This window comes from Carassius auratus, unplaced genomic scaffold (assembly GCF_003368295.1).
Source record: "Carassius auratus strain Wakin unplaced genomic scaffold, ASM336829v1 scaf_tig00020715, whole genome shotgun sequence".
NCBI classification, from domain to species: domain Eukaryota; kingdom Metazoa; phylum Chordata; class Actinopteri; order Cypriniformes; family Cyprinidae; genus Carassius; species Carassius auratus.
The window spans coordinates 29,484-101,572 of NW_020525049.1; the positions used below are offsets into that span (position 1 = coordinate 29,484).

Consider the following 72,089-nt stretch of genomic DNA (forward strand, 5'->3'; position numbering starts at 1 on the left):
AAACAAATAAATGAAGATTTATCCTGCATAATTTTTATTTATTTTTTTAAATTTCAACTAAAATATCACAGTAAAAGAGCGCTGTTAGTGGAATAGCATGTTCATCCAGTAGGTGGCGCTCCATCAAGTTCATTTATGGTTCATTGTGACACTCGGGACTGTTTGTAATTGTAGCCATTACAACACTAACAAATAAATAAATAAATAATAAAAATAAAAAAACAACAACAATAAAAGACAGAAAAAAATGGAAACAATACAAACATAATTACAACAAAAAAAGGGGTTCTCACAAGCCGTGGATTAAAATCGATTAATATCATATTTCTTTAATTAATGTTATGATGTTTGACCTTTTGACCTAAATACCACATCCATTAACTAGTATATATATATATATATATATATATATATATATATATATATATATATATATATATATATATATATATATATATATATATATATATATATATATATATATATATATATATATATATATATATATTATTATTATTATTTTTATATATATAAATGTTAATGAAATAAAGCACAATAAAAGCACATTTGGAAAAACAATGGTACTTCTGATATTGACAGTAACAGTTATTAATTTTGCCACATTTAGTAGCTCTGAATAATAATAATAATAATAATAATAATAATAATAATAATAATAATAATAATAATAATAATAATAATAATAATAATAATAATTATAAAATGTTATGATAATTAACACCCACACATACATACTAGATGTAATGCACATTTAAATAAGTGGGAATATATGTTCATTCCGTTTAATGTCAATGAATTTCACATCAACATAAATTTTTAAATAAATAAGCTATTTTACACAATATGTTTTCTGTTACTATGTGGATGCAGTAAAGCACCAAATAGTAAGCAAAGCATCTGGTTCATGTTTGTGTTTTCTTCTATTAACTGGAACTATACAGTCTTTACTAAGACGATAGTGAGACGATAGTGAGACGATACTTCAAAGTGTACAAAATATTTAATAAGTAAACTATCAGTATACATATGTTACATTTTTGTATGATTTAAGTACAAACTTTACAGTACAGTCTTTAAAGTTTAAAAGTGGATGGGAAACCGTTTTGTAATTGCTGATACAACAGTAGCTGCAAAATAACTGATGAACATAATAGCAATACTTACCAGCAAGACTCCATGAGCACAAACAGATGAAAAGAAGCAGATTATGAAACGTATTCACGTCAGAACAGTGATAATAATAATCAGGTCATGACACAGGTCTTGAAAATGTGAAATATTTAGTAACAGAGTAAAGCTGTCAGTTTGTAGTGAGGCGGTATAGTTAAGCTCTGCAGTGAGCGTGAACAAACTCCTCCTTCAGAGACTGAATATGACTCTGATCTACAGAAAGAAGAACTCTTTCTAAAAACATACTTTTAGGATTTTCTTTTATTAAAACAAATATGAACCTCCAAATGTGAAGGCTCACACTCACTTAAGCACACTTCATACAACACATTGGATGTGTTCAAGAGAGTCAGGACCTGATCACTGCAGCAGTTCTGTCACAAACTGTTTGGTGAACTGCTGGCAAAAAAATATGTTTGAAATATGTTTTATCTGTTTGTACTTATGGAGTCTGGCTGGTAAGTGTTTTAATTGCTTCAGTTCTGTTTATATTATCATTGGTTCACCTGCATATTATTTATAGGCCTAATAGTTATTTATTTCCATCATTTATAATATTTTCAAGCAGGCCGGGGGCCAGAGGTGTGACATCCCTGTGCCCCACTTCAGACCGAGGGGGGCGGTCAGACCTGAATTTAGCGCATATTAAAGTCTTACTAGTACAACTGCTGTTGTTTCTGCTTACTTTTAGATGGAAAAGCTGCCCATAACCTCTGTTTTCTTTGTAATAATAGCATGACAAAATAGATTTGGCAACAAACCAGTGTATCTTCTTTGAAAAGCATCAAATTATTTTGCAATGCATTTTCGCAGAGGTGAGCCAATCACAGACATGTTTGTTGATTTCTAAAATGCAATGGCCAATCAGAGGTGTTTAGGTTGGAGTCCACACACTCGTCTCTCCAATCACCATTGTTTTTGTTCTATCATGCTCATAACTTCTTTCTAACAAAGAATAATAATAATAATATAAAAAAAAAGTTTTATTGTGTAGTCACGTTTGTATTGTTGTGGCCTAGTGGTTAGAGAGTTTGACTCCTAACCCTAGGGTTGTGGGTTTGAATCTCGGGCCAGCATTACCACGACTGAGGTACCCTTGAGTAAGGCACTGAACCACCAATTGCTGCCCTTGCGCCGCAGCATAAATGATGAACACTGCTCCGGGTGTGTGTGTGTGTGTGTGTGTGTGTGTGTGTGTGTGTGTGTGTGTGTGTGTGTGTGTGTGTGTGTGTGTGTGTGTGTGTGTGTGTGTCCACTGCTCTGTGCACTTTGTATGGGTTAAATGCAGAGCAAAAATATGGGTCACCATACTTGGCCATATGTCATGTCACTTTCATTAGATAATGTATTAACGTGTTAATTCATTATTGTAAAATGCTACCTAATTAATATATTTCCAGCGTACACTTGAAAATGTTACAACACCACATGCCCAACCTCCAATTTGCCCCCTCGTGTGTTCTGGCGCTGGGCCTGCTTTCATGCTTTATCAAACTAATATACCCAAATGCTTTGGTGCAGAGTGACTTTTTTTTTTTTTTTTTTATCGTAAAATTTTAGATCCATTTTAAAAATTGTTAAAAACTTTTTGTTTTTTTCTGATCAGGTGTGTTTGGTGCTTATGAAGTCCGTGTCAGTGATGGAGGGAGATTCTGTCACTCTATACACTCATGATACTGATATACAGAAAGATGATCAGACAATGTGGAGATTTGGACAAATTCGCATCACTCAAATCAACAGAAAGAAAAATAAGAGCATGTTTTATGAAGTTTTTATGGGAGATTCAGAGACAGACTGGAGCTGGATCAGACTGGATCTCTGATCATCACAAACACCAGAACCACAGACTCTGGAGAATATAAAGTCACCAGCAGCAGAAGAGAGACGCCACTCAACATCTTCAGTCTCACTGTCTACGGTCAGTAGAGAATTCTTTACATTTTTGTACTGTATTTTAAAATGATAGAAGATTAATTGTAAAAACATTATAATTCATTATTTATATAATCAACATTTTATAATCATGTTATTTATTTAATCCTTTACATCTGTTTTAAATATCAATGAACTAACAAATATCATATGTCTCCTATTTATTGAATTTGATTAATTTTCCTATATTTTGAAGCTCGTCTGCCTGTTCCCGTCATCAGATGAGACTGTTCTGTTCTGAGTCTGTACCAGAATTGTTCACTGCTGTGTTCAGTTGTGAATGTGAGGCATGTGACTCTCTCCTGGTACAAAGGAAACAGTTTATTGTCCAGCATCAGTGTGTCTGATCCCAGCATCAGTCTCTCTCTTCCTCTGGAGGTGGACTATCAAGAGAAAAACACCTACAGTTGTGTAGTGAGCAATCCCATTACCCACCAGATTCAACATCTCAACAGCATTGAACTCTGTCAGACATGTGCAGGTTGGGCATCATACTATATTTTCCTACAAAACTAAATGAATCATATTTCTGTTTCAACATTGCTCATTTCTTCTCTCAGAAGTCTGTATCCTCTGTTGTGGTTCTACTGAAGCTGCGATCCGATTGGCTCTCTCTGCTCTGGTGGGCGTGGCTACTGTTGCTGTGTTGATTAATGACATCAGATCCAGAAGTCTTCAACAGAAGAGAAGAAAGAAGACAACACCATCCGATTAATCAGATACTCAGGAGAGTGGAGATGTTCTTCAACTGTCTCGAGTATTTACCAATGACAAAATATCTTTTATGAATATGTCAATTTTATTAAATATATATGTCCCTTTTAATTAAAAAAATTAAATACAGTGTAGATTTTAGCTACACATTTTTTCACATCAGATTCTGTGTTTGTATTTACAATACAAATCTTTCTGCTTTACAAAAAATTGTGCCTTAATGAGCTCACCCAAAAATGAGCTCGCCCAAATATGAGCTTACCCAAAAATGAAAATTTGCTGTTAATTTTCTCACCCTCAGGCCATCAAAGATAAAAATAGAAAGTGAAGACTCACGTGTTTTATCATCAGAAGGGTGGACTACTCTGCTTTTGAAGCCTGACTGGTTATTGTCAAGTAGGTCGCTTTTAGGAGATAAAAAAGCATAGAGTTGATTGAACACATCTCTTTCAAGAGTTTTTGACAAAAAAGGGAAGAAGAGATTGGTTTCTATTATGATAACTGCTGATTTAATGTTAGATCTTGAATAGTGGGGATACCAGAGGCTGCTTAAATGTGTAAGGAATGACAGATTGAAGGACAGCTGGCACAGGAAGCTCTGGAGACCTTGTTTTCTGTAACAGGAGAGAAGTAAGAGAGGAGAGGGAAGTGTGTGGGTGGAGGTTGGCTGTCGGCACTTCGTCTCTTTCTCACACATTTAAAACTATCTACACCTTGTTTTGTTTTTTTGTCACTTGTGGCACCTGAAAACCTCTGTTTCGGTGAATGTGATTTCACCAAGTGTCCCTGGATCAACTGTAAAATCTTTCAGATTGTTTTTACGAACTCATCTGTCTTGCTGAAAAGCTTTTCATGTGGTAAGTCACTCAACTGACGCAGCTGTTCCTAGAGCTCCCAACACTGCATAATTAGCTTGTCATCTCAAACTGTGTTGTGGCTGATTCAGCTGGACTGGAGTTTGATTATCATGACTGAACACAGATTAAACCAATGATTTTAACATCTATGACTTATTTTAGAGAACCGATGGGGTTCAACAGTCATGAATTCCACAATGTGTAAAAATAGTCCGAATTGATAAAGATCAAATTAAGGGCAGAGTGGAATATAGACTGAAAGGACTTGATTGATTGTTATCTGCTTTATTCCGATAGACATTTGTTATGACGCCTGTACCTCGCCTTCAAGTTTTCCCTGTCTGCAAACAACCCGTGACAGTCTATTAAAGGTCAAAATGAGTCAGAACATGCAAGGAACATGTGAAGCATCTGTTTATTATTGTAAAAAAAGGAAACACACACACTCAAAAAACATAATGAAACGTATCTAGCATATAACTTTTAAAGAAAGGTATTCTACAAAATAAAATCATAGAAAGAGAGGAGGTGGAGCACTGACAGATCACCCTTTATTATAAGAGATATGCAGGACTGACACAATTATTGCATCTGCTTTAAATCAATACAAACATAAATAAATCAAAAACAGCTTCAAAGCCCCGGAGAGAAATTCATTAATATGACATGATTAATTAATGTCATAATGTTTGACTTTTTGACTTGACTGAAAGCCACTTTAACATTCATAAACTCACAAAAACCCTTAAAAGAAACTTTAAACGTCACAAAACCATGCATTTGAAACATGACTGATAATTAATCCTTGCTCACTCCAACAATGTGACACTCATACACAAGATAAATATTACAGATTGTGAACATAGTGAAAAATAATCTACATATTTTAAGAACTAATTCTGTGTGACAGGATTTTAGCTTGTCAAGCATTACCAGTGTCTTCCAGTGGCTTCACTGCCTATGGCTGAGAACACAATGAGCAATCAAGTCATTTTAGAGATCAGTGGTTTACGCTGAAAGAATGTGCAGTTCAAAGCACATGTGCTGTGTGAACGGTCTCTTCCTCTTTGATCATTTCGATTAAAAGTGTGCATAACTTGCATAAGACGGCTTGTGACGCAGATCATGTTTAGCTTTGAACTGAATGAAGTCAAGAAGTTAGGTGTGATAAATATAATTGTCTTAGCTTGGAATCCACTACCCTCACAAGTATTCAAAGATCTGTGTGTGTGACATGAAAAAAAGAAAAAGAAATTACATCATTTATATTCAAATAAAACCATTTTGACACTGATACAGCATTTAAGGGGAAGTCATGGCCTAGTGGTTAGAGAGTTTGACCCCTAAGGTTGTGGGTTTGAGTCTCGGGCCAGCAATACCACGACTGAGGTGTCCTTGAGCAAGGCACTGAACCTCCAACTACTCCCCGGGCGCAACAGCCGAAATGATGAACACTGCACTGTGTGTGTGTATGTTCACTGCTCTGTGTGTGTGCACTTCGCATGGGTTAAATGCAGAGCACAATTTCTGAGTATGGCTCACCATACTTGGCTGAATGTCACTTATTTGAATCAGAGTCTGATCAGCATCACACAGCGATTCCTGCATACACCACATCAGCCTCCTCTGTATCTCTCTGTAATAAAAAAAAAAAAAAAAAAAAAAAACATTTTCATATCACTGATGTATTTATGAAGATAATTTATCTTCATCCTTTAAATTCTACCAATAAAATGCACTACGGTAGAGAATAACATCAATAAATCTGATCATATTAAATTGCATATAATAGTATCTCCACATGTTGGGGGTAAAACTATTTTGATATTACTGATATTACATAAGTGTCAAACACTGTATTGGGGGATACATTTTGAGGAATGACAAAAGAGAAAAGTTAGAATGTACAGATCATTCCTTCAGCAATTAACTTTAAATATAAAGTGCTGTCTGAAATTTTCTTCTACGATTAGTGTTTTGTTATTTTTTTATTAAATTGCCTGAGAGATGCCTGCAGCAGGACTACAATTCCCAGCATACACTGCAGTGTTGGTGAAACTACTTTGAAACTAGCTAAGTACTCTTTAAATAAAAACTGAACAGATAACTACTTTACCACTAAATTAGAAGATTACTTAATTAAATTTATAATAAAGGACTCAAAGGCATAAAAGGAGCGTAAGCAGAGTATAGAGTATGAAGAGAGAAGCAAGAGAAAGGAAATGAACACATTATTCACACATAGGATGCAACGTGCCAAAAGCTGGTTAAGAAGGTGCAGAACAAGTGTGAAGATAGACCTGCATTGGGTTGTTTTCACACATCACTCAAAGACATTGCTCAATGCTGTTTTAAAAGTGTTATATAAAGTACCTGAAAGCCATTCTCAAGTAAGAGTGCAGACATCTTACCAGAAAATGACTTTGGTAGAAGTTGAAGTCACCGTTTAGAAAATTACACGAGTAAAAGTCTTAAAGTGTTTGATATTTAGTGTCCAAGAAGTATTTTTTAATCCTAACCGTACTTGTAAGTAAGAGTAAAAGTACTTAGTGTATTTCATTCCAATGTAAGAAATGTTTCTGGAATCTGCATCTGAAATAACATTTAGATGTATTTACAGTTAATGTATCTCAGAGGGGATATGGATGCATTAAACCTGCAGTTACAGATGCATAAATAGGCCTAGTGTTTTGTTTTTAACATAAAACGTTGAATACTAATATATGAAATAATTGAAAAAATATGAAAAATAGCCTAAAATGTGAAATGATAACCGCTAGTAGGTGACAGGAAGTGACTGTTAATTAGTGAGTCTTTGGGATTCAACCGAGATTCATTCAAACGGCTGATTCATTCAGAAACAAAGCATTTGACTGTGTTGATGAGTGAATCGCTGAATCATTTATTCAACCGATTCGTTCAAAAAGCTGATTCCAACAATGAGTCCACACTGTCCATTGCTCAGAGATGAAAAACAGCGCTGTGATATTTGTTTGGAGCTACTTTCGTTGGCGAAAACGAGCAAAAGTGTGTCTAAAATGTAAGTCACCCATTGCCTTACTGAAATTGTATATAAATATTATTCAATGTGTTTGTGATTATATCTGCTGAAAAACCGTACTCTTTGTGTGATATAGATTCAGCTAATTATATTAAATAATATAAATATAAAAAGCATAAAGAATATATATACATATATATATATATATATATATATATATATATATATATATATATATATATATATATATATATATATATATATATATATATATATATATATATATATATATATATATATATATATATATATATTTATATATCTCACACCCCAGACTTGACATGAGTGGGAAATGAATCATTTGCGGTTGTGCATGCACTTGTTTGCACTCGGGCAAGGTGTTTGCAGATGCCAATGTATCGGAGTAAAAGTGCACATTTTAATTCAGGAAAGAACTGAAATGATGCCTGAGAGCATGTGAAAAATGTAGGAAATGTAGTGAAGTAAAAGTAAAAGTTGGCTGGAATATGAAAACTCAAGTAGAGGACAGATAGCCTACTATTAATCCTCCTTACATTAAACCACTGGTTTTAAATATGGCTGAAGTACTAGTGCACTGCCTATTTATGTGGACTGTCACTATAATGTCTGTTCATGGATGTAGACACACACAACGAATGTCTTAACTTTCTTGCACTCTGAATAAATATTTCCTCAACAGTTCACAAGAAAAAGCCTTGCACCAAAATAAATGCTCCTACCGATTTCTGTGCTTTTCTTTTGTTGAATGTTGTTTCAGAGTAAATGATCTCTTCTTTACATGTTGTATCTGTTGCAACAATAATGATAGACATGAATAATAATAAAATGAATATGATAAAACATATTTGAGAATTATTGTTTATTCTTCTGTAGAACACTCTTTCCTGTTATTCTAATGTTGTTAACATTTATTTACATATTTACTGATGTATTTTTTTTATTTTTTACAGATGTATAAGCATTAGGTTATACTTGCCTTCTTGGTTAACTTTTTTATTTTTCTTACAGGTGAAGATCATGACTGCAACAACAATCAACAGAAATCCAGCCACAGCCGCAGCAGCAGCAACAGAGATTAACATGGTTGGGTTGTATTCTGTAACAGACAAAACAAGACGTTTATATGAATGTATATGTCAGTCTGATCCGCAACAAATACTACATGAAATATCAGCACTATGAGATGCAATGGTAGTATCACCACTTTCCAACCTGGACATGTCTGACAGAGTTGAGTGATGTTCAGATGTCTCGTCTGGTTGCTGACAGGATTGTTGATCACACAGCTGTAGGTGTTATTATCCTGATATCCCACCTCCAGAGGAAGAGAGAGACTGATGCTGATATTAGACACACTGATGCTGGACAATAAACTGTTTCCTTTGTACCAGGAGAGAGTCACATGACTCATATCCACAACTGAACACAGCAGTGAACAATTCTGCTGTGATGATAATGATGATGATGATGAAGAACATTGTGAAGAGTCTCTGCTGATGACAGGAACAGGCACAGGAGCTGTTAGAGAGATATGAAAGAGATATTAGAGAAGTTCATTGTGGCTGACAGCTGTGTTCACCACTCATATGACATTGGTAACAAATTCACATATAAGGTGGAATTTAAATATCATTATTGAATTACTTTTGAATCAGTTAATGAATGTTATATAGAAAATTATATCATTTATTACATAATCTTAATAAAACTACTTTCTAAAATTAAAAGAAATATATTTATGTGTGTTGAAGTGTAACAGGGTTGAAACCAAATTAGTTTTATGTATTGATTTACAGTTTTACTCTTATCCCAGAATGAGACTTTCAGTTTTCTAATATGAAAATCCACCATAAAAGTATTAATAAACATGTCTAAGACTATAATATGATTTAAACTATATTATTATACTTTTATATATCATTCAAATTTTAGATATAATTTTAAATAAAATATTTTTCTTTTTATACTACATGATCATAAAATGAAAAAATAATTACAAGATTAATATTTAAGTTTTAATGTAAATATAACGGAATGTTTTTATTATGCTTCATTTCCAGTCGAGTGGTTAATGTCAAATTATGCACACAGTGCTTTTATGTATTACATAGAGTAATATTATTCAAAGTTTAAACATTTTAAGATGCTTATTTTTCATAAAGTCCTCAGCCAGAATCAATCACTGAAACACTCGCAGATCAAATGTGGTCAACGGGGTGAATAATAATTATCTACTCACCGTAGACAGAGAGAATGAAGATGTGGAACAGTGTATCTGTTGTTTTTCTGCTGACTTTATATTCTCCAGTGTGTTTGATTCTGGTGTTTGTGATGATCAGAGATCCAGTCTGATCCAGCTTCAGTCTGTCTCTGAATCGCCCATCAGCATTATCCTCATAAACACTGATCTTATTGATTTTTCTGTTGATTTGGGCGATCAGAATGTGTCCAAATTTCCACATGATCTGATCATCTTTCTGTATATCAGTATCATTGATGTTCAGAATGACAGAATCTCCCTCCATCACTGACACTGACTTCACTTCATCACCAAACACACCTGAAGAAAAAATATCTTTTACTCTTTGAAACTATTTGAATATTTCTCACTGCAATACAATTACAGACTCTGCACTTAATGTATAATTTCAATGTATAATTCAATAATGTGCAATAAATAAAAACTTTGATGTGAGTGGAAGAGAGAAGTGTTAAGATGGACATCATAAACACAAAGATGTATATTGAGTCTGAAAAAACATGAAAATAAATGTTGGAAATAATAAATATCAGAATTATGTTGCTAAAAAAAGCTTACCGGCCAGACTCCATGAGCACAAACAGATGAAAATAAAAGTCTCAACATTTCCCATTTTCTTCAAATAATAACCGACCTGAATTCAGAAAAGTTGACATTTAAAACAAAACACAGGAGAAATGTTCTGTTAAGTTCCTGAAAGCTGAAAGTGACAGAAGAGCTGGAGAGCTGAGCGCTGTCGGTGTGTATTGTAGTGGTTGAGTGAAGCTCTGAGGTAAGTGTGAATAAACTGCTCCAGTTACACCTCCCACACAGTCTGTATGTCTTCACACACGGTCTTCACATACTATAGACAGACCGTAGTAATTAAGATTGAAACAATACTGGCTCATGATCCCAGCTCAGCATTTTAAGAGGAAGCTTGTGGTTTCTGAACATTTGATATTAAATCATTGATGTTACTGCATTCAGTTTATAGCTGACATAGCAGTGCTTTGAGAAAGAGCTTGACTGTGGCCTGACAGCGAGGAGGTCCTCGATTTGGGTCTCGGCTGAAGAGGCTTTCTGTGTGGTGCATGTTCTCATGAATGTTCTTCTGACAGAAGAGAGAAAACAGAAGACAAACTCTTTCTGAGACGTGGTTTAAACAGCCACATTTTACATTATTTAAAGAATATGAAGCTCTAAGCCAGTTCTTGTCACAAACACCCTCAGCATGAAGAGCATCAGAGGAAGCTGTAAACAGGAAGATGTTAACAGAGACCAGAGACAGGACAAGACGGACGCAAAGAGGAGAAGAGACACATCAGACATTTACTTTTCATCTCGTCTCTGTATAATGCAGAATAAAGCAGTGTTTATAAGTACTGCGCTGCTTTGTAGTGCTGCCATCTACAGTCAGAGAGTGAATTAGAATTTTTAGTTGGTCTATAATTTGTGTGTGTGTGTGTGTTTGTGTGTGGTGCTGCTGACACAGAATACACATGCACTGATCCTTGATTATGTTCAGAGGAAAGCAAATGCTTCTTAGTATTCTCCAAAATGTAGCTAGGGTAACGCAGAGAATAATTTTTGTTTTCTTGCACACAAAATGTATTCTAATAGGTTCATAACATTAGTGTTGAACCACGGATGTAACTTGTACTATGTTGTCAGTATTCTTGATACATTTCTGATCCTTGATCGTGGTAGGACACTTGCTGTCTATGTAGGGTCAGAAAGCTCTCGGATTTCATCAAAAATATCTTTATTTGTTTTCCAAAGATAAATCCGGTTTGGAAAGACATGAGGGTGAGAAATTAATGACAGATTTTCATTTTTGGGTTGACTAGCCCATTAATATGATTTATTTTCCATTTAATAATTTATTTCATATTTCATTTGACTCAAAAAAGCAATAAGAAATGTCCACTAACTTACAACTAAATATTCTAACAAATATAAGCACACAACTCAAATGAAGTGAACTGAATCTTAACTAAGGCTTACAACAAACGTTAAAAAAAATACCGTCACATTATTCTGTGTGAAAAAAAAGGGGGAAAGCAATATCACTAGAATGTTAGATTAAATTAATAAGTCTTTGATCTTGCAACTTATTTTACAAAAAAACTAACAAGAAATACTCTCATACAAATATTATTGACAGTCTGACTGATTGTAAGGCACTACTCTTTGGAAAGCTACTTTAGAAAAAAAATTAATTTTGAAAAGTGCTACAAATACAACTGAAGTGAAACAAATACTAATTAGCTCATTAATGTAGATTATAATATGTAATGTCTCCACTTGTTCAAGAACATCTCCAGTCTCCTGAGTATCTGATTAATCAGATGGTGTTGTCTTCTTTCTTCTCTTCTGTTGAAGACTCCTGGAACTGATGTCATAAATCAACACAGCAACAGCAGCCACGCCCACCAGAGCAGAGAGAGCCAATCGGATTGCAGCTTCAGTAGAACCACAGCAGAGGATACAGACTTCTGAGAGAGGAAATGAATGTTATTAAAATAGATATACGGCCCCCTGAAAGACATTTTGTACATTTTAGAGTTAAATGCACTGGATTTTTTTCTTTTTTTGATTGTGAAGAACAGCAGACACTGAGCTGCTCGTGTGCACAGTGTGCCCTTCACTTTGATACTCCCAGCGTGAGAGACTACATACTTCTTTAATTAAACTACTCTAATCCATATCACAATTTCACTTTTAACATTGACAGATGCTTTGCTAAACCAATGTCATAAAACATAACATAAGTCATTATGGAAAGTTTGAAAGTAGTTGTCAGTTGAATATGGAAAGATTACAGCAGACCACCAGAGTCTATTAATGTGAAACACTGATATACTGTAGATGTACTGCCACAGACATACCTGGACATGTCTGACAGAGTTCAGTGATGTTGAGATGTGTGGTGTGGTTTCTGACAGGATTGTTGATCACACAGCTGTAGCTGTTTTTATCCTGATATCCCACCGCCAGAGGAAGAGAGAGACTGATCCTGAGATCAGACACACTGATGCTGGACAATAAACTGTTTCCTTTGTACCAGGAGAGAGTCACAGCACTCACATTCACAGCTGAACACAGCAGTGAACAATATGATGAAGATGATGATGAGGAGGAGGATGATGATGATGACGATGATGATGAAGAACATTGTGAAGAGTCTCTGGTGATGACAGGAGCAGGCAAACGAGCTGTTAGAGAGATATGAAAAGAGATATTAGAGAAGTTCACTGTGGCTGACAGTTGTTCACATCTCATATGACATTGGCAACAAATTCACATTTAAAATGGAACTGAAGTAGCATTACTGAATTACTTTTGAATTAGTTGATGAAATTTACATGAAATAAATAATTCATTACATAATTTTAATAAAACTAAGTTGTAAAATTAAAAGAAACATATGTATGTGTGTTGATGTGTGACAGGGTTGAAACCAAATTAGTTTTATGTATTGATTTATAGTTTTACTTTCGTCCCAGAGTGAGACTTTCAGTTTTCTAATATGAAAATCCATCAGAAAAGTATTAATAAACATGTCTATATGATTTAAAATAGTTTGAAAAAAATCTATTGTGTGAAAATGATTTCCGTCTTTATGTTTTTATTCTACATGATCATAAAAATTCTAAATAATTACAAGATTAATATTGAAGTTTTAATTTAAATATAACAGAATGTTTTTATTATGCTTCATTTCCAGTCGAGTGGTTAATGTCAAATTATGCACACAGTGCTTTTATGTATTACATAGAGTTATATTATTCAAAGTTTAAACATTTTAAGATGATTATTTTTCATAAAGTCCTCAGCCAGAATCAACCACTGAAACACTCGCAGATCAAAAGTGGTCAACGGGGTGAATAATAATTATCTACTCACCGTAGACAGAGAGAATGAAGATGTGGAACAGTGTCTCTGTTTTGCTGCTGCTTAAGTTATAAAGTCCAGTGTCTGTGGTTCTGGTGTTTGTGATGATCAGAGATCCAGTCTGATCCAGCTTCAGTCTGTCTCTGAATCTCCCATCAGCAATATCATTATAAACACTGATCTTATTGATTTTTCTGTTGATTTGAGCGATCAGAATGTGTCCAAATCTCCATATGATCTGATCATCTTTCTGTATATTAGTATTATTAATGTTCAGAGTGACAGAATCTCCCTCCATCACTGACACGAACTTCACTTCATCACCAAACACACCTGAAGAACAAATATATTTTACTCTTTGAAATTATTTGAATATTTCTCACTGCAATACAATTACAGACTCTACACTTAATGTATAATTTCAATGTATAATTCAATAATGAGCAAAAAATAAAATCTTTGATGTGAGTGGAAGAGAGAAGTGTTAAGATGGACATCATAAACACAAAGATGTATATTGAGTCTGATAAAACATGAAACTAAATGTTGGAAATAATAAATATCAGAATTATGTTGCTAAAAAAAGCTTACCGGCCAGACTCCATGAGCACAAACAGATGAAAATAAAAGTCTCAACATTTCCCATTTTCTTCAAATAACAACAGACCTGAATTCAGAAAAGTTGACATTTAAAACTAAACACAGCAGAAAAGTTCTGTTAAGTTCCTGAAAGCTGAAAGCGACAGAAGAGCTGGAGAGCTGAGCGCTGTCGTGTGTATTGTAGTGGTTGAGTGAAGCTCTGAGGTAAGTGTGAATAAACTGCTCCAGTTACACCTCCCACACAGTCTGTATGTCTTCACACACGGTCTTCACATACTATAGACAGACCGTAGTAATTAAGATTGAAACAATACTGGCTCATGATCCCAGCTCAGCATTTTAAGAGGAAGCTTGTGGTTTCTGAACATTTGATATTAAATCATTGATGTTACTGACATTCAGTTTATAGCTGATATACAGTAGCAGAGCTTCGAGAAAGAGCTTGACTGTGGCCTGACAGCGAGGAGGTCCTCGATTTGGGTCTCAGCTGAAGAGGATTTTCTGTGTGCTGCATGTTCTTGTGAATGTTTTACTGACAGAAGAGAGAAAACAGAAGACAAACTCTTTCTGAGACGAGGTTTAAACAGACACATTTGACATTATTTAAAGAATATGAAGCTCTAATCCAGTTCTTGTCACAAACACCCTCAGCATGAAGGGCGTCAGAGGAAGTTGTAAACATGATGTAAACAGAGACAAGACAAGACGGACGCAAAGAGGAGAAGAGACACATCAGACATTTACTTTTCATCTCGTCTCTGTATAATGCAGAATAAAGCAGTGTTTTAAGTGCTGCGCTGCTTTGTAGTGCTGCCATCTACAGTCAGAGAGTGAAGTTGAATTTTTAGTTGGTCTATAATTTAACAAAGCGAGAGAAACTATTCTGTTTGCTTTCAATTTTTTAATTGTACAGTTCAACTTAAATAATAATAAAAAAATACTCAATAAACAATCATAGCTTTGACTATTTCTATGCATGCGCATACACATGCTTTGATCTGCAGGTAAACAACGTGTGTGTGTGTGTGTGTGTGTGTGTTGCTGCTGGCACAACATACACATGCACTGCTCCTTGTTTACGTTCAGAGGAAAGCAAATGCTTCTTGGTACTCTCCAAAATGTAGCTAAGATGACTCAGAGAACAATTTTTGAATGAAGTCATTATTTTATTTTTCTTGCACACAAAATGTATTCTAACAGGTTCATAAAATTAGTGTTGAACCACGGATGTCACTTGGACTATGTTGTCAGTGTTCTTGATACATTTCTGGTCCTTGATCGTGGTAGGACCCTTGCTGTCTATGTAGGGTCAGAAAGCTCTCGGATTTCATCAAAAATATCTTTATTTGTTTTCCAAAGATAAATCCGGTTTGGAAAGACATGAGGGTGAGTAATCAATGACAGATTTTAATTTTTGGGTTAACCAACCCTTTAATATGATTAAGTTTTTCATTTAATAATTTATTTCATATTTCATTTGACTCAAAAAAAGCAATAAGAAATGTCCACTAACTTACAACTAAATATTTTAATAAATATAAGCACACAACTCAATTGAAGTGAACTGAATCTTAACCAAGGCTTACAACAAACATTTAAAAAAATAGCTTCACATTATTCTGTATGATAAAATGTGGAAATCAATAAGACTAGAATATTAGATTAAATGAATAAGTCTTTGATCTTGCACCTTATTTTACAAAAAAACTAACAAGATATACAATCATACATATATTTATTGACAGTCTGATTTATTATAAGGCACTACTCTTTGGTAAGCTACTTAAGAAAAAAAATGCATTTTGAAAAGTGCTACAAACACAACTGAAGTGAAACAAATACAAATTAATTTAGTTTTTAATATGTAATGTGTCCACTTGTTCAAGAACATCTCCACTCTTCTGAATATCGAATTTAACAGTGCTTAATGTTGATATCTACTCTCTCTCCTTCATTTGATGGCCTCTGGATCTGATGTCATAAATCACCACACAGCTGTAGAAATCATCCAGACACTCCAGATGTAAAGAAAGACTTCTGCTGAGATCAGACACACTGACGCTGGACAATAAACTGTTTCCTTTGTACCAGGAGAGAGTCACATGACCCACATTCACCACTGAACACAGCAGTATAAAATTCTGCTGTGATGAGGATGATGATGATGATGATGAACATTGTGAAGAGTCTCTGCTGATGACAGGAACAGGCACATGAGCTGTTAGAGAGATATGAAAAGAAATATTAGAGAAGTTCATTGTGGCTGACAGTTATGTTCAACAGTCGTATGACACTGGCAACAAATTCACATTTAAAATGGAATTGAAGTATCATTTTTTAATTACTTTTGAATTAGTTGATGAAATTTACATGAAATTAATAATTTATTACATAATTTTAATAAAACTAAGTTGTAAAATTAAAAGAAACATATGTACAGTATGTGTGTTGATGTGTGACCGGGTAAAAACCAAATTAGTTTCATGTTTTGATTTATAGTTTAACTCTTATCCCAGAATGAGACTTTCAGTTTTCTCATATGAAAATCTATTGTGTGAAAACGATTTCCGTCTTTATGTTTTTATTCTACATGATCATAAAAATTCAAAATAATTACAAGATTAATATTGAAGTTTTAATCTAAATATAACAGAAATCGTGGATGTGCCATGATGAAGCCTTGATTTGAGGCTTTTATTTAACATAGAAATCTTGTTATGAGGATGGGTTTGGGACGAACTCAGATGCAGACAGGATGTACTGAACACAAGATTTATTAATACAAAAAGGGGAAAAAACAAAACCCAAGAGGGGGGAAAACAATGACTAGGGAAGACACTAAATAACTATACAAAACACAATAAAAAGGTAAACAAAGACTCTGAACACTAACTACTTACAAACACTCACGGTAGTACAAAGACTTCTTGGAGGGGTTACAAGGACACGATATCTCAGGAGGCTGACAGGAAGAAACACATATGTGGAACATTCACAGAGTGGAACAATGAACCGACGAAAGACAGAGCAAACTAGGAGATCTAAATAGGGGAACAATTAAGACATGACAGGTGGCACAGATACGGCAATCACAACAAGACTAGGATAACAAGGGGGGCGGGGCAAGGGAATGAGACAACACAAGCACATGGCCCAAAGACAAGGCCATGTGCTTGTACACAAAACACGGGTCTGTCATGATCCTGCCTCAAGACTAGAGAAAAGTCGGGACATGAAGGCAGAATCATGACAAATCTATTGACCAATTCCAAATGAAGGATTTTTATTTATTTTTTTTTCAATCACATGAGCATTTACATGTGTGTTTACATTATTCGTACTGGCATTCCCTACAACAAACCACTAACATAGCTGTCAATTTCCTGTGAAAATGTTATTATGAACAGTGAAATTCTGTATATGCCATCAAGGACATGTGGGGATCTTGACAGATTGCCAAGAGCTGGACTTAGCGGATAAGCCTAATAATAAGCAGATCAACACCATATATCAAAAATGGTTGCTAGCCTGCAATTTATTAATATGTCAATGATACAGAGGTGCCAGGGTCTACAGAGACGTTACACATACAGATGGCACTAATTAAATTATGCCTACCGGTATTAACATTTAGTTAAAGTTTTCCTATTTCTGTTTTTATTATTCCATTTATTGTTTATTTCTTTTTTTGAATGATATACAATTTATTCTACAATCTGTCGTAATAAGAGCTGGGTTTGACCGACAGTAGAGGATAAAATATTGCTTTTTATATTTCTGCAACACACCAAACTGGGATGTACGGAGTGAAGGGCATAGAGTGATGGCACATCAATTTGAAGGTAAGACACATATTGTATTTTCTGGAAAATATCCAGTCGTTTAACCATTTTTGGATCAAGTGAACAGGACCTTTTGAGAAATAACATTAAATCAGTTCTGACATTTTTCTGGAATTATTGTAAATTACTTATCTTGATGCATGATGTATGAACAAAGCCATACAATTAACACTCTAATCAGGACACTCTGTGTAAGGTGTCTGGTTTGGGCCAATCATACATTTCTGATGGACATGACTGATGATGTCAACTTAAAAAAAATAATGCAACTTATTGCAAGCCCTTTTTTGAGTAAACTTAACAAACGGGACTAAAGTCCACCCAACTTAAAATAATAACTTAACATCACAAGTTGTCACAAGTTTAAGTTTACTCAAAAAAGCACTTGCAATAAGTTGCCTTATTTTTTTAAGTTGACGCATTATTATTATTATTATTATTATTATTATTTTCTATCCATCCATCCATCCATCCATCATCTTCCGCTTATCCGGGGCCGGGTCGCGGGGGCAACAGTCTAAGCAGAGACACCCAGACTTCCCTCTCCCTAGCCACTTCTTCCAGCTCTTCCGGGGGGACCCCGAGGCGTTCCCAGGCCAGCCGGGAGACATAGTCCCTCCAGCTTGTCCTAGGTCTTCCCCGGGGCCTCCCCCCGGTGAGACGTGCCTGGAACACCTCCCTGGGAAGGCGTCCAGGAGGCATCCGAAATAGATGCCTGAGCCACCTCAGCTGGCTCCTCTCGATATTATTTTCTATTTTATTGAAAATGGTAAATTGAAATTATGGAAAATGGAATTACTGGGTTAAATGTGTGAAAACCACAATTAATATATAAAATTTCGATTTATTTAAATATGTCAACTTAAATGTTTATACGACAGAATAACAATAATGGGTTTTTGTTATTTTTCTTTTTTTGTTGTTGTACTTTTGTAGCACCAGTAACAGTTTATTCAAGAACTTAATTCAAATACTAATCAAAATGTTACATTTTTCCTTTTTAAAATCCAAAGCCATGCAATGTTTAAATTTTGATCCTGATAGAGCAGTAGTGGTTACCCATCTGTTTTTAAAGTCCTCAAATGTTAGTGTGGAGTGCTATTGTGAGGCTTAATTACTTTGAACACGTGTCAGTGTTTTCTATTTCTCATTCATTTCCTAGAATCAGCATGGACAATCAATGGCAGTGGAAGCCATGTAAATACTAGTAACTGATTGGAACAATGTTTTACAATTCTGGTCTCTGGTGATTCTAGTCAAATTACCATATTTTCTGAGCCGATAATATAAAGACTTAAGAAAAATATCCACAAATTGATAATATCTCTTATTATTTTAATGTTTTCTTTATTATTTGAATAGTTTATTTGCAAAAACAAATAACTTTTTTTATATAAATCATAAATCATGTTTTAAATTGTGTTACCATGTTTTTATTGTGTTAGTTGTATTTTTTAGTTATTATTATTTAATCAAAACAACCCAACTGCACTCGTGTTTTTGGGTAGAGTGTATATTAAGTAAATATATAATAATATATTAAGTAAATGTATATTAAGTGTGCTTTTTCTTTAATATATATATATATTTCCTTTCGGATGACTTCTGTGCAAAAGGGCAAAATTTTACTTTAAATAACAGTAAGTAATATTAATAACTTAAATAATACATTTTATATAAATGTTTTGACAAAATATTTATATTAAGGGTTTTTATAAGTATCAAATCATAAGTTTTATAAGTATCAAATGGTTAAAATAATTGCAACGGAGAAAGAGCATTATCTCCTGTTTTGCCGGCTACTGCAGACAAGAGATCTGATTTTCTTTCTTTTGAGGATAAGCTGCAAGTGAATGAGGAGCTCCAAAGAAACAAGATTCAGACATTTTTACTTGACAAAATACAGCTGAACTATACTGTGTTCATTCATTTGACAATACTGTGTAAATTAAATTCAGGTTAAACACCTTTCTGTACTTGGAGGATTAAACTTTGGGGAGACATTGCTGCGAAATATGCAAAAAAAAAATTGCTTCCTCAGAAGAATGGTCACAGGAAGGAAGGGTAAGAGACTGCGGTCAAGCCAGCCGCCAAGTAGAAAAGCATGGTCAGTCTAGCAGCCACGTTATTTCTAGGATCGCATGTAAACTGCATATTACGGTAATACCGTCAGCGAACTGATCTGAATCAGAGCCCGTCTATGGAGAGCCTTCCCACTCCCTATTAAGTCCTATTGTACCAAATTTTGGTTGCAGTTCCACCAGAGTTCCACTGGGGGCGATCACCATGAGTGCAAAATGAATGTGAGTCTACGGGGCTAGATGGAAAAATTTGTCCCTTTCACCCGATTGCCGATGAGAAATCTTAGATCTGATTGTAGGTTTTGCAAGTTCAACATGGGATATAGATCGAAAGTTGAATGAACAAGTACTTATGTCCTTTCGATTTCTTACATGTTGAGTTGTTGTTGCCCATAGCACGCTAGCATTCTGCTAATGAACGCTGATTGGTCAGTGAAGGACTGATTAAGACAAGAGATACCGCTTGATGGCATCCGAATCAGAATCAGCAGTATCAGAATGTTAAAGCGGACTTTTTCGCCCAAGTTTTTCTTTTCAACGCAGCAAATTTTTATTTTATTTTTTATTTTTTGGTTGCAGGCACTTTTATCTGCCTATTTATGTATGTACTGTGAAATTTACTCTGAAAATTGTTCTAATAGTGGGCAAGGGTTGGTCCTATTTCTTATTTCCCAAGGATGCAAAAAGGTAACCCATGTGGACTGTGTTAATTGTCAAAGCCTACCTGAATTTATGGTGGTACAGGTGGGAGGGAAAGTTGGCTAATGTCCAAAATTGGCCAGGTTGCGTGGGCCACCACAGATCGTAACGATACGTGTTGTTGGGAGGGGGACTCTTCCCTTACTCGATTGCTACATACAAATTGTTTTGTTAATATTTTAACTATTTTAACTACTTCACTGAATGGGTTTTTTAGGAGTTACCCAACGGCTCTGGAAATTAAGTAAGTAAGTAAACTTTATTTATATAGCACCTATCACAGATAAAAATCACAAAGTGCTTTACATCTAGCAAATTAACAAACTTAAAAATGCAAAATATCATACAAAACATAAAACATAATAGCTCAGCTGACCTGAGGAACGAAGAGTACGGAAAGAAAAATAAGGGGTAAGCACCATAGACATTCTCTGAAAGCACCAAAGTGACTGAAGGATTGCCGTAAAGCAGTATCTCTGGTCATACGATGTGTACCCACATGGAAAGAACCTATATGTGGATATATGCACATGAAACCTAAATGCAGCATATATGCACACACACACACACACACATATATATATATATATATATATATATATATATATATATATATATATATTAGGGGTGTAACGGTTCACAAAATTCACGGTTCGGTTCGATACGATACACTGATGTCACGGTTCGGTTCAGTTCGGTACGTTTTAGATACAGAAAAATGTAAAAACATCTCAACTTTTCAGAATGCCGCAAGCGCACCGCGGGTCATGTGACAAGAACTAACCAATCAGCTTCATCCTTTCCTGTAACAACGTTGAAAGCTCAGCCAAGATGGAGGAACAGCTGATCATAGTTGTACTGTATATGGATTGCCATTTTGAAATAGATTTAGTAACAGAGCTACTGCAAGCGATTTTTTTTTAGAGCTGCAAATCCATTTATCCTTTGCTGAAATTTCCGCGTCTTTGTGGAGAGAGCACGTCATTGTTGCTTAGCAAAGACAGACGCCTCAGGAGCGCTTCTGCCCGAGCGCTTTGGAAAGGAGGAGAAAGATGCGCCTAGCGTTTTCCACGCGTTTTTAGGCGCGATATGTGAACGGCCCCTAAGGCGCTCGCTCACTCAGCACACGCTGAAGGCTCGTTGCAAAGTGTCTAATGCATTTAACAGACCAGAAATAGAAGATCCTCCAATAACCAACAGGTCTGGTGTTTGGATGCACTTTGGATTCCCTGTAAGTTCCCTGTTGGTTATTGGATCTTCTATTTCTGGTCTGTTAAAAGCACTGGCCACCGCGTACCGTGCACGAACTGCTCGCTCACGAGCGCCTGACTGAGTAGCCTAACATAAACAAACGTGTTTTTTTCTTCTTCGGGAGTGTCAGGGGCGTTGCCTGTTACATCGTTTGGGTTTTTGGGCTACCTTGTTGAACGCATATCATTATATTTCTCTCTTTTTTTTCAAATCTAATTAATTAGTCCAACGAACCGTTCGGTACATAATGCGTATCGCGTACCGAACCGAAAGCCTTGTACCGAACGGTTCAATTCGAATACGCGTATCGTTACACCCCTAATATATATATATATATATATATATATATATATATATATATATATATATATATATATATATATATATATATATATATATATTGTGTATTTGTGTTAGTATCTGTCTGTACAGGGAGAAGCTCAGACAGTCCCAGGACAAACGATCAACTGCCAGTGTCCAGTGTACCAGATATATGTCTTTGGAGAGTTTTATCTAGGTTTTGGAACCAATCAGAATTTTGTTGACTCATGTATTGACGCAATTAGTATCCTCTGTCAGGGTATAACTGTGGTTGATTTTGAGTTGTACGGGGGGCGGCCTACAAACTCCGTTGAGAGTGCTGAAGCTGACTTCTGCTGATGAAATTGCAAACTATTTTGTTCGAGTAAAATTATTATTATTAATTGAACATATCTTCATTGCGACATATCTGGCCCTTGGGTTTTAACTGTAAATTCCCCTATATATATACAAGATGTGTCTTCTATATAGCTAATGGCAGGATCTGGTCGTTTTGTAGCTCATATCTCATTGTTGACTGTCATACATGATGCCTAGCTCATATTTTCTATTATCAAGGCAAAACCTAAGAATTAACGAAAAAAAAAAAATTATGTATGTGTGAACAAGTGAAATTTGTATCACATGTAATTGGCATGTTATAGAATTTAACTATGGCAATATAATAACATGATATATTAACTATGATATCTACACGTTTTCCGGAAACATTTACAAGAAATGAAATGGAATATATTGAAACATATGTTTATATAGGTTTTTTCCATGTGGGTATGACGTCATTGACATTTTAAAATACTTTTTAAAGCAAATAAGTGACTCTAAAAAAACCAAACACCCATCAATGTGTAATTTCTTTGCATCTCCTTTCGAATACAACATTCATATTACTAGACAAAAAAATTATATCCTGAGAAAAGTGGATTTTGAGGGGTATATCGCCATTGACCTCCATTCATTCTGCACTCGTCCTGTGAGCGCCCTAGTATGGAATCAGAGTGGAACTGCAACCAGTTCAGAAGCCGGAAGTGTAGTGAGAGTGAAAGTTCTCGCCATATTAGACATTCTCTATCTGAATCTTTACTGTCGATGGTCTGAATTAGGCGGCAAGGAAGTCGACCGGAAGTTGAAGTCGGCCGGGTGCCGCAAAACTTCACTTGCGTTAGCATTCCCATTGACTCACATTCATTTTGGTGTCATTTTGACAGCGAACAACTTTACATCTGGGGCGTTTAAAGACTCAGTTTGTCCATTATTCATTTCTAAAGATACACGACAATGTATAAAGGGCTCCATTACTTCTATGTTACATTATGGCCCTGTAGAAACAGTTTTTTGTAAAAATAGGCTAACAATTGCTTCTTAACCACTAGACTCTCTGCCACATTACCGTACAGACTGGAGGAGAAGCTCGTTTTTCCTGACAGCGCCACCTACCATACTGGACGATATAGCGATGGCTGCAGTTCTAGTATCCTGTTGGTTTAGTTTGCAGTCACGTTACTTTGTATATAGCATCAATATATTAATCTCAGTAGCATTTGTTTTTAAATGTGATTTTTGATTCAAAATGCAGCAGAGGTTAATTACCAAGTGTGCTTTGAGTCACAATTTTACATTTAAACATGAATTTACACAAAATGTAAATGAAATATCAATTTTGTAAAATTGATGTATCAATTTTAAAACAATTGTAAAAAAATTAAGAACCTTAAAAGTCTTAGTCTCTTGAATTATACAGTATATTGATTAACCTACTTAAGGTGAATTAGCTTGGAATCAGCGTATGGAGTCACTAAATTACTGCCGATATTTTAAAAGTTGTTGAGAGGCAAGACAAGACACAAGAATGATTCGAGAATGTTTAATTATATATACACACACAGTACAGACCAAAAGTTTGGACACACCTTCTCATTCAAAGAGTTTTCTTTATTTTTATGACTATGAAAATTGTAGAGTCACACTGAAGGCATCAAGGGCTATTTGACCAAGAAGGAGAGTGATGGGGTGCTGCGCCAGATGACCTGGCCTCCACAGTCACCAGACCTGAACCCAATCCAGATGGTTTAGGGGTGAGCTGGACTGCAGACAGAAGGCAAAAGGGCCAACAAGTGCTAAGCATCTCTCTGGGAACTCCTTCAAGACTGTTGAAGACCATTTCAGGTGACTACCTCTTGAAGCTCATCAAGAGAATGCCAAGAGTCTGCAAAGCAGTAATCAAAGCAAAAGGTGGCTACTTTGAAGAACCTAGAATATGACATATTTTTAGCTGTTTCACACTTTTTTGTTATGTATATAATTCCATATATAATTCCATATGTGTTAATTCATAGTTTTGATGCCTTCAGTGTGAATCTACAATTTTCATAGTCATTAAAATAAAGAAAACTCTGTGAATGAGAACAAAACTTTTGGTCTGTACTGTATATATATATATGTGTCATTTTTGCAACAACATCACAACAGCAACAAAGTGAACCCCTTTTCCCTTTTCCATCAGTTGCTGCATGGATAGAATGGCTGTAGGCTTCAACTCTAGAGAAAGAGAGAGCGAGAGACACAGAGATAAATAAGAAACATTTGTTTAACATATTCAACTGGAATATATATATGTATCTTGGAAAAGAGAGAGTGCACTTTTTAGAATATTTTGAGATCATGAAAATATCCCTAGTGCCTTTTTTAATCATCTCTCCTACAATGAACCTAATCAAATCTTACAAATCCAATCTTACAAACCTTACATCAACCATGCTCTTGTCATCTGATAAGTTTAATTAATGTGCAGACTAGATTCACTTATAATACTTCGTCATTAAAACAAAATTAGGATTTATGAAATCATAGCCACGAATTAACGTCATAGTAATTAATGAAACTAGCTCACAAATTCTTAATTTGGTGTGAATTAATTATTAATTCATAGTTAGCAGTTCTCACTATGTAAACTTTGCACCGTTTAAACGTTATAAAATAAAACTTAATTAAATATCGATACTCACCGTCTGGTTGCTGTCCACGTCGTCCATCTTTAATTAGTGTTGATCCAGTACAGTAGGTGGCGCTGTCACAAAAATACTAGGGTCCTAAAGCTGCGGTCACAGAATTGCTGTACTGTAACTGCAGCCTCTGGTTGTGCAGGAATACCCTTCTCTAAAAATGGGCTTCACTTGTCTCAATTGAGTTCCAATGGGGTCGCTGTGTCTATTTCTTTTACTGTCTATGGTCTGAATGCAGTGCTCTTCCAGTCCATACTGTCTGATTGTGAATAACAAAATAAAAACCCTCTAATACTCATATTACAAAATAAGAACAATAATATATGCTTGCTGTATCTCTACATTCGAAAAACTATAAATATAAAAGTTCTAGATTGCACAGTTCTAGGTTCCACCTCAGACAGAAAGTATAGCGTCAGCTGCATGCTGCTGCATCTACTTTTCAAAAATCTATGAAAATAAAAGTTATAGCTTGCACAGACCACTTTCACCTCAGATTGAGAGTACACCTTGCCACAATGTCAGCTGCATCGTTTTAGGACTGTCTGATGTGCAATTACAAAATAAGAGCCTCCCGAATCTCATAAATATGCTGCTCAACTCTACTTTCAAAAATATATATTTAAAACAGTTGTAGATTGCACATGCCACTTTTACCTCAGATTGAGAGTACACCTTGCCACAATGTCAACTGCATCATTTCAGGACAGTCTGATGTGTAAGTACAAAATAAGAGCCTCCCAAAGAAGGTGAAAGTAGCCTGTGCAATAACTATAGTTTGATGAGCTTTTCCACTCCTGACATCATGGAACGGGTTTGTGGTTGCATGGTTTGGAGAATGGAAACAACATCCCGAATTGTGTTAACTTCATGCCCTGTACAGATATCCCGCAGTATGTCCAACTCGTGACTTAGTCGCTCTCTTGTAAAATCGGTGAGTTTCAGAGAAGTAAACTTTTTTTCCTTGAGCTGCCTCAATGATCGCCTGCTCTTGCTAAAAACAACAACAACAAAAACAGCTGGCTGAGCCCTAGAGGGGTTGGGGGTCTATGGGTGGGAGAGAGTGAATGAACAGCACTCTCTTCCACTCTCAATACTCATGATTGAAGTGCCCTTGAGCAAGGCACTGAAATTCATAGGTGGAGGTGTAAAGGCTAAGATATGGCTAAAACCTAAATATAAATGTGATGTAGCAGCTGCCAAGAGAGCGGTTTCTCTATGTCCAGAAATTCACCCTCTCAAAAATATCTGGATAAAACCAGACCTTTGTCTGTCTTTCTGACCCGCACTCAGACTTTTTTTTTTTTTGGTATAATATGACATAAGAATTAGCAAGAAATGATGCAAGACACAGAAATTCACAGTATAACATGCACCGGGACAAAATAAATACTTTTTGTCACTGTAGCTGGACAAAAGTAACAACTGTTACTTTCATCCTGACAGGAACTCCCTTACATTTAAACTCGATTTAAAGCTGCAGTAGGGAACTTTTGTAAAAATATATTTTTATATATTTTTGTGCATCTATTATAAGTTTTTATATTTGGAATATTTTAGATTGCTTCGGGGGTACCACGGTGGAGCAGGCATGTACTGGCCATCGGGACTACCGGGAGATTCCCGGTGGGCCGCGGTCTGGTTGGGCCGTTGCGTTATGTATTTTGTTTTTAAATCATTATTAATCGCAAATATATTCGTAAGTATATTGTTGTATAGTCCAATTCCGGCCTTATGTGTCTCTCTCATGAAGCCGCATGATGTTTTTTTTTTTACATTAGTCACAATGATTTATTTAAAACATTACAAAAAGCAGTATAAAGAGCAGATAAAACGACGCGTGCGCTTGATGCTGATGCGAGCTGCGAGACGTGACGTATTTACTGCTCATTGTCCAACTGCAACGAAATTCAATATGTTAAATGATAAAATATTGAAGCGTAAAGGAGGGGCCGAACGTTGAGAGAGAAAACGACAAGCACTTGATGCAGATACCATCAAATGTGTCAAGATAAGTAAATGATTTGCTGGAAGGCAAAAGACTTAAGTGAAGACGTCAGCAGGGCGGACTTGACTGCTGAGGTGAGAGAGAAATGTAATGATACACGTAGGCTACTGCATTGTTTTGTTTCAAAAAGTTAGGATATTCCAACTCTAATACGCCACCACTCAATGATCATTTAAAATTCTCAGCTCTTGGGTTCAGTCCATTGTATTACAAAATTCAGACAATACCGTTTTGTCGTAAAAAATGTGACGTGACAGATCTCTTGAGCGCCTCAGTTCAAACCGATCATCTGATACTTTCTGTTTAAAGATACAGTACAACTTACCGAAATGTATATATGCCTAATAAATAATATCGATCAATCAGTCATCAGTCAAAACAGCAGGAGAACAATTATGTCACAGAACGTTACATTTACCTCAAGAAAGCCATTTAAAGAGCAAGGTTAGTTGAGAAAAATAGCCATAAGAGAGTATTTTGCTAAATATGTGCACTATAGTACATATTTATTATATTTTCACCTGTCATTAAATAATTGTTATTATGATGAAAACTGCATTATATTTATTTTAACTAGCCTAGTTATTTTTAACCTTTAATAATAACAGCTGATGCTCTATATGTCTCTGTATGTTTACAGCATTTATGTGAGATATATTTTTTCAATTTGTAATCAGTTGAGAAAAAAATCCCTTAAAGTGCCAGGGAGAAGCCTTATACCTACTGTCGGTCTGTGTCATTAATGTGAACAAAAGACAAAGAGAAATAACTCAATGCTCTTGAATAACAGCTTTAACAAGGATATATGTGTATGTATGTATGTGTATATGTGTGTGTTTTACATTTGATTATGCAATATATTATAATTTTTATTTTTTATTTTATTACTGACTGTTCACTTGTCTTCATTAATGTTTGAACTTAATAGGTAGTGTTTATTGTGGTATTTAAATTGGAATTATGAAATTATATTGCAGCTTATTTACAAAGAAAACAATAGCAATTTTAGGGCAGGGCAAGAAAAGTTTTGAACCCTAGCATTGAGCTCTGCATTTGAATAAAGTGACGTGACATTCAGCCAAGTATGGTGACCCATACTCAGAATTCGTGCTCTGCATTTAACCCATCCGAAGTGCACACACACAGAGCACTGAACACACACACACACACACACACACACAGTGAACACACACCCAGAGCAGTGGGCAGCCATTTATGCTGCGGGGAGCAGTTGGGGGTTTGATGCCTTGCTCAAGGGCACCTCAGTCGTGGTATTGAAGGTGGAGAGAGAACTGTACATGACCTCCCCCCACCCACAATTCCTGCCGGCCCGGGACTCGAACTCGCAACCTTCCGATTGCCAGTCCGACTATCTAACGATTAGGCCACGACTTCCCACCTATACTATATAAACAACCATAGCACAGAAAAAAAAAACTTCAGGCCACGACTTCCCACCAGTCTATTTCAAGGATTTTTAAAGGCCAACAACGTTCTTTGTCTTAATTACTCTTTTATTTTATTGTAGATCAGTGGTCTTTATAAATCATGTTTACTGTAGATCAGTGGTCTTAATACTAGCCTACTATACAGGTCAGAGGTAATTTGTGTAAATTAATATAAAGAAAAAAACAAGTGTTATGTTGCAGCACATGAAATATAGTTACAGCAGAAATTGTGTACCCTAAGCATTAATATTTCTATTAGAATAATAAGAAGCACATAAATTAAGACCTTTAGATATTTAAAATAAAGCCTGATAAAATAATTTGCATTTTTCCTTTGTTTATTATTTTAATAGTAATACATTCTAATCAGTAATTTTACATGCAGATTAATGTATGTATAGACATGTAGTATGTGTGTGTGTGTGCGTGTGCGCAAGTTTACATGCATAGTGGGCCGGTCTGGATAAAGTCCAGGGCTGATTTTTTGTCCCAGTCCAGCCCTGCGGTGGAGTAACCCAGTACCTTTGTGATTCTTCATAGACACAAACAGAGAGAAGTAGTTCCGGCTACGATGTTCTTCCGCAAAACGCAAGCAGTTCTGTTTATTAACCGCTAGATCGTCAAAAGTTCCCTACTGCAGCTTTAATTTTATACTGAAAATAAAATGCAAACTTTAGGATGTGTTAAAGCACTAAATAACCTGTAGATTGATCATTACTGTTACACATGTAACAAGAAAAACAACACGACTAATTTGAAAAAAATACCGCTTCAATAATGTACTTTTTCTACTCGAAAACAGTTTTTTTTTCGTCCCACGTTACTTTCGACCCCGCTCTCCCCTATTATAGTATCTTCCTTTTTGCTTCCGTATTTATTTTTCGTATTTATATACTTATTTCTCTCAACCACAACTTTATTTTGAATTTTATACATATGTCTACCTTTTACCTCCTTATCCCATTTTTGTTGCCTGTTTAGAGCGGATTATTATTATTATTGCTTTAAATGTGTTTGCTGGGAGTTAGAACCAATAGGAGCAGACAGAAACCGAGAGGTGGCGGTAATGGAAACGCTTTTGGATGTTAAACCCCAACAAATAATCGAAGAAGACCATCCCACCTTCGTCGCTTGTTTGCTCGTCTTTGTTGTTGTCTTTTTTTTTATTGTTTAATCAGTATAAAGAATAATGTACATTAATTACTCCCACTCGATAATAGCCTAAATCTTTCTGCTGGCCTTAAGTTGTTAACAATTCGCGATGACGCGTGGTTGTGGTTGAAACAAACGAGTTTAATACAATTGATAATATCCCTGCATCGAAATCAGAATTAGCTGGAATCTTAAACAATATGAAGAGCACTTATAAAATCTTTCTGATTTTGCTTATGTGTGGTAAGTTCGCTATTTTTATAATACTTTCGCTTTCATTCCGGAAATCGCAAACTGTAGCAATGGTACAATAAATAAATAAATAAATATAGTTACTATAGTTAAAATATAGTTACAATTTGGTACACAATTTTACACATTAAACATGGGTTTGCTACAAAAAGTTGTTTAACAATGGAATTGAGAGACCAGCATTGTTATTAACACAAGTCTGATTGATCATGTATAAATCTTCAACATCTTTTAATCACTAAAAAAAAAAGAAGAAACGTTTCTGTTTGTTCTGCAGGAGTGTATTATATCGAAACAGATGAAGTGAAGTCAGTGATGGAGGGAGATTCTGTCACTCTGTACCCTGATCTTTCTAAAATACAAGGAATGGTCCTGCTACTGTGGAGGTTTGGAGAGAAAGGTTCCACCATTGCTCAGATTGATGGAAATGATATCATATATGAAGATTATGAAGTATTCAGAGACAGACTCCAGCTGGATCAGACTGGATCTCTCACCATCACAAACGTCAGAACCAATCACTCTGGACTTTATAAAGCTGAAGTCAGCCACAACAGCGGAACCTCATATATTATGTTCAGGGTTACTGTCTATGGTGAGGATATTATTATTATTATTATTATTAATTATTATTAATATTTATTTTTCAATTATTAGATGTTTTCAAATTTATTTTTATGCATTACTCTAAAAGCGATAGTTCACCCATAAATTAAAATTAGATGTTTATCTGCTTACCCCCAGTGCATCCAAGATGTATGTGATTAAATTATGAATCAATCAATAGATGGCAATGGTAACAGAATCTATGAGAATAAAAAAAAAAAACATGCACAGACAAATCTAAATTAAACTATCCCTTTAATTAAAAGGATTCAAACTGCTGTTGTTCTGAATATCATCACAGGTGCGATTGAGCTGCAGGTGATCATGTGACTGACAGCACGATGAAAAGTGCTAGAAAGAACTTTTATACAGAGGGGCTTACATTGATACAGTACACAGACATATATTTTGAGTTTCATTTCTTCAGCAACATTATTGAAACCATTAAAAGTGAGTTTGCTTGGCTTGATGTATAGAGAAGAGATTGTAATTCTATCTTTTGAACACAAAAAAGTTCCTTTGTCATATAAAATTAGATGCCTCATGTCCTACTCAATTAGTAATCCAGCTGTAACTGTTCTTCTTTTCAGACTGACCCTATTTTTACTTTGACTTTTATTAATCTGCAAATGCCTTATGTAGTAACCATAATATGAACTAATTGACTGTAAACCTTCATATTAGTGCCAGTAACAGTGTTCAGTATATTTATCTTGTGTCTGTGACACCTGTAGAGTCTCCATCTGTTATTGCTGGGGCTGAAACTGAATTGAAGCTCATGTCAGTGACGGAGGGAGATCCTGTCACTCTTCATGTTCCTCAAATACAAGGAGATGAGCTGATAGTGTGGAGGTTTGGAGATGAAGAAAAACTCATAGCTAAAGCTGATATAGAGGCCAAGAGCTCATCATTATATGATGAAACTGATGAGAGATTCAGAGACAGACTGAAGCTGGATCAGACTGGATCTCTGACCATCACAAACACCAGAACCACAGACTCTGGAGAATATAAAGTGAAGATCAGCAGCAACAAACAGACTTCATACAAGAGATTCACTGTTACTGTCAGTGGTGAGTAACTCAAGACTTTTGAAGTAATGATTGTTTATCAGCTGTCTGTGAATAATTCAGATGTTGTGATTTTGAAGGATCAGACCACAAGAAAATTCAACCTTCCTTTAAAATAGAAAAGCTTCAGTGTATAAATACATTATACACTAACTTTCAGAACTCAAAACATATAACAGTGTTAGTTATATATCAGACACACAATCACATTAATGACTGTCTCTGTTTATCATTACAGAACCAGGTCTGTCTGGAGGTGTTGTAGCAGTGATTATTGTTGGTGTTGTTGGTCTTCTGCTGCTAACTGCAGCTGTTGGTGTTTTTTTTAATCGCCGCAAGAAAACTGAACTAAATAATCAAAAGTGTAAGTATTACAGATGATACAGCAAGAAAGAGAAAAATGAACTATGTTGCCTGACAGTAGATATAAATGTTAAATTTCACAAACTGCACATTTAGCTTTCATAGTAGTACGACTTAACTAGTTCACAAGTCATATGGAGATTTATTGTACATTTCTGGTGTCTCAAATATAATTTTTGATCTTTCTGAATGTCTACTTTCACTGCATGGAAAAGAACTGCATGAAGACTCTTTAATAGGGGTGTAATGGTATGTGTATCATGTATCGTGTACAGTACGTTTCACGGGCAAACTTCAAATGGAAGTGATCATCCCTATCACCTTGGAGTGGAGACTAGTTTGGAGTCACTCCTAACTAGTCTCCACCCCAAGGTGATAGAGAAGATCATTTCCATTTGGAATTTTCCTGTGATTTGTATGGTACACTATACACGTACAGTTACACCCCTACTCTTTGATATCTAGCCATACAAGTTTGGAAGAAGATGGCGATTAAATATTGACATGTTTAGTAATTTGATTTATTTGTATCTCAGTGTTTCTGTCTTTTTCATCTGTTCATTAACATATAATCTCTTAATTTCTCTGTCTATGTGCTCCTGTGACATGAAGCAAAAATCTCTGAAACACTAAATGAAACATGTAAGTATTACAGTTGATAGAGCCAGAAAAGTGAATGTGTGTACATTCAGAAAAAAAAAGGTACAGAAGTTGTTAGGGGGGCGATACTTTTTCAGAAGGTACATTTTTATACCTAATCTTTCCATACTGATACATGAAAGGTTCATATTAGTGCCTAAAGTTCATTGTCAGTAGTTTTATATTATAAATGTTCTCCTTCTATTTGATTTAGTGTAATAGTTAATGAATTGTGTGCTTGTCCAGTATTGAGCTGTATGACAGTGATATCTTTGAATTAAATTCTGAATATTTGTTTAAACTACTGAATTTCCAACAACTACATTTAGATCTGTGTTTGATTGTCTTTTTGTATTATTAGGCGTTGAGCATTAATAATTTTCACTGTCTGTTGTGTTGTACTATTGAAGCTCACAGAAATAGATAATTTCAGCAGCAGTTGACATAAAGTCATAGTCCTTTGCTCTGTTATCTTGAGTTTTATCTGGTGTGTGACTTACAAATACATTTATTTGTTATCCATCTTTGTTTCTATTTCTTTGTTTTGCTGTGACATGAAGCGGTGATCTCTGGAAAACTAAAGCTAATGTGTAAGTATTGCATCTAAAACTGAACAAAAACTACATATTATTGAGTTATACATATCAGTTTTTTTTAAATAACTTCTGGTGTTAATGCATGTTTATTTTGTACTATAACTAGTAGTAAAGAGGCAGAGATGATCGGTTCACTTGTGCGTCTCACTGCAGTCTGTCTTGACACATTAAAGAACATCAGAATTACATTAATAGTTTGAATTTTTTGATAAAATTGACAAAATCGGGAAGAATTAGACAGGACAGGAGACTTGCTATAGTTAAATTTTATTCAGTCAATGTTATTTGATTCAAACTTTTAGGCTATTTATTTATTTTCAAAACCTGCATCTGAATAAGTATTTAGATATTTTTACAGACCTATTATTGTAGCTCAGAGGCAAAATGACTGATTATTAATAAAAAAGTCATGCAGATGATGAAAATATTAATAGAAGAATATGACGAATCACATTATTCTCAGTGTTTCCGATGTTTATCTGTTTATCTGTTCCCTTATGATCTCCTCATTTCTGTTTCTATGTGCTGCTGTGACGTGAAGCCGAGATCTCCACACAACTAAAGCAAATGAGTAAGTTGAATTTAATAAAAAAACATCATAGATGTGACACTTAACTGAAGTATAAAATATATAAAAGAATATTTACTTGTTATGTGATAAGTATTATAATTGACAATTAACAATAAAGACCTTATAGTTAATTTTCGGTAATGCATTTGCTAACATTATCTAACAATGATTAAGACATTTGTTTTAGTTGGTTAATACAGTTTTAACAATCTGTTTCTATTGCTGCGGTTACATGAAGCGGAGGACTGTGAAAAAGAATTGTGTAAGTATTAAAACTGATACAACAAGAGTTTTATTGTGCAAAAATAGTTCTTAAATGTACAATGACAACAAAGTTGGTAACAGTATATTTTGTTTACATTAATGTCACTACATTTAGAAGAGAAAATTTATATTTTTACTCTGACCATTCACGTTACTTTGTTCAATGTTATGTTTAGGGTGGTTAAATGTTGCTACAGTAACAGACTGGAGTGCCATGTGCTACAATTTACACTATGTACTTATACACTATTTTTAGATTAATTTTGTTTTTAGTAATCAGAGTTGAATAGCCCCTCCCCTCTGCTATGTAGTTAAAGCTGTGAATGAGTGCTTGAAGTGTCCAGTGAAAGTTATTTTTAAAAGTAATGTTACTATATTGCATTACTCTCTAAAAAAGTAACTGATTACATTACTTTGTTACATTTTATGAAAAATTGTTACATTATTTTTGCATTGATTTTCTTTTTTTAATATACAGATATCTATTTTGGCAAATGTAAAAGCGCTTTCTAGTTTTCTAGTTGCGTGTTTTTTTTTTTTTTTTCATTGGCAGTTAATTTAATTCTCTCATTGCGTAGAAAACATAAAAAGTCTCAAGGTTATGCATGTAACCATTGTTCCTCAAGGGAATGAGATGCTGTGTTGAAACCCTATGGGGATTGCCTTTTGGGTGAGCGACTCATAATATCATGTGCAATCTGTCCAATGGAAGGGCATGACATCACAGGCAGGGTGACATAATGACCAGGAAGTTATAAAAGTACTTGCCGCACAGCTGGCATCAGCTTCGAGTAGAGAAGCAAGCACTGGCAGGGATGCCGGGAGTATGGCATCGAGAGGCAGCATCTCGTTCCCTTGAGGAATCATGGTTACATGCGTAACCTTGAGACGTTCCTCTTCAGGAACTCCAGCTGCGTTGAAATGCTATGGAAAACGAGGTGCCCACGCTGCCAGACTTCCAAATCCCTGCCTTTTGTGTATCATGTATCCGAAGGGCACAGCTAAGGCGATAGAACAGAAGAGACGGGAGTGGCTCGCATATCTAGATCATAAAATCTAACAAAGGAGTGGGTGTGGACCACCTCGCAGCATTGCAGATGTCCAGCATGGACAGACTTGCTACGAAAGGCCTTAGAGGCCGCCATACCCTGTGTAGAATAAGCCTTGACTCCCATCGTCGAGGGGAGGCCAGAGGATTCATAGGTTGATAGCCTCAACTATCCAATGAGTAAGGGTCTCCTTAGATGCAGGAAAGCCCCACTTGGGGGGACCATAGTACACAAGCAAGTGGTCCGACTTTCTCCACAGGGCAGCTCTGTGAATGTATGTGTCCAGTGCTCAAACTGGACACATACAATAAACCTTTTCCTGGTTGGGCTTCTGAAAGGGAGGAGAGCAAAAGGCCTGCAGCACTATAGGTTGTGGTGTGACAGAGGGAACTTTTGGAACATAACACACTCGATGGTATAAAAACACTTTGGCCATGCTGGGCACAAAGTTGAGGTAAGTAGGGGCCACTGAGAGGGCCTGGAGTTCTCCATCTCTCTTTAGAGAAGTAATAACCAGCAGGAAGGCAGTCTTAAGGGTCAAATGTCAATCTGATATATCTTGAATCGGCTCGAATGGTGCTTTACAGATAGCCTCTAATACCACAACCAAGTCCCAGGGGGGAACATGGGAGCGCACTGGAGACCACAGGGGCACCGTTTAGGAAATGTGTCACTAGGGGGTGTCTACCCACTATCTGGCCACCTAAGGGGACATGCTTGGCCACAATGGCCACCACGTAAACTTTTAAGGTGGAGTGTGTTAACCGTGTAGATAACCTGGCTTGCAGAAACTCCAGAACTGTACAGACTGGGCAGTTAACAGGGTCAAGCTGGTGATCTCTGCACCACGAGGTGAAGAGTTTCCACCTCTGGGTGTACAGTTTCTTCATTGAGGGAGCTCTGGATTGGAGGATGGTCTCAGCCACCTCGGTTGAGAGACTGGATGCTATGACTCTCTCCGGGGCCACACCCACAGTTTTCATAACTCTGGTCGATGTTGAATTATCATGCCCTGCACCTGTGAAAGTAGATCTTTCCTGATCGGAATCTCCCATGGAGAATAGATAGAAGACGCCCCCGTTCCAGCATTTTCTCGCTAGAACTCCCGGGATCAGAGCGATCGGGGGAAAAACATACAGATGAAGCCTCGGCCCATCTGTACCATAGCTTCCAGTCCCAGAGGAGCTGGATGAACTAGAAAGAACCAGAGGGGACATTTGCGATGTCTCTTGAGTCACAAAGAGGTCTACCTGAGCTTTGCCAAAACTCTCCATATCTGCTTTACCACCTCTGGCTTAAGCTTCCATTCCCCGGGCCTCGGCCCCTGTCTGGACAGTTTGTCTGCTCCTACATTGAGATTGCTAGAAATATGTACTGCTCTGAGTGAGAGGAGTTTGTCCTGGGACCACACAAGGATCTAGTGCGCCAGCTTGTACAGGGATCAGGAATGCAGACCTCCTTGGTGGTTGATGTTTTCGGTGCGCACCAACACATGGTGACTTCTCAGGTCTGGAAGTAAATATTTTAATGCTCAATTCACAGCTAGCATCTCTAGACAATTGATATGCCATGTCAGATGGCGACCACTCCACAGACCGTTGGCAGGGTGGCCACTCATTACCGCACTCCAGCCGGTGAGGGACATGTCCATCACTAGCATTACATGGCGACATGGAGCTCCCAGCACCGGGCCCTGATTCACATCGTCTAAGGCACAGAGGCATCAATGTGTGACCTTAATATTTCGAAGTGATTTCCCCCTCTGGGAAAATGTCTTGGTCTTGAGCCACCACTGTAGGGATCTCATGTACAGCAGGCCTAAATGTATCACGTTGGACGCAGCTACCATCAGACCCAACAATCTTTGAAACTGATTGACAGTGAGTGACTGGCCTTTCTCTGACTCTTTTGACTGATCGACTCGATACGAGCAAGGGACAGACGTGCCTGCATCGTGGTCAAATTCCACACTACGCCTAGATAAGTGGTCCTCTGTAATGGAGAAAGTACACTGTAACAAATTAAACCTGTCTTACTTTAAGTCCAATTGTTAACAAATAATAATTTTTTGGGTTAATCTTGATATAAACAGTTTAATCACAATAAATTCAATAAATGATGTGCAAACCATAATACTTCTGATGATCAAAGAATGTATTACTCAACATATATTCTTCCAGAAACATTGTTAAACCTTACAGCCCACTAAGCACTACAATGAGAGCTACCTGATTGATTTGAATCCAAAAAGGCATATCAGTCCAAGAGTCTTATCAAGGTGCAGATATCCAAATTCCATCAATCAGAGTTCACAACAAAGCAATAATCCAAAAATGATATTATAATCCCCACGAAAAGGAAGGAGTAAAAGAGGACAAAAAAACTGGTTCAGTCTCACCCATGTTCTCTTCTTAAGGATCTCTAGACCCCACCTACAAGGTTCCAGGAAAAGGGAAAAATGATCCACAAATGACCCCATTCCGAGAAAACATCCTTGTACATTGAGATTTAGGCCTCAGTTCCTCAATCCATGTATTCCTTCAAACACTGTCCCGATATATCTTGCAACCATTGGCACTGGCCCTCGTCAGAGCAAGCCGCTTTCCAGCATGTTTGTTTGCCCGCCTCTCCAAGCTCCTCTAAAACTCCGTGTGCCATCACCCCTTAAAAAACCCAAAATGGCCACCCCCTTTCTTCCTTCAGCTGGGCCTTTTAGAATAAAAGTCCCTCATATTCCAACTCAATATATCCCCTTTTCCCATCCACAAAACAAATAATATAGACACATGTAAATAACCTTAACAAAACAATTATCACTGCATTATTAGAAATGTTTGAATTGATTTAAACATCTAAAATTGACCTTATTCCTTTATTTTGTGTCACAACACTTTTCTTGCTGTTCAGTCTCAAACCCAGCTCCCCCATGTAGGTCGCTCTGATGTTCTGATTAAGCTCAAATCAACCAATTATCTATATAATTTAGTATGAGGATGCCCTGCAGTCGCAGCGGAACCAGAGTCACATCTACACACTTCATAAACGTGTGGGGTGATTGTGCAAGGCCGAACGGAAATACTCTATTGGTATGCTTCACCCCCGAAAGCATGCCTCAGAAACTTCCTGTGTTGTGGAAGAATTTGACATGGAAGTATGCGTTGTTGAGATCTATCATGACAAACCAGTCCTCTGACCTGATTTGAGATACAAAATGTTTGATGCTGATCATTTTGAACTTCAGCCTCATAACTGATTGATTTAACTGACACAGATCTATTATTGGACGCAACTCCCCATCCTTCTTTGGAACTATGAAATAACGGCTTTAAAACCTGGATTGCCTGTCTTGATGGCCTCCGTCCTTAATAGGGTATTTAATATTTGTTCCATAACCAGATCATGCTCGGAACCGAAACAGAAAGTGTCAATCCCTCTCCCTGGGGGGAAGAAACTGCAGAGCGTCCTTCTGAACCCAGGGATTGGGCGCCGGATCTGGCAGATGAGGAAGGAGATAGGGACTCAACTGTCTCCATTCCCTGTAACAGATCCACCTGCAAACCCCACGATTGCAGTTGCCTTTCTTCCTCGGCTGAATGCTGGCGAAGGCTCCCTCCTCGAAGAGAGCCCTTCGGGATCAAATTTTTCACATTTGCATTTGTTCTTAATGCGGATAAAATTGGTAAAATAACTCTGATTGCATTACTTCACAAGTTACATTTTTTAATAAAAACTAATCGAAATGTAAGTTGTTACTGCAATGCGATACCCCCAAAACTATGTCCAACATTTCACTTTTTTTTCAATATTCCAATTATTATTATATATTTTTGATTTTTTATTAAGTGTATCTGGTTTTTAAAGTGCACTTTATTTTTAATATGTTATTATTATTTATTTATTTTTAGTCATAGTTCAATAAGAAACTAGCCGGTTAACATACAACATTACTATAAGTCAAGATGTGACATACTGTTTTATTAATAAAGTTATTTACATGATTAAGTGATTATTGAAGTACCAAAGGATCACATTATCTTCATGTTCATTTGTTTCTATGTACTGCTGTGACACATGAAGCTGAGATATCTGAACACCATCAAACATGTAAGTATTACAGCTGATATAACCAGAGAAAAATAAGTTTTATTGTGCCACAGTAGTCTAAATGTATAAGATGATTTTTCATCATAAGTAATTATATATTATAAATGTTCTAAATATAAATTAACATGACATGGTAAATGCTGTGGAAGTACTGTTCACATTCATTTACATTAATGATGGCTTCAACTTATGTTTACACATACACCTTTACCGTAATTCAGGGTTTCTGAACTCTGTCCTTCAATCTATCAGTATTGATCTAATCTAATACAACACACCTGAACAATCTAATCAAGGTCTTCAGGATTACTAGAAAGCTACAGGCATGTAAGTTTGATCAGGGTTTGAGCAGGAGAGTAGGTTTCGAGAAACAGAGTTGAGAAACCATGCTGTAATTGTTACTGATCATAAATATAAAATCATACAGATGATGAAGTGGTTATAAGAAGCATTTTTATCTGTTCTTTCACTTATAATTTCCTCATTTCTGTTTCTATGTGCTGCTGTGACATAAAGTGAAGATCTCTGAAAATCTAAAGGAAATGTGTAAGTTTTAAAGCTCATACAGACAGAAAAATAAACTTTATTGTTCTACAGTTTAAATATATAATATTTCATTATATTTTACTATTAATTCTGCTTGTGTTTGATTTAGTGCAATCATACATGAAATGTTTGATGGTCCAGTAGTTTCTGTCATGTTTATCTGATAACCTAATTTATATCCTCATTTCTCTTTGTCTATATGCTACTGTGACGTGAAGTGGATATATCTGAACAACTAAAGCAGATGTGTAAGTACTACAGCTGAAGCAGTAGAAGAAAATGAGATATATTGTGCTACAATAGCAAATAAATATACAATATCGTTTTTTTTTTTTTTTTTTTTTTTTTTTTTTTGATTTAGCATGGTATTGAGTATTGAGCTGCATGACATTAATATACTGGTCAATATACTGGTTAATGTCATTGCATTGGAAAATGTGTCCCTCACTATTGCATAAGTGTTACAAAACCACAATTTCCATAAAAAATTGATTAAATTGTTAACTCACGGCTTGTGATGCAGCTGCTGCTTCATCTTTCAACGGAGTTTCTTACAAGCTCTCCATAACACTGGCTCATTTACGAATCAAAATGGACAGAAGAAGCATAATCCTTCGATGCAATCCAGGATGTCATTGAAAATTTACCATTTACTTGTTCCTGATGTTGGGATCTTTTTTTATGTCTACAGAGACACAAACAAGCTGTTAAAACAGGATGCATGCGTCAAAGTGAACGTTCATTGTTGACGTCTCGGTGATTACAATTAGTTCCATTTTCCTTTTTGCCACTGTTGCTGTTTTTTCAGCTAAAACTTTCCACACTGCAATTGCTTCAGCCACAGCTTTGTTTCTTTTGACTGAGTAGATGCTAGAATGAGTTGAACTGCATTTTGATTGATGACCGTGGTCTTCATAAGGAACCTGTTGAGTCCAAGTTCAATCCAACATCAGGCCAAGGTTCTTCTTCTCTTCATCTGCTGCTAGCCTACTCATTTTATCTTTGTGCTCCTCTAACAATGAATCCCCAAAATGATGCACATTCTTCAGTCCTGTGTCACAAGTGTTCAGGAGGTTTGGTGGCTCCTGCCATTTCTATAAAGAATCACTCTTCAAGTCTGGGGGGATAGACTTTGTACTTTTACACAGGATTTCCTTCAAGGCGTGTTCCTACATTTTGTCGTTCTTTATCTTTTCTTGGCTTCCTGCAAGCAGACTGGAGGTCACAATTAATATAACGTTAAAGGAAGAGGCCCATTATGTTTGCTGTTTGCAATAAACGGAATGTCTGTACATTCCATTCATGCAGCCCTCGACACACAGGCAGATACATGCTTATAGCAGTAGATTAACTTGATGTATAAATGGCTATATTCACATTTATTATATTTGATTAATTTATATTTTAAGCAATAGAAATCTTCTACAGAGACTGCATTCAATGTATCTCTTCTGTTTACCTCATAACAGCTGCTATATTCTCCTTAATATCTTGGAAAGCCTCATCCAACAATATTTTCTTGCCTAGTCTTGCATTATACATCCATTAATATGTTGTATTTACATGGTATATTAATTACAGATATCTGTTAGTGTTTAAGCAATGAAGAGGTTACTCTAGAATAGCAAGAGTGTGAAACAGATACACTTATAGAAAGGGAGGCATATTTACAAGTTTTAATGATGTAAAAGAATTGGTTTTAATAACCTATAAGCATGTGTAAAGCAATATCATTTTCATTTTTGGGTGAACAAGTCCTTTAATGGTACAAAGACCTGTATTATGTCAAAAGTTCGAGGATAATTGGATTACTCATGTCCCCTTTAAATCACATTAATGATGCTTTTAAACTAATGTTCAGACAAAACATTACAGTATAATTCACAAAGTTATTTACATAATCAAGTGATTTTTAGAAGCACTTGAAGAATCGGACAGTATCTTCTTAGTGTTTCTGTTATGTTCATTCACTTCAAATCTCCTAATTTTTCTGTTTCTATCTGCTGCTGTGACATCAAGCGAAGGACTGTGAAAAAAAATTGTGTAAGTATTAAAACTGATATACAGAGACAAATTAGCTTTTGTGCTACAATTTACAATATAGCTGTCCATGTACAGTATATGTGAAAATGCTTAGGCATTTACTGTTTCTGTAAAAAAATTATAATAATATTAAGGTCAGAGAAATTCAACTGTTAATTCGCTCATTATCATCTTGTTTCTTTTTCTATGTGCTGCTGTCACATGAAGCCCAGATCTCTGAACGACTCAAGCAAATGTGTAAGTATTGCATCTGATACAACGAGAGAAAAATGCTAAAGTATAGAGTTAATGTAGCCCTGATTATAAAAATGTCATGGATGTGATGCATCAACTGATTTTAAAATGTATGTAAATTAACATTAACCAATAAGTGCTGTGGATGTTGAAGTCATGCAGATGATGAAGTGATGATTAGAAGCACATTAAGAGTCATACAGCATCTTCTCGATGTTTTTGTTCATCTGATCACTCACTAATTCTGTGTTTCTGTGTGCAGCTTTGACAAAGAAAGGGGAGATCTCTGAACAGGAAACACGTAAGTATTACAACTGATACAGCAAAATGAGTTAAATAAGAGAAGTTAAACAAGAATTAGACCGTGCTGTGTAAAGTGTAAAAACAGTAGTCAGATCATTACAGCCCTTTGCAGGCATTTGATATAATACATAATGTTACATAAGTTATGATTATATTGTTTTATTACATTATGTATTTGTCCTATTTTGTTAGATAAAACCATATGATTATTTGATTTGGACATTATCTGAAACCATTATTATTGCAATATTGCTATTATTTTAAGTCATTTTGAAATCTATTGTTTGCTTAAATTGTCTGAAAATTATTAAAAAAAAAAAAAATTCAAATGATTACTCGATTACCAAAAAAAAAAAAAAAAGGTTAGTTATAGCTGTATTCATTAGTGTACTTAAATGATACTTTTACTATGATACATTATTCCGGACCATTTATTTAAATGTGTGAGTTAAACCTGTGGAATTGCTAGTGATGTCTCACATAGACAAACTTTTGAGCATGAACATAGAAACATAGGTTGTTTATTCAAGATCGGCATGCTAATGCTAATAAAAAAAAACAGGTGAATCAAACACATATCTGATGTGAATAGCTTGGGGATGCTCATTTCCCCACCTGACAACTGTTAACTGATAAGATTAGAATATTAAATTAATAAAAAAAAAACAATGAATGAAACCATACAAAACGAAAACGCATACCATGTATTTTATGATGCCTTTTTTACAGCATTGTATCTTCACATAGAATACAGAAGAAGAACAGGCTCTTCACCTGACAGTATGTGTGTTTCCAGGTACTGATGTCACAAAAGAAGATGCAACAAGATCAGAGATGGAGAAAGATGAAAGGGAACAGTTAATTTTTGTTGAACATACTGCTTTAAGTCAAGTGATTGGAGGGCCACCTGATGCTGATGGGATAATCAGAGACGGACAGGGCAAGAGCCTTGTACTCCGTAACACTGGTACTGAACATACTGCAGTTCTTTCCATTTAATATTTTAATGTAACAATTGTTTCTTCATTTATACACTAGCGTACACTTGCACTTTAGAAAGCTTCATCTTTATCCACCGTCTGCTAGGGATGGGTATCGTTAAGGTTTTAACGGTATTACTACTCTTACCGATACTGCTTAACGGTCCAGTACTTTAACTGTATTCTTATCGGTACTTTGTGTTGTGTTACTTTGTGTTGTGTTAGGCAGTCGAAAACTTTGCATTTCTCTGTCTGCACATAATGCACTTTTGAAAGATGCCTTGACAGATTGCTTGTGTTTCCACCCTTACATGCAAAAATGTTGTTGCACTTATGACAACCAGCATTGTCTGCATCAACTCTAGTGAAGTATAACCACACTTTGGAACGTATTGCTGTCTCCGCCATCGACACTCTTTGTATTAAGCAGGAGTTTTCGTACTGTAAGGGGCCGTTCACATATCGCGTTTTAAAACGCGTGGAAAACGCTAGGCGCGCCACTTTCTGATTTCCCCCCCCCAAAGCCTTCGGACACTTGCACTCCTGAGGAGTCTGCCGTTGCTGAGCAACCATGACCCGCTTTCTCCATGAAAATGCGGAAATTTCAGAAATGAATAAATGGATTTGCAGCACTAAAAACTGCTTGCAGTAGCACTGCTACTAAATTAATAAAAAAATCCACATACAGCTATCAGCTGTTCCTTCATCTTGGCTGAGCTTTCAAAGTTGTTACGGAAAAGGTGAGGAAGTTACATGACCCGCGGTGCGCTTGCGGCATTCTGAAAAGTTGAGATGTTTTTAACTCGATGCGGTGCGGACGCGCCTGGAAATAACAAGCTCGTTGCACTGCGTGCGCGTCGCGACCGCGTCGCTTCCATTATGAACGCGCATACCGTGCTCCTACATTTGAAATAACGAACTTGAGCGCGCAAAAGACGAGATATGTGAACGGCCCCTTATGCGTGTGTGTGCGCCGCGCTCGTTCTTGTTGTGTGTGTGTGTGACTGACAGACAGCTTCTGCGGCGCGCATGAGAGATCTCGCAGATTTCACAGACAAACGTCTTAATAATATTAAGAAATGTTTGGTAAAATAAAATGTGCACGATAACATTATTAAGCAAATCTCTTCGCCATCGTCACTCTTTATTATTAAGCGGGAGTTTTCATACTGTCTGTGCGTGCACCACGCTCGTTGTGGTGTGTGTGTGTGTGTGAGACAGACAGACAGCCTCCGCAGCGCGCATGAGAGATCTCTCAGATCTCACAGACAAACGTCTTAATATGATCGCACATTAGAAATGTTTGGTGAGATAAAATGTGCACGATAACATTATTAAGCAAAAATACATAGTACATTAAATTTTTTCCCTCCAGTACCGAAAGCAGAACCGATACCGTCAGATCTTACTGATACTACGGTCTTTCATAATTTAGCCCCGGGGCCATTTCAATACCGCGTTTCGGTACCCATCCCTACCGTCTCTTCTATTTATAGAATTCCAAATGTCCAGCTGTACAGTGATAAACAGGGAAATAATATTCAATTCTGCAGTAAAGCAGCTCTAAAAATGATAGAAAAGAAGTGCAAATATCCCATCTTGCTGGCAGAGGCAGTTTACATTAACTCCACCCACCAATGCCTGTTTGGGAGAAATGTTATTGCAAAAAAAATAAAAAATAAAGCGTGTTTATCCATAACATCAGTGGCCTTGGGGGACACATATATATTACACTATGATCAGATCATATATCTAACAAAATGAAAGTGTGTTTGTCCTGTGAGGAATGGGCAAGTTGAAAATCTATTAATACCTCAAAAGTTCATTGTGAACTTTACTTTTAAATTTTCATTTTGGAAGGTACTGTAAACATAATGTTAATTTGTGAGAAAAGTGCACATGCTCAAACAAGACTTAACTTAAATCTTAATCTTAAAAGGAGTCAGAAGTGCTAATGTAAATGTGTTATTGAAATTTTTTTGTACATTTTTATTTTGTATGGTAATTTCATGGTAAATTATTGACATTCATTAAGATTTTATAGAAATGTCTTCAGACTTGATCTCAAGATCTCTCTTTAAAATCTCTGATCGACTCTGTTTCCTTTTAGAATCAACAGGAAAAGGAGTGAATGAAGAAACATCTGTCATTAGTGAATGAGCAACGGAAGAAGAGTTCAGTTTAATGGTACAGACATTAACTATTATTTTGTTGTTGTTCCATCTCTTTGGTTTTATTTTCTACTATGAAACAGCAGACAGGGCCGGTGTTGCCACCTTGTGGAACAACTGATTAATGCAAGACCAAGACAAAGTGCATGTGTACAAACTAAGACACTAGTAACAATATAAACACTACAATCTTATGAGCTGCTGAGTTAATGCATGAGTTCACGTTATCTGCATCTGTGCATTATTTTTGTTCTTAAAGACTGAATAGCTCCACATTACAATTTATATGTAGCGCATCCATTCTACATGGTAAGACTAATGTTTAGCTCTTCTCTTTTTGCATGCATGAGAAAAATACTGAGATATCACAGCTAAGCAATGGAGTTGGGTGCCTTCACACTATAGTTTACTTACAGTGTATTTATCTTAGAAAGTTCTGGTAATACAAGGTAACTACATGGGGTAGGGTTAGGTTTAGGGGTAGGTTCAGGGTTAGTACCTAGTTATTACATAGTTATTGTAATTACTATAATAAGTACATAGTATGTACATGAGGAACAGGACTGTAAAATAAAGTGCTACCGTTGTATTAATGCTACACTACATACCTGTTAACTACACTACATGCCCTTTTAACATAATTTCTCTCTGTGAAAAAATAAAAGTCATTTTATGTTTGGCAAGTAAGGCCATGTCAAAGATTGAAAACATAGTGAAGATTGAAATCAAACTTTGATACTTGTTATCTCATAACTAGATGTTGAGACTAAAGCCTGGATTTCACAGAAGTTCATAAGAATGTTCCTAAAAGCAATTCTCGAAAAATTAAGTTAAATATGCTTTGAAGAACTTTTTTTCCTTAAGATGATAATTAGTCTGTCTTATTCAATAAAAGGTTCTTGTTGAAAATTCACTAATTAACGCAATGAAAAACACATCAAATCAACAGATTACGGTAAGAATTACCAGAAGAAAATAACAGCTCAGAAGAAATTTATTTTAAAAAATGTTTCTTATATCTGGCCCCTGTTCATCCATTCTTTAATAATATTTAAATGTAAAATTATAAATGTGAACTGAATTTGAACTTCAGACGAACTCTTCTTGATTTATAAGCTGCAATTTGGGATTTTTTTCCTTCTTTTTTAGTTTGGGAGATTTTTTTTAATTTTGGGAGAATTCTTTAAGGGTTATGTTTGTTGTGTTGGCCATTGGTACGATTGTTTAAATGGGTTAATGAGGTCTTCAAAAACATATGATTCTATGTAATAAATAAATAAAGCAAATTGAGGCTTAACTGTGTCTTGCACTGAAATGGAGTTCCTGTTGAGACAAGTGGTTGCTGAACAAGCCTACTTTACTGAGTAAAGACTACATTTAAACTTCTTCTTTTTTATGTATTCTGACCACATTGCTAAAACTGTCCGATCCTGCAGATTTACTTTATTCAACATCAAGAAGATCAAGCCCTTTCTTTCGGAACATGCTGGAACTCCTTGTTCAAGCTCTTGTTCTGTCCAGGCTGGACTATTGCAATGCTCTCTTGGCAGGTCTTCCAGCCAATTCTATCAAACATTTACAATTAATTCAGAACGCGGCAGCAAGATTAATTTTTAATGAGCCAAAAAGAATACACGTCACACTTCTGTTTATCAATTTGCACTGGCTTCCAATAGCAGCTCGCATAAAATTCAAGGCATTGATGTTTGCCTACAAAACTACCACTGGCTCTGCACCCATTTACCTAAATTCATTACTTCAGACTTATGTGCCTCTAGAAGCTTGTGTTCTGCAAGTGAACGTCGCTTGATTGTGCCATCCCAAAGAAGCACAAAGTCACTTTTACGGACTTTTAAATTAAATGTTCCCTTATGGTGGAATGACCTTAGCCATCTTCAAGAATCGGCTTAAAACACATCTCTTCCATCTTTATTTGACCCTCTAACTTTAACACTCACTATTCTAATTATATTCTTTAAAAAAAAATCTAACTACTGTACCTTTCTAGTCTTTTGTATTCTATTTTCTTTTAATTTATTATGCAATTGTGTGTGTGCGTGTGTTTATTCATTATATTATTTAAAAGCCCATGCTACATGTACTGTGTTAACCTAACTGAGACTTGTTATAGCACTTATATTGTATATCATTGCTCTTTTTTGTTGTTTTTGATTGCTTCCACTGTCCTCATGTGTAAGTCGCTTTGGATTAAAGCATCTGCTAAATGTAAATGTAATGCAAATGTAATGTATTCAGAATCTGTCTGTTAGTAAACATTTTTTCTTTTCAATGCAAATGTGATCAAAAGCAGAAGTTATTTCTCCACCCCCTGGGTAATGCTATTATGGTAGCTTTACAATTTAACCAGTGTTGTTCAAACGATGGATCTGTGACATATTACTGCTCCAGTTACTAAGTTTGGTAATATAACGCTACATGGAATCACCTTGGAAGAAACTCTTGTTTTGGGGAACATATCATAGTGCCATTTGTACAAAACAGAAGCTGTCCTGCGAGCCCAGCCCTATAGAATTGATGGCATGAGGGCCTCCACATAAGTCCTGAGGGCTACGTTCTGAGTAGAAAGCACTGTAACCTAGCTTGGGTTTGTAGACAGCCTTACAGTCATTTGGCCAAACTCCAAACAAGAAGTGTTCACAGAGAGTGCTTGCAATTCACCCAGATACTTGATGGATGCTAATGCTAACAGCGCTGGGCGGGACATGGGCTTTTAGCCAGTACTGAAGTAAATCTTAAGAACAGTCTGTGATGGGGGCGAATGTGAATATCAAAGTGAGCATCTTTCAGATCCATATAGAAACCAGTCCACTGGGCAAACTTGTGCAAGGGTCTGCTTAACAGTCAGCATAAATAAAAGGATAACGATTTGGGCAGACACCTCCATGAGGCAGAGGAGTTTGGCCTAGAAACCTGGAGGGCCAGCAACATATGGAGATGAATTGAAATGCTTTAGGTTTGTGCAGTAAAATGTAATAAATCAGGCTTCGGTTTTCAGAGAAAACCGAGTTTCCTCCGTGCGTGATTCCACGTGCCGTGAGAGATTGTTTCGAAAGGGAACTACAAATTCAGTTCACTACACCCTTGATTTCTCTAAAGATGCATCACAGCGATCTATGTATGGAAAAAGAAATAGAGAAGCAGATGAGGGGTGTTGCTGATTCTGTTCCACCTCTGACCGCAGAGGAAGAGAAAGTGTCCTGGGGCCAACATTGAAAGGCTGACCTTTACCATTATTGCTTTTGAAAAACATGCTGATTTTCCCCAGAACTCAAGAAATTCAGCTGCCCAATCAAAAGTTCCACCAGATTGCCAGTGTCCCTAGAGTGATTGGCATTATTGACTGCTATCCCAGTGTCAAGCCCTGTGGCAAATGACCAGTCAGTATTGTGCAAGTAGTGTGTGATCACCTGTAGTTGTGTGGGATCTTCAATGATATTGTGACAAAATGGCCTGAAAGCACACATGACTCTTTTGTGTTGATCAGATGAGTTTTCATTTATTTGGGTACATTGGCAATTAAAATTACATTTGGGTTCAGAAATTAAATTGCACAAATAAAGTGTGAGGATAGCACTGAATATAGAACACAGCCTTGCTTCAGCAAAATCACCTCAAACAAGAAACTTCTAACTACAGGCAAAGCACAATTCTATGTTCTATAATCTTTAAAAATTATATTTTATCAACATAATATTGTCATTATTTGAAGCAGGTCTAAATAATAAAAACTTTCCAAAATGCTGGTCAGTTTCTGCTCTGGTTTTCACACTTCCTCTCTCTCTCACGCGTTCACGTGCAAATTAGCTTTTGCCAAATGTGGCAACTGACAGCTTCATTTTCGTGTGACATTTCTTACCAATGTTCAGAAGCATATTAAACCACAACATGTCCCCTTATTTTTCCAAAAACAGAATGGGGAAAGAATGTGGACAGTTCCGACAAGGGGCAATTATCATGGTTTATTCCTTTAATTAGGAACGAGCTACTGTTACAATCCTTCAGTTAGGAATGATGCTACATTCATGCTGCATATTCCTATTGCAATGCTGTATTTATTTGTATAGTGCTTTTTACCACACACGTTGTTACATGGCAGATTTACAAAGAACAAAGAAATTTGCATTTCTGGATCTGATGTCATAAACTACAAAAGCAACAGCAGCCACACCCACCAGAACAGCGATGGCCAATCGGATCGCAGCTTTAGTGACACCACAACAGTGAATTTCTGAAGGAGAAATCAACGACTTCAGTTAGGTTTCTAAAAGGAGGGTCATTTTATTTAAGATTTAAATTTGATTTATTTATTAATACTGGGATTTACACCAGGTACGAAACAAATGCTGATATCAACATGGACGTACCTGAACAAGGTTGACAGACTTCACTGATGTCCAGATTTGTGGTCTGGTTTCTGATGGGGTTGTTCAACACACAGCTGTAGTTGTGGTTATCCTGATATTCCACCTCCAGAGGAAGAGAGAGACTGATGCTGAAATCAGACTCACTGATGCTGGACAATAAACTGTTTCCTTTAAACCAGGAGAGAGTCACATGACTCACATTCACCACTGAACACAGCAATGAACAATTCTGCTGTGATGAAGATGATGATGAAGAGCATTGTGAAGAGTCTCTGCTGATGACAGGAATGAACAGATGAGCTGGAGAATACAAATAAATAATTAGAAAATTAGATGTCTCAGGGAAAAAAATGGCAGAAAATATATTTGGGATGGATTAATAAAATAATAATAATAATAATAATAATTAAAAACCAGTATATGCATGACTCAGCATGAGCCTGGGAATCGGGAAATTTATGGTTCTAGCACAACCAAAACATTAGAAGAATAACAATAACAATACATACTGTATAGCCTATATTTATACATATTTGACAATACATAAGGTGTTTGCTCCCCTAGCTAAGACCTACTAAATCTACTTCCAATCAACTTATGAATCATTCTAAATAAGTATTTTAATATTACGATTTTGTATCCGTAAAGTAATTTGAAACGGACAGATACTTACAATAGACTGTGATATTACATTTCTTGACTTGTTCCCCTGTCCTTCCCTTGATGTTGAGTTCATAAAGTCCAGAGTCTGTGGTTCTGATGTTCCTGATGGTCAGAGATCCAGTCTGATGATCCAGCTTCAGTCTGTCTCTGAATTGTCCTTCAGTACCATTAAATAATGAGACCTCGTTGTCGTCTAAGAGAGCTATGAGAAGACCTCGATCTCCAAACTTCCACAGTATCTTATTTCTCTGTGTTACATTAACATCAGTGTTTAGTGTGACAGATTCACCCTCCATCACTGACACTGAATTTATTTCATCTGTCTCAACGCAAAACACACCTGCAAAAAAAGTTAGAAAAATGAAAAATACCTGAGAGAAAAGAGTACTAAGCACTACTTAAACTCATGAACAAAAGCTTTATTTTTATTATTTAAATAGCAATTTTGAAATAGTCTTTTTTTTCTTTGTGTCAGTAGTTTGACATGTCCAGATGTTTTAAGATAATAAATGACACATCCTTAGAAGACAATAGCAATCTATATTACAAGTGTCAAACCTGAAGCTATAATAGGCTACATACAACTTACCAATGAGATGCCATAAATAATAAAGCAAGGCAAACAGGCAAAGCATTTTCTTCTTTTCGTCTCCAGTATATCCTATTAATATTCAGAAATGAGAGAAAACTCTGTGAAAGTCCACCAGATATGCAATCACATTACAGATAATCTGAGAAGTTCCGTCCTAGGGTGAAGAGATGTTGTGAAGGTCGACAGTCAGTGAGAATAAACTTGCCTTTCACTTGTGTCGGGTTAAACCCAGGAAACACGAAGCAGGACTTTCAATGGTGTAGTTTTTCCCTTTTCGTACCCGAGTTACGTGTTTCATGTTATGAAACTTTAATAAACCTGCATCCTCATAAACCATCTTTCCACAGTCTCTAAAACATTCGCATGTGATTGTCGCATTGCGCCTCCTAGTGGGAGTCGCCTGGAACTTTCGATTTGGTCGTAAAGCAGATGTTACCTTGAGACCCTCTCAAATGCATGTCTAACTTTTTTTTGTTTTATATATATATATATATATATATATATATATATATATATATATATATATATATATATATAATAAAACAAAGAAAGGAAATCCAAATTATAATATAATATAAAATTATATTCAGTGCTAACTTGTAGACGAAGTTGGGGATGCATGGGGTCCAGTTAGGGGGACACAGCATTGTTAGAAAAATACTTGCTCTTATGATCATTAATCATTACTGAGGTCGACCTTTTTTAATGCTTTATTTGAACATTCAAGTAACTACAAAAATAAAACAATAACTATTAATAATATTTTATGAGAGAAAAATAAGGAGGCATTAAACAGTTAACATCGTAGCTAAAAACGTAAACAGAACTAGATAGTAAAATAATAATAATAATAATAATAATAAAAGAGATTACCGTCTGTGAAAAATGTACATGGTCTGAGGTTTTTTTTTTTTTTAAGAGAAGGCAAAATTGTACTCAAACCTTCACCGTGATGACGTAATGTTTGCAGCTCGCACTTTTGCGCTCGAGCGGACTCGGTAACAAGTATAACGATGAGGGTGTGTCTCGCAAACGACCGAGATTTATAGCAACAAACTTCTCTATTAAACTTGTCTCTCACTCAACGCCGCAGCAATAATGAAGATCTTGTTTTTAATGTTTTTATCCATGTTCGTCACTGACGGTAAGTGTTTGAATTCTGATTTTCTTTGCTTTCGGTTTCGCTTTCCACAGGATTACGTTGCCTGCGTCACAAATACTGACTTCGGATCTTCATTAATTCATTCTTTAGCATAAAACACACTGTGAAGTTTGAATGATTACTTTTACATTAATATGTTAAAAATGAATGTGATATCACTGAAATGCAGCAGCAAAATCAAAATAAGTAGGGAAACCATTAAAAAAAAACTGCAAGTTATACTGGGTTTAAGACAGCGACGATAAATACACGACCACTCTCTTCAGCTGCTACATTAATTTAACAAACGTTTGACTTTTTTGAAATTTCTATTATCCCCCCATTCACCTAATCCTGGTGCTGACACATTTTTTATTTATTTAATGTATTACTAAAATGTATACAACAAGAAGATAAAACTCTTGAGATTTAAAATTTAAAATCAGTGTCCTGGCCAAGACAGGCAACACACTTTTAAAATATAAAAACATTTGGGCAAAGGACAAATACATTAATTAAACTATCTGGTAATATATATATTACCTTTTATCACCTTTATATTTTACCATATTTGTACAAATTTTCGGGATGTCTAAATCCCTAAAAGGGTAAGGGCTTTTGTATTAGTAATAAACCATAATGCTCCATGATAAACAGAATCCAGTTCATGTAAACAATGCTTAAACAAAGCGCCTGCATGTATATACTATCAAAATAAGTCAATTGTGACAAGAAAGTAGTACAGTAGCCACCAATATCTTTAATGCTAAAAAAAACAGGACTTAACTCTGAAGAAAAAGTTCAACTTCAACATTAGTTTCTTAAAAAGTAAAATATTTATTTTGTGAAACTGCATCTATCACCAAGCTTTGGAGAGGAAGCAAGCATGCATTCTTTTCTTTTGACTGTCTATTTGAAAACTGGTGGGGTAGGTTTTATTCCAAGGAAGCCATTGCAGACATTTTCAGACAAGTATGAACTTGACAAAACTTTTATCCAAAGCAGCTTGCATTGCTTTCAAAGTAAACCATGTTGTTCATACACATCTATATATGGGGAACCAAATGTGATGACATTTGATAAATCCACAAAGAACATCTCTTAATTTTTCCATTTGTTCTCCAGGTGTGTTTGGTGTTGATCCCGATGGAGTGAAGACTGTGATAGAGGGAGATTCTCTCACTCTACAGAATGATTTTATTGAAATGCAGAAAGATGGTCTAACAGAGTGGAAATTCAACAACACTATCATCGCCACAATCAATAAAGGAACTGGTAAAGTTGAATACAGTGATGATAACCTGATGATGATGTTTAGCGGCAGACTTACTCTGGAACAAACTGGATTCCTCACCATCTGGAACATCAGAATCAAACACTCGGGAGAATATAAAGTGGAGAGTATCAGCAGTGTAGGGACCAAATCCAAGACATTCAAAGTGATTGTGAAAGGTGAGTCATTTAAATCTGGACTTCTTTGTGAGAAAATGAAAGCTGAAAAACTGACAGTTAACAGGGCTTCATCACTGTGAAACTATTTTTGCAGAATCTCCACTCAAATCTGTTGAGGATAAAGATGAAATAAAGGTGTTGTCAGCCACGAAGGGAAGTTCTGAGACTCTACACACTGAAACTGAACTACAGGAACATGATCTAATACTCTGGAGGTTTGGAGCTGAAGGATCTCTCATTGCTAAAGTTGATACAGAAGAAAATCACACATCATACTATGATGGTGATGATGGGATGTTCAGAGGCAGACTGGAGATGGACAGAAAGACTGGATCTCTGACCATCACAGACCTCGAAACTGAACAGACTGGAGAATTTAGACTAAAGATCATCAGCGACAGAAGGATTGTGTTCAAAAGATTCACTGTTACTGTCTCTGGTGAGTTTTACAGACTATGAGACATTCACACTTCCCATAAAGGACTGATTATGGAATGGTTATTTTTTTATTGCAAACATGATACTTGACTCTGAACTGCTGTTAATCATTATCTTTTTTATACTATTCTGACCATTGGGCCCCGTCTCACACCTAGATTGCTTAAACTTCATCATTTCATTGTTGTTGTTTTTATGGGATAGATGCGAGCGTCGCAACACATGTTTACATTGATCTACACCCAGCCTCCAACAGCGCGGAGGTGTTGGATAGTTCGTAAAAGGAACACTCCACTCTTTTTGAAAATAGACTCAGTTTCCAAATCCCCTAGAGTTAAACAGTTGAGTTCTCCCATTTTGGAATCCATTCAGCCGATCTCCGGGTTTTGCAGTAGCACTTTTAGCTTAACTTAGCACAGATCATTGAATCTGATTACACCGTTAGCATCTCGCTCAAAAAAGACCAAAGAGTTTCTATATTTTTCTTATATAAAACTTGACCCTTCTAGTTACATTGTGTACTAAGACTGATGGAAAATGAAAAGTTTAGATTTTCTAGGCTGATATGGCTAGGGACTATACTCTCATTTCAGCATTACGATCAAGGAACTTTGCTATTTTCAGGAGCTGCGTAATATCACTGAGCCTGCTGCACCCATGGTACAGCAGCAAATTTCCTTGATTATTACGCCTGAATGAGAGTATTGTCGAAGATGCAGGGAGAAGTCGTGGCCTAAAGGGGGAAGTTGTGGCCTAATGGTTAGAGAGTCGGACTCGCCATCCAAGAGTTGTGAGTTTGAGTCTCGGGCCGGCAGGAATTGTAGGTGGGGGGAGTGCATGTACAGTCATCTCTCCAACCTCAATACCACGACTGAGGTGCCCTTGAGCAAGGCACCGAACCCCCAACTGCTCCACGTGCGCCGCAGCATAAATGATGGACACTGCTCTGGGTGTGTGTTCACAGTGTGTGTGTGCGTTCACTGCTGTGTGTGTGTGCACTTTGAATGGGGTTAAAAGGAGAGCACGAATTCTGAGTATGGGTCACCATACTTGGCTGAATGTCACGTCACTTTCACTTTCACTTTCACTTTTTCACTTTTTCACTTTCACTTTCAAAATGGTAAAACTCAACTGTTTAACTCTAGGGTAGTTGGGAAATCCTTATTTTCAAAAAGTTTCTTTAACAGTACACCGTCTTTGAGTCTTTTCAAACTTATTTTTGCCCAGAACCGAAGGACAAAAAAAAAAAAAACTTTGTCAGGGCCTTATCAGGGCCTTAATAATTTACATATTAAATTAATGACTGTCTCCCTTTTTCATTTCAGTACCAGGTCTGTCTCCGGGTGCGGTAGCAGGAATATGTATTGTTATGCTGCTGGTCGCTGCAGCAGTTGTTGCTGTTGTGGTTTATTTTCAAAGTGATCACTATAAAGCAAAAAAACTCATGTGTAAGTCATACAAAAGTCACGCAGATTCATGAAGAATCACTCAGTATCTTGGCATTTCTGACATGTTAATCTGTTCATTCATTTCTGTTTCTATGTGCTGTTGTGACATGAAGCGAAGATCTCTAAACAACTAGAGAAAATGAGTAGGTATTACAGCTAATGCGACAGGAGGAAAATTTAGCTTTTGATTGTGATGTGCTTTTTGAAAGTCAATATTTATAATATTTTCACCACAAGTTCTGCTCGTGTTTGATTTATAGTGCAGTGATTAAGTGTGATTGTTCAGTGCTAAGGTGAATGAAATTCATGTCTCTCTGATTTAAGTGCTGAATTTACAACAACCTCACTTATAATCTCATTTCTGTTTCTATGTGCTGCTGTGATATGAAGTGAAGATCTCTAAACAACTAGAGCAAATGAGTAGGTATTACAGCTGATGCATCAGGAGGAAAATGAACAATTGCATCTGTTCTCAATTCAACAACTTATTGATTCAAATGATCTGATCAGAGCAAATCTCCTTTTAACAATTAACTGAATTCTCAAGTTTGACTCAAAATGAGCCATACATCTGAGATCCTTGGAGCCTAAGATTGTTTGGTACATCACATTAATGTTGGATTTAACTTAAGTTCACACATACAAAATTACTGATCATTAATATAAAGACATGCAGGACATGAAGTGGTTTTAAAAAGTGGCTGTAAAAATGTCATGTTCCACTGTTCATTCATTTAAAATCTCCTAATTTCTCTGTTTCTATGTGCTGCTTTGACATAAAGCCAATACCAGTGATAAAGAACTGGGTAAGTATTAAAACTGATGCAGCAGCAAGAGTTTAATCGTGAAACAATAGTTCATAAATGTACTATGAAAACCTTTTTTTTTTGAACAGTAGTTTAGCGTATATTAAAAAAAGAACAAGTGGATGATTTATTTCTAATGGCGTAACAGACTGCATCGTATGATTATATGTTTGTTCGGAGCATTTGACTGCAGATTGATTTGTAAATGAGGCCGAGCATAAAGGAGAGTTCTCAACCTTTATTGAAAGAGTTGTACTGTATCTGACAGCAGATGCATTTCAAACTCTAAGTAAATTATTTCACCATGCTTTGTATGTAAATGGTTTTACATTGTTAATATTGTCGAACTGTTTAATGTGCAATGACATTAGTCAAAATAGTTTACTAACAAGCCTTAAAGGAGCCAACCCTTTCCTTTTAGAAAGATGGTCAAATCCATGTGATGACCCCTTGCCTTCTGAAATAAAGAAATAGGATAAACATATAACAATGGGATAAGATACATCACTGATAATAGATACTGCCATATTCCTTAAGAATATACAATCTTTTCAGTGTTTCTGACATCTTTATCTGTTCATTCACTTCCATGTGCTGCTGAAATCAAGCCCAGTTCTCTGAAAGACTAAAGAAACTGAGTAAGTATCACAGCTGATACAAAGAGAAAGAATAGCTTCATTATGCAACAGTGGAGTTATATATATATATATATTGAATCATAAGTGTGACAAACCTGAATTAATGTTAAAAATGTAACAAAAAATTGGTGTGAAAAGTATTTTTTATTGATAATTCATGTTAGTGATGTTCATCCGCTCATTCAATTATAATCTCCTATTTCTCTGTTTCTATGTGCTGCTGCAGATGAAGCAGATGTGAGTGAAAATGAAAAATGTAAGTATTCATATTCAAGATTTATATTTTTATTAGAAGTTCTGCTTTTTGTTTGATTCAGTCTAATAATAACTGAAGTATTGAGCTGCATGGCATTAATATACCGATTACTGAATCGCATACATTTCTGTAATTGTTACAGATCATTAAAAAAAAAACATTATGCAGATGATGAAGTGATTATTAGAAGCACATGAAGAATCAGACAGCATCTTCTCAGTGTTTATCATGTTTATCTGTCCATTCACTTCAAATCTCCTCTTTTCTCTGTTTCTATGTGCTGCTGTGAAATGAAGCCAAGATCTCTGCACAACTACAGCAAATGTGTAAGTATTGCAGCTGATGCAGTGAGAGAAACGTGGACTTTATTGAGCTATAGTACAGTTTAAGTGTACAAAATAGTTTTCATAATATTTCTATTTTTAAACCACAAGTTCTGCTTGTGTTTGATTTTAGTGTGATCATCCAGTATGGAACTGTATGGCATTAATAGACTCATCATGATTAAATCACTTTCAACATGCATTCAATATTATATTAGTTGTTTTTGATTGCTAAAATGCTGAGTTTACAACAAATACATTTAGATCTATGTCTGTTTATGTATGTGTTAATAGGGGTTGAGCTTCAGTCAACTTCAGTGTTTGTTCATGTCGATGTTGATTTTCTGTTATTTCTATTATTTAGCAGCAGTTAGCATAAAATCATAGTCCTTTGCGCTGTTATTTTGAGTTTTATCTGGACTGTGTGACTCAAAGCTGTACAGTATTTGTGTTTTTGTGTCATTGTGTGACATCCATTGGCACATTACTGAACTAATAATAAAACTAATATTAAGTAGCATTGTCAGATCAAGGCTATGAAAATATTATTTATTGTTAATTCACATTAAAATAGAAGCCCGTTTTCACCACTGAATAAAAAAGGGGTAATTTAATCTTTTTTTTTTTTTAATTACAATAATGACTTTTTTCCCCGAATTGCAAGTTTATTTCACGTAATTCAGATTTTTTTTTCCTCAACTGAAAAAAAGGGAGATATAAACTCACAAATGGAAGTTATATTTATAAGTCAGAAAAGTCACAATTCTGAGAAATTAAATCAAAATGGCAAGATATTGACATTAGAGAAAAAAGGAGAAAAAAGACTGTGTTCTTATGTTCCCAGCAATTTAATTCTGTAAATTCTCAGAACTCACATTTGCGAGTTTATATCTTACAATTCTGTCAGATTGTGAGATAAAAAGTTGCAAGTTGCAATTAAATGTATTTATTCAGTGGCAGAAATGGGCTTCCGTATACTATAAAGATAACTTTGATTAATGTTCAAAAATATAATATTAATGGAATTGTTACTGTTTATTTTGAACAAGTCATGCAGATGATTAAGTAATTATTAAGCAGATGAAGAAAAACAGTATCTGAGTGTTTCTGATGTTCATCTGATCACTCTTTTAAAATCTCCTCCTTACTCTTTCTCTGTTTCTATGTGCTGCTGTGACATGAAGCAAAGGGCTTTAAAGATGAATTATGTAAGTATCACAGCAGATGCAGCAGGTTTTATTCTGCTACAGTAGAGTTGACATGTAAAATGATTTTTCATAGTAATTAAGTAGTCATTCAATGACACGTCATCACTGAACTTATTTTTAAACAACTGAATGCTAAGCAACAAATGCTCTGGAAAGTATTGTTTATTCACATTAATGATGCTTTAATGTTCACACACAATTTTCATTTTCAACATTACTGTAATTGTTACTCATTATTAATATAAAATCATGAAGTCAATGAACTGATTGTTAGAAGCACATGAACAATCACAGTGTTTTCTGTTTCTGTCATGCTCATCTGTTTATTCATATTCTCATTTCTGTGCTGGTGTGACATGAAGTGAATCTCACTGAACGACTGAAGAAAATGGGTAAGTAAACAGACAAGCTTTATTCTGCTACAGTAGATTTTGAATGTGTATGACTTTTTTAATATTCAATATTTATAAGTTTCACCACAAGTTCTGTTTTAAGTGTGATTGTCCATTATTGAGCTGTATGACATTAATATGCTCAACATCCAACATTTGATATACAATACTATTTGAATTGTTCCTCATTGCTTAAATACTGAATTTAGAAAAGCTTCATTAGGTTCTGTGTTTGATTCTGTCTGTTTGTGCTATTAGGGTCGAGCTTCAATCATCTGTTTGTTCGTGTTGTGTTGTGTTGTGTTCCTCTTCTGTTATGTGTGCACACAGAACTCAAAAGAAAACAGAAAGCTGTATTTGATATCCTATTGTGTCAGTGTTTCTTTCAGTGTTCATTTACTCATAATCTCCTAATTTCTCTGTTTCTATGTGCTGCTACAGATGCACAGAATATCCCGGAACGACTTTGTAAGTATTAAAACTGATGCAGAAAGAGACAGATTAGCTTTAAGAGTTTAGATGTAAAGTGATTTTTTTAGATTCAATATTTTCCCAAGTTTGGTTTGGTGTGTGATTAAGTGTGTGAATGTTTAGTGTTGAGCTGAATGACATTAATATACTCATGACTGAATCTCTGTGTTTAAGATGCTGAATTTATAACAAACTCACTTATAATCTCCTCATTTCTGTTTCTATGTGCTGCTGTGGCATGAAGTCGAGTTTTCTGAACAAGTAAAGCAAATAAGTAAGTATTGCAGCTGAAATGAGAAAAAAAAATAGCTTCATTATGCGATAGTAGAGTTTAATATAGAAACATCAGAGGTGTTAAAAAATATATAAAATAATTGTTGTGAAAAGTGTTGTTTATTGACAGTTCATAGATTTAACTATTGTTTGCACAATATTAAAGTAATTATTATAGATCATTCTTAAAAAGTAATGTGGAGGATGAAGTGATGAATAGAAGCACATTAAGAATCACACACGTGTCTTCTCAGTGTTTCTGACTTTTTTTATCTGTTCATTCACTTATAATCTAATTTCTCTGTTTCTGTGTGCAACCTTGACAGATGATGTGGAGACCTCTGAACAGGAAACACGTGAGTATAACTCAAAAAAATGTTGTTGTGCAACAATAATTGCTCAAATTTGCTTTGCTAAAACCCATAGGTTTGTAGAATCATAGTACAAATGTTTCATCACTGTACTTCAGGAAAGTGTTTGTATTTTTTTATAGTCTAAGTATTTTGTTGACATTTACTTTGCTACACTAAAATTTATACTTTTATTCAGTTAGATAAAAATCTGATATAAATCACTTCAGTGTTCGTTGTGTAGTATTTTTCAAACTCTGATGTTCACATGCAAACAGATTTGATCTGATGTCTTTGTCTTTGTATTTCCCGGTTTCTAGGTGATGATGTCACACCAGAAGAGACACCTTCATCAGAGATCAGAGAAGGTGAAATGAAACAGTTACATTTTGGTGAAGAGACTAAAGCGTTTGGTGCTGATAAGATATTGAGAGACCGACAGGGCAGGAAGAGCATTGGAATCGGAGATGAAGATGATGAAGTTCAAACACATGGTGAGCAGCCGTCTTTTAATGTGATATTTTTTAATATAAGAAGGGTTTGTTCATTCAGTTGCAATCATGTGGTGTTAATTTGGACAGGCATTTTTGATTTATTCTTAGTCTTTATCTTGAGACGAAAACTCTTAATAGTCTTAATCACATTTTAGTCATTTGAGTCTTTCATAGTTTTAGTCGACGAAAAGTCATTGCCCACTTTTAGTCATTACTTTTAGTCATTATTTTAGTCAAAGTGCAGTTACCACACTGTAAAACCCGACAAGTAAACTTAACTCAAACCGTTTGAGTTAAGTTTACTTGTCGGGTATTACAGTCAAGGCAATCGGTTTACTCAAACTATTTGAGTTAAGTTAACTTGTCGGGTTTTACAGTGCAGCATTTATTTTAGTAGCTATTTTATATGTAGTTTTCAAACAAAAATAATCATTAATTCTTCTCTCTTTAGACCACATCAATTAAGTTAGAATCAAGGATTGAATTTGGAAAAACTTGAATAATATATATATATATATATATATATATATATATATATATATATATATATATATATATATATAAATAAAACGTTGACCTGACCATGTTTTGCTTAAGTGTTTTTATATATATATATATTTTTTTTTTCTTTAACTGTGACCTTTTTACACCACAGACTGAGCAAAATTAAGCATTATTTAGTAAATGAAGTATTGATAGTTTAGTGTAAATATTGTCATACTAGCTTACATTAACAAACACATGCTGGGAAAAGTATTGTAGATGTTAATTCTCATTAATGATGGATTTAACTGTTCACACACACAGCATTAATAGTATAAGTGTTACTATTCAATAATAAAAAGTAATCCTGATGATGAAGTAATTATTAGTAGTACATAAAGAATTCAACACTTGTGTCGTGACCAATTCATACATATCTTAAAATATGTTGGATAAAAAAAAATTCTCAGGGTTGCTGACATATAATATAAGAGAATTCTCTTTTTCTGTGTGCAGATTTTACAGATAATGTGATGATCTCTGAACAAGAAACATGTAAGTACTACAACTGATTCAGCAAGTTCAAAATGTGATCTGTAGTGGGATAAAAGATGTTCAATGAAAAAGTATAGATTTTGGATACATGGATTTAATCTTATTTTTGGCTTAAAACTGTAAAAACAGGTATTCAAAACAAGCGATGCAAGATTAGTTATGTGACATAATCCTCAATACTGCGATCAATTAAAAAGGTTCGGTTCTGTAGATTTGTTGTCAGCAAAATAGAAATAACAAACATTTACTTTTAAGGATGTTTTAATTTTAAATCGGCAGGAATGCTTGTAAATTCGGCATAAGTGTAATGCACATGTTGCTCTGCAAAAACGTTGAAGAAGCTCCTGCATTAAAGATTAGGGTTGGGCTGATAGATGATGGCATTGGCCATCGCTGATGGCTGACAGATATGGTCACCATGATTTTGCCAAATAAGGCATGTTCCTGGATCAACATCTTTTGATGATCCTGGATCAACATTATTTTCCAAAAATATAGATTTAACCCAATCACTACCCCTAAACCTAACCCAACTCATAATTTATTCCTAAAATTAGAGGGAAATGATAGCTGATAACAAGGGTGTAGAAGCACCTAACCCTGATTGTAAGCCAAAACTGATATTTTCTGAAAAGTTATATATCAATTCTGATTGGTTGATTGGAATATTGCTCCAGGATCAACAAGGATGTTGATCCAGGAACATGTTGTTCTTGGTAAAATCATGCTCACCCACAGATATCATGCAATCCGCCACGTCCCAGTTCCGTGTTCGGAAAGGAAATGAAGTGTACTACAGAATGGGAATAAATAGCCTATGAGATGAGAGGATAAAAAAATGCAATACTTTTTCTCACAGTTATATCATTGGGTAAATGCAAGCAACTATATAAATTGTGGGCATCATGGACCCGCTATTGAAACCGATTTTGATTGCGGTGCTGTCATTTTACTTTCACTTTCACTTTTAAGATTCATGATCACAAGAACTCTATAGGGAGCACCAGTACTTACCACACATTTGACAAGATTAGATCTTTGTCATTGGTGCTCAGGATCTACAAATCTCTTGCCATTGTCCTTCAGACATTTCTCCTTACTTTGTTTATGTGGTATGTGAACTTTCCTGTAGGCTACCGCTAGCAAGCAGCTAACCCTTTAGTGGCTCCGTAGATTATGTTATTTGTTTAACACTTCGGGCACAACCCTAACCTCATTTAGCTGTGGAACTTGCTAACAAGCATTTTTATAATTATAGGGTGTTTGTGGACACACTGCCAACACACATTTGTTTAAACAACATGAAAAAGTGCATTTTGAATCCGATGACCCCTTTAACAGTATAAACGGTTTGTTTCTGTTCATTAAACTTCTCTGTTTCCAGGTGCTGATGACACACAAGAAAAGACACCAAGAACAGAGCTCAAAGAAAGAGAAGGTGAACGGTCAATTTGTGTTCAAGAGACTCCCATAAGTAAAGTCTTAGGTGATAATAAGAGATTGAGAGACAGACAGGGCAGAAAGAGCCTTGTAATCCGTAAAACCAATACTGAAGATGCTGGATTTCAAACACATGGTGAGTAGTTGTCTTTTAATGTAATCATTTTAATACAAAAAGGGTTTGTTCATTCAACAGTATTCATGGGTAACACTTGGTGCTCCCACAAAAGTGATGTGATGTAACAAAATAATGTGACAATCATGTGACCATGTCTAATAAATGTAGATGTGTCATTGCCTAATGTATCTATTATTTTTAAAACAGGATCAGAAGGGAAAGCTCCTGAAAATGAACTGAAAGAAGGTGAGAATCTGTTGTTTGCACTCAGAATTTTTTTTTCTTCCTCTGAACACACAATGACTCAGATGAGCTACTGGCAATATGTTTAGGTGAAATGATTTTGTACATTTCATTTCTATTAATAATTTGACGGGAAATATTGACATTTTGATTTCTCAGGAACAACTACAGGATTGATAGATTTCCCTTTTTTACATTTCTCTGATTCTCTCTGTCTTTCAGAATCAAAAGGAATAGATGTGAATGAAGAAACACCTTTGATGAGCCAAAAGGAAGAGGATGGATCAAATCAGTAGATGGAGAAGAACTCAGTTTTGTGAGAAGACACGCCCACCAGTGCCAATCACTGTGACATCATCAACATTTCAGTTCTTTCACAAGCCTCTAGAATCCATCCAGTCAAAGCAAGAAACCCATGAATAAGAAAATGTGTTGATGAAATAATGTCATATATCTGTATACCTCTTACTCTAAGATGTGTTTAACCACAGAAGCATCTGCCAAACCATTGTATGTGATGTTCACGGTTAATTTTCTCATTCAGCTTTGATCCCAGTGTCTCTAAAGATCACATGACCAGCTCCTCATGTGTAGAAATTCATCAGACTCTATACAACAGACACACAGTATTCAGTGTCAATGGGACACTTTTGTTGCATAAATTAACCAACTACTTTCCTAAGTAACCGTACTTTTTACATAATTTTCATTCAAATTAAAACTTTGCATGCTTTACTCTATTTTAAATAACAGCTTAAATATGTTATCCATAGATATGTTTTAAAGAAAATCTGTTTCAACCTCCTTTAATCAAATTACAAATGTGACTTGAACTTAGAGTGTATTATGTCCAGAAACGGAGGAATTTATGACTTTTTGATTTAGTTTCTCTTCAGTGTTATTGTGTTTACATTTTTGCTGTAACTGGTGTTTATGACAAGAAAAACTTTCTAATTTGTAAGCTACTATTTGTTAGTGTATTGTTCTTAATTAGTTTATACTGTTAGTAATGGGTCAGTAGTGAGGTCGGTGCCCTTATCTTTTGAACGTTTTCTCCTGTTTCATAGGATATCAATAAATTCTAGATCATTATTGTTCTTTTTTTTTCTTTTTTCTTTTTTTTTAATGTAAGATAAAATCCTTTAAATTAAAGAATAATTAATATTAATTAAATTAAATATAAAAACTGTCTTATTAATCCAAAACATGTTTACAACATTAGTCAAAAAATAAATAAATAATTAAATAAATATAAATAAATAGCATCCCTTTTCATTATAACAAAACCATTATATAACATCAATATTAGTGAATCTCGATATTAAAGATTTCGAAGTGTAAATGAGATGTCGAATTTTAAGTGCATTTATTTTATTTGATTAATAGCAGTATTTAAAAGGAATTAACCAATCTCTTGTCCAGTCAATAATCTCAATTATAGAGTTACAAAAAAATTGACGACGAAATGATGACGAAGTGTCACATGACTTAAATTCCTTAAACTGTACGGGAAAACTAAATGTACATGAATTGTTCATAAGTTAAAAGATTCTCAAAACTGTCAAACGTTTTGTTTGTCAAACTGTCAAATTTATTTGAAGCAGTTACATTACCATCATTTCAAATGAAAGAGGCGTGAGAAAAGAAATAGTCACTAACGATTTTTCCTTCGGTCCACAACCTTCTGCGACCGCCCTAACCGGGATTACTTCATTTTTAAATCACACCTAAGCAGTAGTGCGGAAGCGGACCGAAAATGTATAACCACAATCTGACTTGTTAAAGGCAACCCTCGCTGAATTTCTCAACAATATGAAGATCGCCTTTTCAATTTTGTTTTTCTTGTTCATCATGAAAGGTAAGTGTTTGAATTCTGGTTTTCTTTAATGCTTTCGGTTTCACTTTATGCCAGGATTACCTGGCCTGTGTGACAAACGTCATTTTCAAATGCTAATTTGCGTAAACCAATGACATTTAAATTTTCAATTTATTTATTTTATTTTACATTTTTTTTTACATTAATATGTTATAAAAATCATTGATGTCACTGAAATACAAAATAATTAAAATAAATCAGTCCTTGAGACGTTGACAATACTCTACCATTCGCCTTAGCAGCTAGGCTACATTTATTAAGTAATGAAACGATTTTTTGCCCCTTGTAAAATTCATAATATTCCTCTATGTACTTAATCCTGGTGCTGACTAACTTTCGTTCTGATTGAGACATATTTAAGTGCGTTAGCTGAAGCTTGTGGTAAACATAACTTTACGACACTTTGACGTTCGAAGTAAACTACACACCCATACCAAGAACGCGAATTTTTAAGCAGTTTTCATCAGTAGAAATGAGTAGTAGTAGAAATGAGTAGTAGTAGAAATTCATCAGACTCTATACAACAGACACACAGTATTCAGTGCCAGTATGACAGTTTTGTTGCAGAAATTAACCAACTACTTTCCTACACTGTTAAAAATCGCTGTAAAAAAACGGCCAAATTTCGACAGTAAAATACTGTTTTTCATTAAAACAGTGCATTCTGGGTAATATTCATCGTTTTCGAGAAATAGCCTGCTGCTATATATCGTAAATTAACAACGTTCAAAGTCGACACTCAGCGGCTGTGTTTCAAATCACACCCTACACCCTCATTCACTATTCCTTACATGAGTTTACTAATATAGTCCACCTGACAGAGAGAATGAACACTAATGAGTGAATTCAGACACTGATCAACAGCTGCTGTTAATAAGTAGAATCACTGAAGAAAAAAAAACATAACAAGACAAACACATGAAATACAACTGACTTCAGCCACAGCCTTAGATGAAATCAACTGAAGATTTAAACGATCAACAAACAGCTTCACCAACTTCACACATTACTAACCAGACTGACTTTATTTCTGCCAATCAGAGAACAGAGATCAAAAGATCTTATTGAGAATTAAAGAGATTTAGATGATAATGTTACTGTTTCGTTTAGCGTCACCATTGTGGAGATCAGTGTTTGCTTTAGTTGGGCTCCTGACCATTGACTTTTACACTTTACATTTTGTTTTATTGCTGTATTTGTATCTTTATGATGCATCTGTTACAGCAGTATTGATTTTCTGGCTTAAAGTGTTGCTATAATAATCAAATATTAATTTGGTGTTGAAATATTTGAGTGAATGACACTTCAATTTTGTAAGATTGAAAAGTAGTGTGATAACCAGTATTTATGGATTTAACGACTAGTTTTAGTTAAAAAGTATTTCGGGCAGCAGTCCCATCAACACTCAAAGAGAGAAATCAACAATCAGCATATGAATCTCAACAATGGTGACAATCAAAAGGTTCATGATGCAATGCATGCTGGGTACCAGCACAGGATAAAACTCATCCATGACTCCCAGCATGCATTGCGGCATGAATAAATTATGCCACTGAATTGTTCACTTATTTTCTTGAATTCTTATGTGCTTATAATTTTGCATTTGTTTTAAGTTTTAGTAGCATGTGTTGTGATGTTCAGAACTGATCTGTTCATTTATTTTATGGATTGTCACCATTGTTGTGATTCATACGCTGATTCTTGATGTTTCTGTCTAAATTTCAGCAAAGGTTTTTTTTTTTTTATTATGAGTGAAATTTTCTTAACAGTCTTTCATAACTTATGGCTCAGCAGTGTTCCTTCTTATGCTGTAGTATCAATAAGAGAAGAGATATGGGATTAGATCAGAAATAATAGTATTTGTTCTTGTCAATCTATAAACAACATCAGATTTTTTTCCTTCTGTGTACTTTTGTTTTGCTATAACAGGTTCCAAAGGCGCATTGTTACAGCATGTTAAAAAAAAAAAAAAAAAAACCTTAATTGTTGAAAAGTCACGTTCAAGAGCCCAACTAAAGTAAACACTGATCTCCATCATGGTAGTGAAAAAAACACCTAAACCTATTTAACTCTCCATAAGTTCTTCTGTGGACATCTGACAGAAATAAAGTCAGTCTGGTTAGTAATGTGAATCTGGTGAAGCTGCTTTTGTAGTTGTTTAATCAGATCTTGAGAGATTTGATGTATTCTTTTATTCAGTTGATTTCATCTAAGGCTGTGGTTGAAGTAATTTGTAGTTCTTGTGTTTCTCTTTGCTTCAGTGATTCTGCAGGTGTTTATCACTAATGCTCAATCATCAATTAATCACCGAATTATCTCATTAACTTCACTGATTCGGTGTTACTCTAACACTCTGTAGTGTGCACACATTATAAGTGTTCATTTAAAACTGAGGATTTTCTTGTGGGGTTTAAAGGGTTAAAGATTTAAGATGAAGAAAAAACAGCATTGAACATAATTTAACAGTAATAAACTGTAATTAATTTACAGGAAACAAACTGTAGAAAAACAGTTATTTACTGGCACCCCTGCTGCCAGTAAATGACTGTTTTTCTACTGTTTCTTGCCGTAAATAAATGTTTGCCAGCAAAAAAAGTGTTTTTCTACAGTTTGTTGCCGTTAAGTCAAGGAAAAACAGTAATATACTGTAAAATGTAAACGTCAGATTTACCAAATGAAAAAAAAATTAATTTAACTAAAATATTTGTGAACATCCATAGAAAAAAAATTAGGCAAAGTCATACACGGATAATGAGAGTAAATACTGAACTTGACTGTATTAATGTGTGTTTGCACAAGAGAGATCGTTTAGTTTAATGTAGATTTGTTGTTCACCATTGTGCTGTAGAGTAGAGCTGGTGCTTCAGTCAATGATGAGCCACAAATTCTGATCTTCTGCTGCTTTATATAAAGGCAGTAAATGTGGAGTCGCTGATACAGTGATGATCTCTGTGTTAAGTACTTCAGCACATACATGTGTAATACAGCTGACAATGAGCTGCAGTGATTTGAGTAAAAGTCATGTATTTAGTTACTTTATTACTGCACATTAAGTGTAAGAAATATTCCTTCTCAGTGGACTCAAATGAAATAAGTTCATAGTACTAACATCGTAGGAATGCTAGTTTTAAAAACTCGAACTGTTTGAAGCAGTGGGAGTGGAGTTAATTTCCATGGTAGAATTTACGGTAAAATACTGTTAAAAAATAAGAGTGGTAAATTAATGGTTAAGAGCTGTAAATTAACAGTACTTTACTGGCACCCCTGCTGCCAGAAAATTACTGTTATTTAACGGCAAATTTTTTTACAGTGTAAGTAACCATTCTTTTTACACAACTTTCATTAAAATTAAAACTTTGCATGCTTTATTCTATTTTAAATATCAGCTTAAATATGTTATCCATAGATATGTTTTAAAGAAAATCTGTTTCAACCTCCTTTAATCAAATTACAAATGTGACTTGAACTTAGAGTGTATTATGTCCAGAAATGGAGGAATTTATGACTTTTTGATTTAGTTTCTCTTCAGTGTTATTGTGTTTACATTTTTGCTGTAACTGGTGTTTATGACAAGAAAAACTTTCTAATTTGTAAGCTACTATTTGTTAGTGTATTGTTCTTAATTAGTTTATACTGTTAGTTCTTTGGGAATGGGTCAGTAGTGAGGTCGGTGCCCTTATCTTTTGAACGTTTTCTCCTGTTTCATAGGATATCAATAAATTCTAGATCATTATTGTTCTTTTTTTTTCTTTTTTTTTTCTTTTTTTAATGTAAGATAAAATCCTTTAAATTAAAGAATAATTAATATTAATTAAATTAAATATAAAAACTGTCTTATTAATCCAAAACATGTTTACAACATTAGTCAAAAAATAAATAAATAATTAAATAAAAATAAATAAATAGCATCCCTTTTCATTATAACAAAACCATTATATAACATCAATATTAGTGAATCTCGATATTAAAGATTTCGAAGTGTAAATGAGATGTCGAATTATAAGTGCATTTATTTTATTTGATTAATAGCAGTATTTAAAACGAATTAACCAATCTCTTGTCCAGTCAATAATCTCAATTATAGAGTTACAAAAAAATTGACGACGAAATGATGACGAAGTGTCACATGAGTTAAATTCCTTAAACTTGTACGGGAAAACTAAATGTAGCCTACATGAATTGTTCATAAGTTAAAATATTCTCAAAACTGTCAAACGTTTTGTTTGTCAAACTGTCAAATTTATTTGAAGCAGTTATATTACCATCATTTCAAATGAAAGAGGCGTGAGAAAAGAAATAGTCACTAACGATTTTTCCTTCGGTCCACAACCTTCTGCGACCGCCCTAACCGGGAGTACGTCATTTTTAAATCACACCTAAGCAGTAGTGCGGAAGCGGACCGATAATGTATAACCACAATCTGACTTGTTAAAGGCAACCCTCGCTGAATTTCTCAACAATATGAAGATCGCCTTTTCAATTTTGTTTTTCTTGTTCATCCCGAAAGGTTAGTGTTTGAATTCTGGTTTTCTTTAATGCTTTCGGTTTCACTTTATGCCAGGATTACCTGGCCTGTGTGACAAACGTCATTTTCAAATGCTAATTTGCGTAAACCAATCACATTTAAATTTTCAATTTATTTATTTTATTTTACATATTTTTTTACATTAATATGTTATAAAAATCATTGATGTCACTGAAATACAAAATAATTAAAATAAATCAGTCCTTGAGACGTTGACAATACTCTACCATTCGCCTTAGCAGCTAGGCTACATTTATTAAGTAATGAAACGATTTTTTGCCCCTTGTAAAATTAATAATATTCCTCTATGTACTTAATCCTGGTGCTGACTAACTTTCGTTCTGATTGAGACATATTTAAGTGCGTTAGCTGAAGCTTGTGGTAAACATAACTTTATCACACTTTGACTTTCGAAGTAAACTACACACCCATACCGAGAACGCGATTTTGTAAGCAGTTTTGTTTGTTTTTGAAAACGTATGTTTCTAATAAATAAATAGATAAGAGAGTTAGGCCTACTATCATACTCGTACAATATTGTCAAATGGCTATTACTTAAGTAAAGCTTTAATGATACGGTTTTAATAAATGAATAATTAATAAATAGGTGTTATTTTCTAAAATGGTCTGGACAGTTTTTGGTAAAAAAAAAAAGTGTGAAAGTGATTCAGCTCCACTGAACCTCATCATTAGATATAATCACACTGTTTTTGTTGTTTTCTTTTCTTTTTTTCTTTGTGTGCAAGGAGGCATTTGTTTAAATCCCATTCTATCATATAATTGTGCTTTTTATTCTAGCCATTTTTATTATGGCAATTATCTTGAATTTGAATAATCTCAGAATTGTTTGTTGTATTTCCTAATTTGTAAATCAGTTTTTGATAAATGATAAAGCATCTGGTCAATGAATATTTGTACATCTCTGACTTTTTTTGCAGGTGTGCTTGGTGTTGATCTCGATGGAGTGAAGACTGTGATAGAGGGAGATTCTGTCACTTTACAGACTGATTTTACTAAAATGCTGAAAGACGGTCTAATAGAGTGGATGGTTAATGACACTAATATTGCAAAAATCGATAAAGGAACTGGTGAAGTTAAATATAATAAGTTGATGATGATGTTTAACGGCAGACTTACTCTGGATCAAACTGGATTTCTCACCATCTGGAACATCAGAATCAAACACTCGGGAGAATATAAAGTGGAGAGTATCAGCAGTGCAGGCATCAAATCCAATATGTTCAAAGTGGTTGTGAAAGGTGGGCCAATTAAATCTCTTAATCTAGTAGTTATCAAGGTTATTGACTACTATTCTGCCTTTATTATTGACCTATTTATTAAAGACTTAGGCTTTTTAGGCTGGGCTTGTTTGACTTTTCAGGAAAGCCATGGTATAAGATAGTTACATGACAATTATACATTTGGCATGCTAGTTTTACCTGGAACTT

The 72,089-nt window shown here is 35.3% G+C and overlaps 4 protein-coding genes, 2 long non-coding RNA genes and 1 pseudogene across 6 annotated transcripts; 5 read left to right on the plus strand and 2 right to left on the minus strand.

The window, feature by feature from the left end:
* The first annotated feature begins 2,982 nt into the window (after positions 1 to 2,982).
* LOC113076552 (SLAM family member 5-like) lies at positions 2,983 to 3,841 on the plus strand (annotated as a pseudogene).
* An 8,243-nt stretch (positions 3,842 to 12,084) lies between these two features.
* On the minus strand, positions 12,085 to 14,660 carry LOC113076562 (uncharacterized). Its single transcript, XM_026249261.1, has 4 exons — positions 14,468 to 14,660; positions 13,889 to 14,209; positions 12,871 to 13,197; positions 12,085 to 12,474 (listed from the first exon to the last, which is right to left on the minus strand). Exons 1-4 carry the CDS (start codon positions 14,520 to 14,522, stop codon positions 12,323 to 12,325), a joined length of 855 nt encoding a protein of 284 aa, XP_026105046.1. The 5' UTR covers positions 14,523 to 14,660; the 3' UTR covers positions 12,085 to 12,322.
* A 15,555-nt stretch (positions 14,661 to 30,215) lies between these two features.
* Positions 30,216 to 46,474, plus strand: LOC113076563 (uncharacterized). The gene is made up of 16 exons (XM_026249262.1): positions 30,216 to 30,523; positions 30,810 to 31,127; positions 31,873 to 32,211; positions 32,447 to 32,572; positions 33,184 to 33,213; positions 33,771 to 33,800; positions 34,348 to 34,377; positions 34,616 to 34,639; positions 39,768 to 39,794; positions 40,311 to 40,340; positions 40,559 to 40,588; positions 42,360 to 42,383; positions 42,591 to 42,620; positions 42,880 to 42,918; positions 43,717 to 43,887; positions 46,011 to 46,474. The coding sequence occupies exons 1-16, from the start codon at positions 30,481 to 30,483 to the stop codon at positions 46,058 to 46,060; spliced, it is 1,341 nt and encodes a 446-aa protein (XP_026105047.1). The 5' UTR covers positions 30,216 to 30,480; the 3' UTR covers positions 46,061 to 46,474.
* Positions 46,475 to 50,177: 3,703 nt separating this feature from the next.
* On the minus strand, positions 50,178 to 52,048 carry LOC113076553 (uncharacterized). The gene is made up of 4 exons (XM_026249252.1): positions 52,030 to 52,048; positions 51,130 to 51,459; positions 50,457 to 50,756; positions 50,178 to 50,320 (listed from the first exon to the last, which is right to left on the minus strand). The coding sequence occupies exons 1-4, from the start codon at positions 52,046 to 52,048 to the stop codon at positions 50,178 to 50,180; spliced, it is 792 nt and encodes a 263-aa protein (XP_026105037.1).
* A 674-nt stretch (positions 52,049 to 52,722) lies between these two features.
* On the plus strand, positions 52,723 to 56,627 carry LOC113076555 (uncharacterized). Its single transcript, XM_026249253.1, has 6 exons — positions 52,723 to 52,855; positions 53,978 to 54,304; positions 54,399 to 54,743; positions 56,068 to 56,190; positions 56,304 to 56,333; positions 56,581 to 56,627. The coding sequence occupies exons 1-6, from the start codon at positions 52,810 to 52,812 to the stop codon at positions 56,625 to 56,627; spliced, it is 918 nt and encodes a 305-aa protein (XP_026105038.1). The 5' UTR covers positions 52,723 to 52,809.
* A 1,556-nt stretch (positions 56,628 to 58,183) lies between these two features.
* LOC113076565 (uncharacterized) lies at positions 58,184 to 60,270 on the plus strand. Its single transcript, XR_003281198.1, has 4 exons — positions 58,184 to 58,216; positions 59,398 to 59,421; positions 59,784 to 59,813; positions 60,255 to 60,270. It is a non-coding gene; the product is annotated as an uncharacterized LOC113076565 (long non-coding RNA).
* Positions 60,271 to 60,528: 258 nt separating this feature from the next.
* On the plus strand, positions 60,529 to 61,287 carry LOC113076564 (uncharacterized). The gene is made up of 3 exons (XR_003281197.1): positions 60,529 to 60,558; positions 60,884 to 60,913; positions 61,228 to 61,287. It is a non-coding gene; the product is annotated as an uncharacterized LOC113076564 (long non-coding RNA).
* The last annotated feature ends 10,802 nt before the right edge of the window (positions 61,288 to 72,089 follow it).

Excerpts from the sequence above, each read along its gene's own strand:
- LOC113076562 (XM_026249261.1), bottom strand. The coding sequence starts at position 14,522 with ATGGGAAATGTTGAGACTTTTATTTTCATCTGTTTGTGCTCATGGAGT. Across the intron at positions 13,198-13,888 it reads CTTCATTCTCTCTGTCTACG|CTCGTTTGCCTGCTCCTGTC; the intron begins GTGAGTAGATAA and ends TCTCTCTAACAG. Across the intron at positions 12,475-12,870 it reads ACTCTGTCAGACATGTCCAG|TCTGTATCCTCTGCTGTGGT; the intron begins GTATGTCTGTGG and ends CTCTCTCAGAAG.
- LOC113076563 (XM_026249262.1), top strand. The coding sequence starts at position 30,481 with ATGAAGAGCACTTATAAAATCTTTCTGATTTTGCTTATGTGTG. Across the intron at positions 39,795-40,310 it reads ATCTGAACACCATCAAACAT|TGAAGATCTCTGAAAATCTA; the intron begins GTAAGTATTACA and ends TGTGACATAAAG. Across the intron at positions 42,384-42,590 it reads GGACTGTGAAAAAAAATTGT|CCCAGATCTCTGAACGACTC; the intron begins GTAAGTATTAAA and ends TGTCACATGAAG.
- LOC113076553 (XM_026249252.1), bottom strand. Across the intron at positions 50,757-51,129 it reads ATGTAATATCACAGTCTATT|CTCATCTGTTCATTCCTGTC; the intron begins GTAAGTATCTGT and ends TGTATTCTCCAG. Across the intron at positions 50,321-50,456 it reads AGTCTGTCAACCTTGTTCAG|AAATTCACTGTTGTGGTGTC; the intron begins GTACGTCCATGT and ends TTTCTCCTTCAG.
- LOC113076555 (XM_026249253.1), top strand. The coding sequence starts at position 52,810 with ATGAAGATCTTGTTTTTAATGTTTTTATCCATGTTCGTCACTGACG. Across the intron at positions 56,191-56,303 it reads TAAAGCAAAAAAACTCATGT|CGAAGATCTCTAAACAACTA; the intron begins GTAAGTCATACA and ends TGTGACATGAAG. Across the intron at positions 56,334-56,580 it reads TAAACAACTAGAGAAAATGA|TGAAGATCTCTAAACAACTA; the intron begins GTAGGTATTACA and ends TGTGATATGAAG.